The sequence below is a fragment of the Chenopodium album genome, chromosome 15 (genome assembly GCF_948465745.1).
Source record: "Chenopodium album chromosome 15, dcCheAlbu1.1, whole genome shotgun sequence".
Classification (NCBI taxonomy): Eukaryota; Viridiplantae; Streptophyta; class Magnoliopsida; order Caryophyllales; family Amaranthaceae; genus Chenopodium; species Chenopodium album.
This window is the reverse complement of record NC_137848.1, coordinates 3,645,701-3,717,789: the sequence shown is the minus strand read 5'-3', so window position 1 is coordinate 3,717,789 and position 72,089 is coordinate 3,645,701. Positions and strand designations below refer to the sequence as shown.

General features: G+C 34.7%; 3 protein-coding genes, 1 non-coding gene and 1 pseudogene across 5 annotated transcripts; 2 read left to right on the top strand and 3 right to left on the bottom strand.

The window, feature by feature from the left end:
- Positions 1-28,012: 28,012 nt before the first annotated feature.
- On the bottom strand, positions 28,013-30,292 carry LOC145580629 (uncharacterized). The gene is made up of 2 exons (XM_081637762.1): positions 28,698-30,292; positions 28,013-28,460 (listed from the first exon to the last, which is right to left on the bottom strand). Exons 1-2 carry the CDS (start codon positions 30,290-30,292, stop codon positions 28,013-28,015), a joined length of 2,043 nt encoding a protein of 680 aa, XP_081493888.1.
- A 19,854-nt stretch (positions 30,293-50,146) lies between these two features.
- LOC145582711 (DNA N(6)-methyladenine demethylase ALKBH1A-like) lies at positions 50,147-53,129 on the top strand. Its single transcript, XM_081639712.1, has 8 exons — positions 50,147-50,246; positions 50,664-50,778; positions 50,876-51,027; positions 51,271-51,617; positions 51,711-51,849; positions 51,955-52,021; positions 52,112-52,233; positions 52,432-53,129. Exons 2-8 carry the CDS (start codon positions 50,684-50,686, stop codon positions 52,569-52,571), a joined length of 1,062 nt encoding a protein of 353 aa, XP_081495838.1. The 5' UTR covers positions 50,147-50,246; positions 50,664-50,683; the 3' UTR covers positions 52,572-53,129.
- A 157-nt stretch (positions 53,130-53,286) lies between these two features.
- Positions 53,287-53,367, bottom strand: TRNAL-AAG (transfer RNA leucine (anticodon AAG)). Its single transcript has one exon. It is a non-coding gene; the product is annotated as a tRNA-Leu (tRNA).
- Positions 53,368-57,520: 4,153 nt separating this feature from the next.
- On the top strand, positions 57,521-62,377 carry LOC145582718 (uncharacterized). Of its 2 annotated transcripts, none has more exons than XM_081639718.1 (5): positions 57,521-57,840; positions 58,668-58,768; positions 58,959-59,072; positions 61,949-62,032; positions 62,186-62,377. In XM_081639718.1, exons 1-5 carry the CDS (start codon positions 57,630-57,632, stop codon positions 62,240-62,242), a joined length of 567 nt encoding a protein of 188 aa, XP_081495844.1. In that variant the 5' UTR covers positions 57,521-57,629; the 3' UTR covers positions 62,243-62,377. The 2 variants fall into 2 exon arrangements, with proteins under 2 accessions (XP_081495844.1, XP_081495843.1); XM_081639717.1 differs by having other exon boundaries at positions 58,665-58,768.
- Positions 62,378-64,426: 2,049 nt separating this feature from the next.
- On the bottom strand, positions 64,427-65,577 carry LOC145582712 (arabinogalactan O-methyltransferase 2 pseudogene; annotated as a pseudogene).
- Positions 65,578-72,089: the final 6,512 nt, after the last annotated feature.

Sequence of the window (72,089 nt, the reverse complement as noted above, 5' to 3'; positions counted from 1 at the left end):
CCTAGAAGTCCTAGATGTATGTACATGATTATACTCTTGATTTGATTTCTTTTTCATTATATACCAAGTATATACTTGCATAATATCTTTTCTATGTTTTTTTTTTTTTTTTTTTTTTTTTTTTTTTTTTTTTTTTTTTTGTGCAAACTATGTAATTTCTTTTTAATTTTATATATACTTGCATATCTTTTCTATGTATGTATTTATTTGTCAATCTAATTTGTGTTATTGTATGTACTTTTACTGTGAAATACATACATATATGGTTTATTTATTTATTTATTTTTATCGAATTATGTTAAATTACTCATATATCTTTTAATTTTTGTATATAATTTTTTTGTGATGTTAAATTGACTATACTTTTAGGAACATGATGAAATAATGAACGTCACACACAAGAGCATTAAGATTGTAAATGTCACACAAAGACGAAATATCTTTAATTTAGACATTTCATTCTCAAACTGTAATTATTAAATTTGTATGCTAGTTATGATTGGGACTAGCAATCTTCCTAAAAATAAATCTTTTCTCCACTTGTACAAGTACCCCTCGATATATAATTTGTAATTCATGGTCTAATTAGTGTTGGATTGCAACATGGAAATTTCCAATTTTGAATTTATTGTATGTTATATAATAAGTGGGATTGAAATTGACGAACAAAAGACGCCACTTGTACGTTGTTTTTTTTTTTGGGGAAAAAATGTCCTTTGTTTTTAGATCTTTAAAAACATTGGGTGACTATAATCATATTGCAATGGAATATACAGATAGATAAGGTTTATGATATGTTGTGAGTGAACATAATATTGTTTCGTGTTGCCTAACGAAACCAACGGTTCAATAATTGCAACCGATATTTATTACTAATATTTTTGTAAGTAAAACACCCTTATAAATAATCTAATATTATATATATATAAAGGGGCGTTTTTTCCCAAGTTTTTAGAGAGCTGTGTAGAAATTAATTTTTTCAGCGCGCCATGTAAGATAATACATTTTAATGGTAGCCAATTAAATACGAGATTATTAATTTCTTTTAGAATTAAATAATTTAAATGACACTTAAGCAAAATTGGCAAATGAGATTTCCCAGTTTAAATTAATTAAATATAAAATATTATCTTTTGATATCAGGAATTTTATCTAAATATGTAACAAATTTTAGTACATAAATATATATATAAAAAAAATTATTTTAAATAATTTAAACAAACCATGCATCGCACGGGCTTCATCTAGTTTATACAATTTTAATGATTAATTAAAATATACCATGCGTTCAGCAACACACATATATACTATGGATATAATTTTAGGCCATCAATGATCGAGATGGCCTTGACGGCTTGACCAAGCGAAATTCTGAATCCATATTTATCTATAACTTATACTAAAGTAACAACCGCTGATATCATTCTATTTTAAAACTAGACACATGTTATGTCGTCATTAAAAAATTTTCCTCCAAAAGTAAAAAGGATTTCATCGTTTTGTAATATTTTTTTTTATTTTATTAAAATTCTGGTCAATTACAGTATTATTAGTATCAAATTCTGAAAATTTTGCCTTCCTTTTTTTTTTTTGAAGGGAATTTAATTTTGTCTTCCTTGAATACTCTTTCATCATTGAATTTTTCTATGAGCTTTATTTATTTATTTTTTTTAATATTTGATGTTTTATTTGTTTTAGAAATATTTTTGTTTTAAATTTTGATATGAAAAAATAAATAAATTTAGGATATTTTACTTGATCAATACTAAAATAACAACCGTTGATATAATCCCTTTCCCGCCTAAAATTTTATTTTATTTTATTTTTTTTCTGTTTTTGAAAAGCTATATATTAATTGCCAAGTTATTTATACGGTACTTATCTTAAGGTACATATAGCTAACTTTAAAGAAATCAAATATTAACCCCGTATAAATTTTCTTGTAGACATGAAATTTCTTTTGTTTATATTATTCTAATTTATATAGTTAGGTTTATGTTATATTTTATATTCTATTGATAATATAACTTAAAAATATACACAATTATAAATTCTGTATATTATCTGTGCATCGCACGGGAGCTAATAATCTAGTATGTATATATTCAAGGGGGTTTAGTAACTAATTAAACATTATCGATGATATAATTTGGTGAGATTGAGAAATTTTACTTAGACAAGCAATAGTTGACAATTTACTTTTTTTTTGGAAAGGTAGTTGACAATTTACTTATTAATTAATTAATTAATGATTTAATGACTGTATTAAAATCAAGAAATTGTACAAAAATACTCTTGATGAGACATATATTGAGACATTCGATTACAACCCAATTGTTCAATCCAAATGGCAAATTATCTTTCCATTGGCTGTAAGATTAATCTTAATAATTTTATAAATAATCGTTGATGTTTCTTTCTCATTGGCAGCATAAACAACAACTTGATAATCCTAAATCATTACTTATTAAGTTCATTTCCTTGTCTTCTAAGATGATCCAATTCAACCACTAGTTTGACTCAAATCGTACTTATCCAAAGTGTTTGCAACTAATCAAATTGCTAGTTTAGCCGTTACAAAAGGAAAGTTGTTAGAATAGACTAAATATATCATAGAGTATATCCATTCATAAAATTAAAAAATTATAAAAACGGAAATATCAAATATATATCATCTACACTTTCGATGCCATTATACCATTAATATAGTTCTTCGTTCCGTTTTAAATTAATAAACACATTTTGACTTTTGACATTATTTATAAACTTTATGTTGACTAACATGTACAAATTATAAATAAAAAAAATATAATCATGCGTAATTTTATTAAATATGTTTCAATATATACATAATTTAAAATTGACAACGCAATACATAATTAAAAAAAAAGTGTCAACTAATTTAGAACTGATCAGAATGTATTAACGTTATCGAGTAGGTGAATTTTGATTGCAAAAGAAAAGTTAGTCGAACTAAGCAATTATTAATAACAACATCTCATCCTACAACGACGGCTGCTACATTGTACTTGTACTATACATAATTATTATTCATGCAACTTAAATATTTTCACCATGCATTATGCATTTTTTTTTATATATAAACGTCGGCTCCTAATACGTCTTTTCAAAATTACCCCAAAAGCATCCATAAGAGTTAAAATCATGTCACTATTCTTGTCACATTCATTCCCTCGCCATCAAACTAGACAATGTTATTCTTATTGTTGTAACAAATTTTAGCTACTAAGACGTATTTACAATTCGCGTGTATAATAAAATATTACTTAATTAATGTACTGTCATAAATATTTTACTAATAATAGTTTTCAGGTTGCGTTAAGATTTTATCTCCAAAAATTATCCTTAAAATCTTAAAAGTATTCATAGTTGATGAAACGCTATTGCTCGTTAGAGTCTTGACATAGAACGTAAAGATTGATATGATCAATCTATTGAGTGTTGATCACTAGGTAGCTAGACAAAATGAGTTTCACCATTGTTATTATTGGTCTTGTCGTGAGAGTGAAAGATAATTCAAGTGGTTAGAGCTTCCTTTTCGATTTTAGGGAATTTTGGGATCGATTTTCATCATCCGTTCTTATGAATCTCTAAACACCAAAAAAAAGATTGTTGGGTTTGTCGTTGCATTAAGTTTACCGATTGAACAAAGAAAGGAGAAAGATGAGGCAAAAATAATGGAGTAGAACAAGAAAAGGAAAAGGATGAAAATGATAAAATCTAGCTTTTCACCTCTTTTAACCCAAAAAAAAAGGAGAAAATAACAAAAAGTTGGAGAAAATAGAGGATAGATTATCAAAATACATGCAAGGTCTTCAAAAACGTCATGCCAACGTTGAATGAGCGTTTTAAGTAAATGTAGGGGAGGTCCAAAAACAACAAGCTAGCTAGCTAGGCTAATAGATAGTTAGCAAACTAAAAGAAACATAAAATAATTAATTAATGAAGACAAATATATAAATACAAATTTAACCACACTTTTTTTGCTTTAAGAAGTATACTAATTATACACATTCGTATTAATTAATCAAAAAATCAAGACAACTCGGGGACAAAGTAACGTAAGACGCCCATCATTCTTTGGCCACAATCTTTTGATCAAGTGACTACAATAATACAACCATATATAAGGATGTGGAGTTGGCTTGATGGTAGCACTCCCATCTCGTAATCTCGAGGTTACGGGATCGATCCTTGCCTCCAGCATATGCTGGAATTTCCCCCGCCCCCCGTTGTACCCGCCCTTGTGGCTCATATGAATCAAAAAAAAAAAAAATACAACCATATATTATATTTATACTATAGTCTATAGATATATAGATATGATATAATCATATATTATACGCGTATTAATTAATTAGTTAATTAATATTGTAGGGATTTGAGAGAATTTAGCGTAACGAACCATAAATGAGGCAATAAGATGGAAGAGGGAATTAAGGGGATGTTGCTTAACGTAAATGGAGTATAATTCTTCATCTAATTTTGATTAATTAATTAACTATCTACCCCTTGATAATCGTGTAGAATCCCAGTGACTTTGTTCATGAGTTTTACTTAAGTGGGTTTGAGTAATTAGTAAGTTGTCTAACATTCTCTGATCATACTCTTATTTTGGATCTTCACTAAATAATAAAACCATCAATTTATCTAACAATAATATTTATAAATGTTAGTAATGCTATTAGTAGGGTGCACTAGTAGTAATTATCAATACTATAAATATATAGTATTGCATGAAATTAAAGTGATTTTTAATTACATGGAGTTTAATTAACTTAAACTTGAGGGTGGAGGCTGTCAAAGATTCTTAGTAGTCAAAGTTGACTTGTAATTATGGTTTTTCTTCTCATAGACACGCAATCTTCTCCTTTATTTGATTTTTTGGATGAAGTGAAATTGAGTCTTATACAAACAACTAGATAATTTTCGAGTCATGCTTAAAATTAGTGATAATTGAAAATCAACTATAGGAGTCTAAAAAATATAACTCAAAAGTCAATCATAACAATAAATAATAAAATTCCTAAACAAATCCCGTTAAAAAAAAAATAGTTCCTAAGCAAATAAATAATGTTGTAAAAATCTAAACGAATTTTAACAAATTAAAAAAAAAATAAAAAATAAAGTACTCCGTAGAATATATGAGGGAAAATTCTCTCCAAAAAAACTCTGCTTTAATATGGGTATATAAATTCGGTCTCATTTAAATATTAGTCAAGTCAAGCATGGTATAGCTAAACATGTAATCTTGAGCCTTAATTAGACTTAGAATTTTCAAAGCAAATTGAAGTACCCTTATTATCTTAGTAATTGTTCATAGCTAAACATGTAATCTTGAGCCTTAATTAGACCTAGAATTTTCAAAGCAAATTAAAGTACCCTTATTATCTTAGTAATTGTTCATGATAGTTTTATGAAGTACCTACCTACTTATATCTATCTTATTGTATTGTTGAGAAGTTAAATTCTTTTTACCCGATAATTCATACATGATCTATCCATTAAACTTTATAATATGTAATATATATTTTCTCTAATTCATAGACATTGCAATAATTATTATTTTAAAAAATTTTACAAATATTGCAGCATTTTCTTAGTTGCACATGTTTTCTCTCTTTCTTTCTTCTCATCACATCGACTAATACAAACCTTGGAGTCATTGTATGTTAACCCACCTCCAATCAAACTCTTAGTAAGACTTTAAATACACGTAACAAATAAACTCAATGGACGTGTGAATAATTAATATAATCTCACTAAATATAAAAGAAAATAAAAACAAGCGTAGTAGAGAGGGCAATTCGATCAGTGCGTGACTGGGCACATGTAGGTTTAGTAATTAAAGCAGGTAATTAAGAGTAAGAAGGCAGATTATGCCTATATTATTACCAACACAACCTTGCTTTTTGCCTACCATTCTTCGGACATTGCTTAATTTTACCTTTACGTGCTTGCTAAGTCAACTTCGTTCTACTCGCGTCGTCGATGGTAATTTTATTCTTTTCTTCACTTAGGGTTATTAACCAGGTTAATTTTTTTAACCAGGTCAAATTTTCACCAACTAAATCTAGTAATCTACATAGGCTGGGTTAGTTAACATGGATTTACTGTTAGCAAAACGTGTATTTGTTTGAAAATTTACGGTTTTTGTTCCACATGTGAGCTGCAATGTTAGAACTTAAGAGATAAGTTTGATTATCAAATTTGATCTAAAAACATTTGTGTAAATCACTTTATCATCATAGGACTATTTATGTGATTTAGGGCCTATTGTGATTAATTGAACTAAGTTGAACTGAACTTATTAGAGTTGAAGTGAAGTGAACTGAATATTTTATGAGAAAAGGGAATTAAGAACTGAACTGAACTTAACTGAACTGAACTTATTAGAGCTGAACTGAATATTTTATGAGAAAAGGGAATTAAGAACTGAATTAAACTTAACTGAACTGAACTTATTGGAGCTGAACTAAACTGAACTGAAGATAAGTTGAAGAGAACATGGCCTCAGTTCAGTTCAGCTCAGTTCATATAATTAGAAAAGACCCTTATTGCGGCAATTAAGCATGCATGTGATCTAATATTCCAATTTCTCCTACCTTGACTCGGCCTAACCCTCCTATAAGGTGGTCTTATATTGGTAATAAAACGGTCTTATTTAAATTTATAATAGATTGGAGACGAGCTCTAGTCCAAGTCCTTTTGCATGAGGTATTGTTGAGAACCCTTGCTCTAAGTGATATGTATTCTTTTTTTCATTTCAAGCAAGGTATTGTACTGTCCTCTTAACTTCCAATTTATTTCAATTTACTTGTTTTTATTTGATTTTATTAATAATTAACTTAGCTTAACCATAAACTTATTTTATTTGAACTTTAATGAATGCATTGGCGTTGAAGTGTTAAACTTAATAAAAATTTAATTATGAGATGAACTTATTAGATCTAAAACAAGTAAAACTGAATATATAGAAGTATACGTATAAGGAGCAATTACTTCGTATTTTTTTTTATAACAATAACTTACACTAATTTTGTTGAATGTATACACCGACACCAACCTCCAAAGGATAGGAATGACTACCCATTGATTATTATAGAGTGGTACAATGAATATACCCAATAATAGTATTATTCCTACAACAATCTATACCCTACTACAACGAAAGACATAATGGTAACAAACCAACAAAATTTATAGATTTAACATGCCTTCTCTCCATTTCTTTTTTTGATTAAATCCTTGCACGTATTTACAATTTTGTTGAATCTTCTAAATTATTGTTGTTGATTTTATTTAATTTGTTTCAATAAATTAAATTATTTTACTCATACATCACTAGAAATATTAATGTGTGTTAACAAATGTGTATTAACAAATATGCATAATCAATTTAAAAATATAAAAAGAAACCCAGGTAGTACTTGTATAAAAACTTTGCCATTTTAATGATTTGACGGTTCAAATAGTAGCTAAAAGCCAAGTCTAGGTAGCTTATTATATAACCTTAATACATCAACAATACTATGCATGCCATCTATAATGTGTTAAACCCACCAAGGTGCATGCACTTTTAATTTGACCCATCAATAATTATGATTTATATATGTGATTATTGTAAAATAAAGTCATATTTGAGAGCTCCTTCTCATCCAATTATCCCCCACTTGTAATTTAATTGGTTGTATTCATATTTTATAAAATTAATTCCACTTTAATTTGTCCCACAATTTAACATTTTTGACATGGAAGTTGTTAAAGCTAATTGGCAACTTGATCCCCATCATCATTATCATAAAAATGACAATATATTTTAGAAATTAAAACTTAGATTATAGATATATCTATATTTGGGATAACATATGATGATTAAAGTTATATCCAATTAAGAGGTAATTATGTTAATTAGGGAGCATAAATAAGTCGTTGATGACGGGACGCTAGCAACTAGCCGACCAAAAAGATCGGCATGCTAAGATTTGTTAAATAGATATTAGAGTGGGATTAGGTGATTAATGACAAACAAAGAGTTGCATCATGAAATTAGTTAACTAATATTGTATGAATTAATGTTCTGATGTGAGGCCGGTGTCTAACTTAATTAAAACATTTATTATACTAATATAGTAATATATGTAGGCCGGCATGTAACCTTAATACGAAGTATTACACGCTTGATAATTTTGTTGGAGTATTTTTAATTTTTAGGGTAATTGTTTGAGTTAATAGAAATTTTTAAAATTATATACCAAGTATATGTATACTACGAGTATGTATAATAATATTGGCGTGATTTTGGATTAAGTATTCTATTTTTTATTTTTTTTTTAGTATTTAATTACCTAAATTTGATCACTTCAGCTTAATTTCAGTTCAGTTCAGTTCCAATCAGTTCAGTTCAGTTCAGTTCACTAAATGTGAACAGGACACTAAGCAAAGTAGAAAATTATGTTAGCTACTAAAATAACTTGAATTACTTTTAACCTAGAAAATTATATGTTAGCTAAATAACTCGAATTTCTAAAATTATAGTTCAATTTAATCAGTTTCAAAGGCTTTCAAAGAACCCGATCTCATATGATCATATCACATGCGGTGTGGCTTGGTTTTGAATCATGCAATGAATGATGTGAGTCTTGACCCTTGAATGGTTGGCATTGCATGACACATGTTTATGGTATGTATTGCACGATTTGTTCAACGACTTGGTGTGTATCAGTATATGCATACCTTGATCATGTCGCACAACCATCTTTTTCAACATGGATTTCACCATATGACTTTTGATACCAAATTAAAGCTACAAAACCTTATTAGATCAATGGACACATTTACTAGTCTGCTCCACAACATGCACACATCCTAATCCAAATCACTCCTCTCACGTCTAAAACAATGTCTTCATCAATTACGGGACCAAGCCATATTATGCGTTGTTTTCTTCAACAATTAACTTTATTATTTTACAAACCTTCCATCTTCTAAGTTCCAATTTACTTACTTGTACCGTACCTCATTAATTTTAATTTCAGGACAAAGATACCAAAATAAATTGTCAATCTTCAACAATTGAATGATATTACAATGGAGCATTGAAATAATATTCATGTCTTTTTAATTACCAAATAATAAGAAATAGGGTTTCATAGTAAAACACTAAAACCAATTGAACGCTCTAAATTAATAAATACGAAGTACTGAGTACCATTTAAGAATATGTATCAATAGCCTTCGTATAAACGGTTTCCGAATTGTCCTCCTACATTCCTACCTACAAGAAAAACTCTGATTAAGTAATTACATACAAATGCCTGTTTTATGAACTTATATATTTTTTTGGATTTTATATATAAATTGTCATTATAATTATGACTTTTGATGAAAAGAAATATTTATAAGCATGTAAAACAAGTTATTAGCCACAAAATTGAACGTAAACTTGCACTTAAAGCTTTCCCACAAGAATAACTTACGTAATCAATTTTAACATAACATTAAGGCCATACATTATTGACTTTTCATTTATTAATTTTGCTCTAATCCTAAAGGATAATTTACTTAATAATCATTAGTTCGAACTTCGGTTCCAAAAATTGTTGCATTAATATATTAAAAAAAAAGTATTTAATTAGCAGACAAGCAGTCGTAATATACTTGTAATTTTTTTTATTACTTATTATTAATGGCTGTTTTCACTAATTTGGAATAAAGTTAGTGTTACTGTCTGGATCTGATCTCCCAAGAACTCGGACCTGAGATCCTGATACCCCTCTGGACCTGATCTCCCAAGAACTCGGACCTGAGATCCTGATACCCCTATCGGCGAGCTGAGAACCTACACAATGAGAACAAGTTAGCTAACCCCGGGGTGATCCGGGGATAACCACTCCGATGACAAAGTCAGAAAGTGTTTAAGAAAGGAAGATAAGTATGAGAGAGAAAGTAGAGAGAGAGAGTGTGATTAATGTCCTCATTAATGAGGTCTTACCTACTATTTATAATGACCCAACTTGACAGGTGGCTCTCATCCATGCAAAGCCTCTTGAGCCAGGTGTCGAGCTTCTGCTGCCACGTGCCGAATTCCGACAAGCCGATATGTCTGCTTTCTAATACATATCAGCGCCTTTTCACAATTACTCAAGGTTTAATCACGCGCTTCTTCAAGATATCGGCCTTTCCTAGATATCATCCCATACAATTAGCCCCCCAAGTGAGGACGCATGATCACAAATCATCGTTCTCAGTTAACCTAGCCGACAAACTTAATCTAGCTGAACAAACTTTGGGTTCCACTTCTCATTCTTCAAATTTCACCTTATTTTAGAATTTTTATATGACACAACGTTTCTTGCACTCTGTCAAGCACTGTGCACCAATGAAACACTACTGCTATCCCTGTTGTTGCTCCAGTTCGTTATGCCCATTTGGCTTACACTCAGACACTGCAGCGGGTGAAGTTTAAGGATATCTCAGAGACTTTATTCTGACTGATGGCGCGGCTACAACTGGATTTATTTGTGTCCTTTAAGCTCTATATTCTTTTGCTGAGAAGATTTGTTTCTTATTTTTGCAATATTCAGGACGACTTTTGTATAATGTTATAATTCCTTGGTATATTCATTTGCATTATCTTTGGTGTTATTTCTCAATTTTATACTCTGTTATACTCCATCGACACATTACTATTATTTATTGACTCTATTCCCCCCCCCCCAAGTGACCTTGTGTGCCGATAGCAGACAAGGTCTACTTGTTACAAAATGTATGGGAGCGAAAAACTCCGTTTCCCCCCTAGTGACCTTGTGTGCCGATAGCAGACAAGGTCTACTTGTTACAAAATGTATGGGAGCGAAAAACTCTGTTTTCCCCCCCAAGTGACCTTGTGTGCCGATAGCAGACAAGGTCTACTTGTTACAAAATATATGGGAGCGAAAAACTCCGTTTTCCCCCCCAGGTGACCTTATGTGCCGATAGCAGACAAGGTCTACTTGTTACAAAATGTATGGGAGCGAAAAACTCCGTTTTCCCCCCCAAGTGACCTTGTGTGCCGATAGCAGACAAGGTCTACTTGTTACAAAATATATGGGAGCGAAAAACTCTGTTTTCCCCCCCAAGTGACCTTGTGTGCCGATAGCAGACAAGGTCTACTTGTTATAAAATATATGGGAGCGCAACCGTTTTTTTTTTTTTTTGAGCGGGAAAATTAATACACGTGTCGTAAATCCTACCGCTACTTTTTGAAATCGATTGGCGATTGAGGACCGTTGGATCTCTGAACCGCCTTTCACCTCAACTGCCTTTTCAGGTTCTCCTTTTTAGATCAAAATTCCGCCATTTTTTCCTTTTACCTCTCATTTTCTCCAAGTTTTCTCTCAGTGCCAATTATACCTCAATCAAAGCTTTACTTTTCTTTCCTTCCCCGAATTTGGTCCGCGCATTTCTGTATATTCGGCGTGCCTTTCTTCTTCGTCACTTCTTGCCACTTAAAGACATCGAATCAACAATTTTCGTCGAAGGTATTGTCGCACCCTAACCCCTGATTTTGCATGTTGTTTTTATTTTCTTATTTTTAAATTAAATGTCTGAAGATAGTGTTGAAGAGAACTTCCCTAACCTTAGTACTGCTAGGCGTCGTTTAATTAGGCAATCCCTAGGCAAAGAAACCGGTAGTAACCAGGGTAATTCATCCTCTCTTTCTGATAATATAGACTACCCATTTGAGACATTATCTTCTGAAGAAGAAAAACGCGCTTTTATGCTACATAGGCATCGCGAACGTGATTATTACCCCACTAACCCTGATATCCCTGCCGATACTGAAATCCTTGACGTTGAGCCTGTTAGTGTTCGTTATCACTTACGCAGCTTTGTGACAGGCTAAAGTCGTATCACCTAATCAAAAGTATTACCTAAATCCTCTAACTAAAGTAGATAGGGAAGTAGGGTCGAATCCACAGGGAAACTGGTCTTTCTACTCCTAATTAATTAATATAGTCTAAATTATCAAGGTAACCAAATTGTTGTTATAATATAAAACTATACTACGAAGATTAAGTTTAAGGAGAAAATCAGATATAAGAAGGCCTAGGGTCACAGGTTCACCAATAATTAATATTCCGGGATAAAACATAATAATCAATCAATCAACATTGCACAAATAACATGATTAACAGGCTCTCGCAATTTATTAACCAGCATAGATCTAACAGGCTCTCGCAATTTACTAGATCTAAGTTCCTATTGAAAATAGCCTTTAATATCGAATTAACATCTGCTCGATTCATCAATTCAATATTGCTAAACATTCACAATCAAATTACATCTGCTCGATTCATAATCCAATTACAAAGAATTAGAACAAATCAATAAGAAATTATCATGCAAAGTCAATAATCAATAATAATAAATTACCCCTTCATATTAATTATGGATCCCCATAAACCCTAGAATTAAACTACTCGGACATAATCAAAACTAAACAAAGCATAATAATTAAACAAGACATAACAGAAATCGGAAAGAGTAAAATACTGAGATTAATTAAAGGAGAAATCATACCAAAACGGCGGAATTACAAGAGTGTGAGGAACAAGGAAAGAAAATAAAATCTAGAGAGAGAAAGTTAAGTAGAGAGAAGGGAGAGGAAAACTAAACTAGAGTAATAATAATGATAAGAGATCCTAAACTTGCCTAATAGAATTACATTAATACTAAGCAAGAGTTAACGCTAAAACAAAACAAAACGGAAAGCTAATCGTCTCTGAGGAACGACACGCGCCCGGTCGGGCAAGGGCTCGCCCGACCGGGCCCGCCTTTTTCTCCCCAAAAGCTTTCTCGCGCCCGGCCGGGCGCGTGCACCGGGCGCATGTTGACTTGGCCCGCCCGGCCGGGCGCGCCTCCGGGCGGAGAGAGTGGACTTGGGCGATGCTCATGGGCTTCGAAATCTCCAACTCTTGGGCCTCCGAACTTGGCCCAAGTCCTCAAATCTTCATAACCGAGCCCTTAATCACCGATTTGATCCCTCCAATCGGCCTTGGGCTATCGAAAGCGGTCGCGGTCTTCCAATACTTGTAGATGCTCCTCGAAAAACCCGGGAAATTGCTCCAAGTACGCAAATTCCTACAAAACTCAAGCAAAACTACCAAAGCACTGGAAAACACAAATTAGTAATAAAAGTGGCTCGTAGGAGCCAAAAACACTACTAATTACGACCAAGGGACGGGGATAAATATATATAAAATGAACACATCAAACTCCCCCAAGCCAAACCTTTGCTTGTCCCTAAGCAAAGAGCTCCTCAATGAACAAATAAAACATGCCTCACCCCAATATAAAAATCAAGCACAAACGATTCAAGGTAAATCAAGTGAACATGCTTCAAAATCAACCAATCTTATCCATCTAATCACCCTTCATCCCCAACAATTGTCAAATAGAGCAAACCACAAGAGCATATAGAATTCAAGACTAGTGCTCACACACTCAACTCTCATTCATGTGGCGAGTAAAAGATGTACTCGATCGCTCTCCATCCCAACCCCTTTAATGTGAACAATGCCCTCCCAAACTCACAACACTCGTGTGTTTAAAAAGACATACACTCAACCTATTAGTCGACTCGGAATATGTCAAGTCATAACTTGCATTGATAAACAACACTTTTCATATCTACACAACTCTATGCACAAGGTCAAAAGGTCTTTTAAAGCTTGTAATGCAAGGCTAGGGAAAAGGGTAGGATAAATTTGGGAATATGTGAGAGAAAGGCTATGCATAAAGGGAGCCATATCCTAATAAACCCATGACCAAAAATAATGGTCATAATCATCTCCAACAAAACTAACTCCAACACAAATCCACCAAAAATACTCCAATCATAAAAAACAATCCCAAAACTTACAATTATTCACTCATAAAAATATGATAATATAGAACAAGAGTGAATAAACAAACTTTGAACTCAAACTCAAATATTTACAATGAAACTCAATTTTTTTTTTCTTTTGATCAACCTTCACTTAGAACATTTGAACATCAAACTTTTTTCCTCTTTTTGCTCTTTTTTTTTCATTTTTTTTTTTCCTTTTTTATTTCTTTGGAAGTTCACTTTCTTTTTTTTATTATTTTCTCACTTTTATTTTTCTTGAACTTCTCTTTTTTTTTTCCTTTTTCATCACACTTTTATTTTTCTCAAATATATACACTTTTAAACTCATCAAAACAAAAATATGATCAAGAAAAAATACTTCTCACCCAAATTGTGCAAATAATGTGCACACTACAAACTCCCTCACCTCACTCACTAATAGCTCCCCCAAGCCAAGCTTGGGACTAGTAACCAATGAGGCAAAATAGGCTTGTAATGTGGCTAAAAACAATAAAAAGTCAAGGCAACAACATGGGTAGCAAGAAGGGAACAAATGTATCTAAATAAATCTGAAGGCTACCTAAAAGAACAAATGCCTTCGTCCTCCACATGTGCATAATAATGAGCCATGAAACACTACTCATAGTTGCAAACCAATACTCAAATTCATTGACATACCAGGAACTAATCACGCATTCCTAACCAAATCAACTAGTCAAGCACTATATTCACAAGTAGTTGGACAAAATTGACGCATGCTTAGGAATCCAAGCAATTAAACTTCAAATCATGATCAACAAATCCACAATGCTCACAATCAAATACCAAGAATCAAAACAATTTTTCTCAAGTATGGGGCACAGGGAAGCATGATTTACAGTTCATTGGTTCGTATTTTTTTATTTTTTTTTATTTTTCAATTTTTTTTGTATTTTTCATATAAGGAAAGCAATAAAACTAATCTAGAAAGCAATAAATCTAAACTAACAAAACACACCAAAAATAAACAAAAATAAAGAAAAGGAAAGAGAAAAGTATATACCAAATCCAAAAATCCTCCCCCAAGCCAAGATCGGACAATGTCCTCATTGGCTCGAAAGTAGCCCAGCTGGCTACTCATCCTCATCCTGGTCCATATGAGAGGACCCACCTGCTCCACCACTGGAACCTGCACCATCTGCACCAAAAGAGCTACCACCAAAATAGTTAGCTTGAAAAGTCCCCCCCGGCGGTCCCCCAAAAGGAATGTCCTGGCCGTACCCATGGAACGAGGAATAGTCTGTGTAAATACCATGGGCAGTGGGATCCCTATCATATCCCTGAGGTGGGGGCTGGAACCAGTCTGGGTAAACAGCATCGTCGGGAATGTTGCCCCGACGAGCATAATCATCATAAATGGGGTAGAGTCCCCTACCCTGGTTCCTCTCTAGGTAGCCTAGCCTCTGGTCGACAGAACCAATCATCTGTCTGAACTCGGTCTGGGTCTGCTCTATGCGACCTATGGCCTGGCCAATACTCTGCAAGTCCCAAACTGGGTCAGAGTCACCGTGAGGGACGGAATGGGACTGTCGGGGTGGTGATGGTGGCTGTGGAATGGGTTGAACTATGAGCTGTGGTTGAGCCTGGGCCTGCTGTGGATCCTCACCCCTAGCATGGGCAACTAACAGGGCGTAAGTGTAGGACTCTTGCCCTGGTGGAAAGGCGGTCAGGTCTGGGTTGGGCAAAGGAAAAATGGGCAAGGGTTGTTCAGTCCCTGTCCTAATGCACCAATGGGTGACCTGGTTCTCGTCTACCCGCAACCACCCAAGCTCCTCAAGGTACCTAGAGGTCATGTAGGTGTCGGGTCCCATGTTGGTCATCTTATGAGGTCCACTCTCTACAAAACCGGCCTTCTTGATGGCTATCCTAGTGATAAGGCCACCAAGACGGATAGGGGTAGTGTGGTGGTTGCTGGCCGTAGCGTGCCTACCTAGGTGGTGAATAATGTACCGGGCGATGTTCAGTTTTTCATACCCAAAAATGTAATGGCCAATCACAGCAAGTTCATTGGTCTGACAGTTATGGGGTTCATTTCTACCTAGGAAACATACACCGGCAAATCTTTGCCACAATTTGGGGATGGGGTGGTGAATGGGCCTAGCACTAGCATGTTGAGCAGAAACATTTGAAATGCCAGTCAAAGCTAAATAAACATCTTCCATTTTAAATTCAGCATTCCATTGTCTGTTCAAATCAGGTTCCAGTTCAAATAATTTACAAAATTCCACAAAAGAAAGAGTGATATTTTTATTGTTAAGCCTAAATATTAATTTAGGACCACTTTTATGGTTTTGAATAACAAGAGAAGACAAAAATTCACAAGTTAATTCACGGTATGTCGCATAATGCATATCTACAAATTTACGCATACCAATATCGTTTAAAAATCTCCTAACAAAACCATATAAACCTAAAGCTTCTAAAGTGGGACGGTGTACCCACCGTGAGGGAATTACCTCTCTTCCGTAGAGCACCTCCAATTTCTCCCGTTGCTCCGCCGTCGCGATCTTGATCGTCGGCCACTGAGCGAGTTGAAGAGCTGGATCGTACTGTTGGGACGAGCTGGAGCTACCCCCGAGCAAATTTCGAGCCCTTTTAGCCGCCATTAGGTAGTAGTCGAAAATTTAATTTGTGGAAATGTAGAATTTTTTATGTAGGAATGCAGAGGATGAAGAGAGGAGTAAGAAAATGTAAAAAGTTTTGGATTTGGGTAAGAGAAGGAGGAGAAATCTTAGAGAGAAGTCAGAGGAAATTTAGAGTTTTTAGAGAGATAAAGCCGAAGGAAGAGAAATAAAATGAGAAAAGAGGAAGAAGACGGGAAGAGAAAGAGATGGGGAAGGCGCGCCCGGCCGGGCTAGAGGGCGCCCGGTCGGGCGATCTTGATTGGCACTCAGTTCAGTTCTCGCGCCCGGTCGGGCGCCGTTTCGCCCGATCGGGCGATCACATTTGTCATGAGCTCCCTCTCTCGCGCCCGGTCGGGCGCCATTTCGCCCGATCGGGCGATCAGAGGGACCTGGGTTCCTGTCGCCTCGCGCCCGGTCGGGCGTCTCACTGCCCGGTCGGGCCAATTTCTCAAGATTTTCGATCTTCTTTTCGCGCCCGGTCGGGCGACCTTCCGCCCGGTCGGGCCAAATTTTAGTCCGTATACGTCAACTCTCGCGCCCGGTCGGGCGAAACTCCGCCCGGCCGGGCCCGAGAGCAAGTTTTGACGAACTTTTTTTCTTCCTCAAAATTTGACTAACTCTTTCCTGTAAACTGTACCAAAAACTCATAAAACTCATTAAATTCCCTCCTCTCTCCTCTCATAAGAAAAAGAAAGAAAAATAAAAATTAAAGCAAGTAAAATACGGGTTGCCTCCCGTAAAGCGCTGGTTTATCTAGGTCCCGCACGACCTTTTTACCTCCATTGAGCTCATTTAGGAAGTGGAGTTAGGAGAGTCTCCTCCACATCCCTAATGGTAGCACCATCATGATACACTTTGAGTCTTTGACCATTGACCTTGAACTCTTCACCTTTGTTATTCACCAACTCCACCGAACCGAATTTGTTCACTTTTGTGACAGTGAAGGGACCGGACCACCTAGATTTCAACTTTCCTGGAAAAATCTTCAATCTAGAGTTAAAGAGAAGGACCTTATCACCCGGTGTAAACTCTTTTGGTAGGATCCTCTTGTCATGCCACTTCTTGGTCTTCTCCTTGTAGATGCGTGCATTGTCATAGGCCGACAATCTAAACTCATCCAACTCATTGAGTTGGAGAAGTCTCTTCTTGCCCGCGGCCTTAGAATCCATGTTAAGCTCCTTGATTGCCCAAAAAGCTTTGTACTCCAATTCTACGGGAAGATGACATGCCTTACCATAAACTAGCCTATAAGGTGAAGTACCAATTGGTGTCTTGAATGCCGTTCGGTATGCCCAAAGTGTGTCATCTAACTTCATGCTCCAGTCCTTCCTAGACTTGGCTACTACCTTCTCTAAAATCGCCTTGATTTCTCTATTAGAGACCTCAACTTGACCGCTAGTTTGGGGATGGTAACCAAGCCCGGTTCTATGATATACACCATACTTCTTAAGTAAGTTGTCCAACTGTCTCTCGTGGAAGTGGGAACCTCCATCACTAATAATAGCTCGTGGGACACCAAACCTGGGAAATATGATTCTCTTGAATAGCTTGATGACTACCTTGGAGTCATTTGTTGGAGATGCTATGGCTTCAACCCATTTGGACACATAATCGACGGCCACAAGTATGTAACAATTCCCATTGGAAGATGGGAACGGCCCCATATAATCGATACCCCAAACGTCAAATATTTCAACTTCAAGTATCCCAGTTTGGGGCATCTCATGCCTCCGCGAAATGTTGCCAGTCCTCTGGCAAGAGTCACAAGCCTGCACAAAAGTGTTAGCATCTTTAAACATGGTAGGCCAAAAGAAGCCTGACTCGTTAATCTTGGCCACCGTTCTAGAGGGGCCGTGATGTCCACCATAGGGTGAAGTGTGGCAACTAGTAAGGACGCCGTGAACTTCCCATTCGGGAACACACCTGCGAAATAATCCATCTGCACACTCACGAAACAAAAAAGGATCATCCCAAAAATAATGTTTAACATCAGAAAGGAATTTCTTTTTCTGTTGGTAGGACAAGTCAGGAGGTAGAGTACCACCCACCAAATAATTAGCAAAATCTGCATACCAAGGGTGATTCTCTACTACTGCATACAGGTTGTCATCGGGGAACAAATCATCTATAGGAAGAGAATCCTTACCCTCATCATACCTGATACGTGACAAGTGATCTGCCACTACGTTCTCTGCTCCCTTTTTGTCTCTTATCTCAATATTGAAATCTTGGAGCAAAAGAACCCACCGGAGTAGCCTTGGCTTGGATTCAGCCTTAGCTATTAGATATTTCAACGCTGCATGGTCAGTAAAAACAATGACTTTAGAACCAACAAGATATGATCTAAACTTTTCTAAAGCATATATAACAGCAAGAAACTCCTTTTCCGTGGTGGCATAATTGACTTGGGCCTCATCTAAAGTTTTGCTTGCATAATAGATAGCGGGCAAAACTTTATCCTTCCTTTGTCCAAGCACGGCTCCTAGAGCATAGTCACTTGCATCACACATAATTTCGAATGGAAGGTTCCAATCGGGAGCACATATGATGGGTGCTGATATCAAAGCCTGCTTAATCCTGTCAAAAGCCTCAAGACACTCGTCAGTAAAAACAAAAGGGGCATCCTTAAGCAAAAGCTGAGTTAGTGGTTTAGCAATTTTAGAAAAATCCTTGATAAAACAGCGATAAAACCCCGCATGACCCAAGAAACTCCTAACTCCCTTAACATTAACTGGGGGAGGTAATTGCTCAATCACTGAAATTTTAGCTTTGTCCACCTGTATGCCCTTATCAGATACAATATGACCCAAGACTACTCCCTCTGTCACCATAAAGTGACATTTTTCCCAATTTAGAACCAAATTGCATTCTTCACATCTTTTCAGGATTTTAGCTAGGTTAATTAAACATGCATCAAATGAGGAACCATAAACACTAAAATCATCCATAAAGACTTCCATGATAGACTCTATGAAATCAGAAAAAATGCTCATCATGCAACGTTGAAAAGTAGCAGGCGCATTACACAAACCAAAAGGCATTCTACGATATGCAAAAGTGCCATAAGGGCATGTAAATGTAGTCTTTTCCTGGTCGTCAGGGTGGATCGGGATTTGGAAAAATCCCGAATACCCATCCAAATAGCAAAAGAACTTATGGTTTGCTAACCTCTCAAGCATTTGATCAATAAAGGGGAGAGGGAAGTGGTCCTTTTTAGTGGCGACATTTAGTCTACGATAGTCAATGCACATACGCCACCCTGTAACAGTTCTAGTGGGAATTAATTCATTTTTATCATTTTTAACGACAGTCATCCCACCCTTCTTAGGAACCACCTGTACAGGACTTACCCATTTAGAGTCAGAAATAGGATAGATGATACCTGCATCAAGTAACTTCATAACCTCTTTCTTGACTACCTCTTGCATATTAGGATTCAACCTCCTCTGGGGTTGAACGCAGGGCTTGTAATTGTCCTCTAAGTGTATCCTGTGCATACAAAAATCAGGGCTTATACCCTTGAGATCATCAATACTGTACCCTATTGCCCTTTTGTGGGTTCGGAGAACCTCTAAAAGTTGAGAAATTTGTGGGTCATCCAGTGCAGTACTAATGATCACAGGGTACAATTCCTGCTCATCAAGGAAAACATATTTTACATGGGAAGGGAGAGGTTTTAGTTCAGGTTTCTTCACCTCTGCAGGTTTTGATTCCTGAACCAAATTTACTACCTTCACACAATCATTAAGATCAGATTCCTCGGTGGCAAGAGCTCTTTCTATATCGTCCACCTCCTTGCTCCATACGCTCATGTCACCTGCAGACAAATTTCCACAAAGAATTTCCTCCAAGGGGTCCCTTGCAAGAACCTGTGGTAAGCTTTCCTCACAAATATCATCCATTATATCAAGCACATCAATCAAATAACAATTTTCTTCAAGCATTGGACCTTTTAAAACTTTCCCTAAATTAAACGTGATATTATCGTCGCCTACAGAAAGGGTTAGTTTACCATTTTTGACGTCAATAATGGCTCCTGCAGTATGGAGAAAAGGTCTACCTAATATAATGGGAATTTGCGTGTCCTCAGCCATGTCCAGAACAACAAAATCAACGGGGATAAAAAATTTACCAACTCTAACAGGTACATCCTCTAAAATACCTAAGGGGTATTTAACAGAACGGTCTGCCATTTGCAATGTTATATTAGTAACTTTTAAATCACCCATATTTAATTTAGCACAAACAGACGATGGCATTACACTAACAGAAGCACCTAGATCACATAATGCTTTATCAATGAAGACATTACCAATATGACAGGGGATAGAAAAACTACCGGGATCCTTTAATTTAGGAGGGGATTTATTCTGTAAAAGTGCACTACATTCCTCAGTGAATGCTACGGTTTCTACCTCATTAAAGGCCCTCTTCCTAGTCAGAATGTCTTTCATAAATTTAGCATATGCAGGAACCTGAGTAATAAGTTCTGTAAAAGGAACTGTTACCTGCAAATTTTTAACAACCTCCAAAAACTTACCAAACTGTTTATCCAACTTAGTCTTCAAGTGACGGTTGGGAAAAGGTAGCTTGATAACTGGTGGTGCTTCCCTACTCTTCTCCTGGGGTGCATCCTTCCCTGGGGTTGTACCCTGCAATGAATCATCAAAAATATTAGCATCAGGAATTTTACCCTGCAGCCCTGCAGGGGAAATTGGTACAAAGGAATCAGGATTAGCAATGTCAGATAATTCAGGTTCATCCTCTTTGGGCATTTGGGGCCCATCATAGTGTGAACCACTCCTTAGGGTGATTGCATTTGCATGATCCGTTGGTTGCATTCCCTGCGCTGGTAAAGCTCCCTGCTGACGAGATTGAAGGGTAGAAGACAATTGGGCAATTTGGGTGTCCATGACTTTATTATGGGTTATAATAGAGTCAATCTGTTGGTCTCTACTCTCCATATGCTTTTGCATATTAGTCAGCATTGCCCTAATTTCTGATAAAGCAGGGTCAGAAGATGTAGTAGGGGGTTGTGATGGGGGTTTCTGATTGGCATGAGGATGGTAATATTTCTGCTGTGGAGGGGGTGCTTGTTGTGGTTGTTGTGGAGGTGGAGGATTTTGAACATTGGTGCTACGGTAAGATAGGTAGGGATGGTTCCGGTAGCCAGGATTGTAGGAATTGGAGTATGGGTTATTTTGCTTGTAAGTTTGAAAAGCATTAACTTGCTCCATTGAACTCCTGCAATCTTGTTCAAAATGACCTACACTTCCACAATTTTCACAGAAAGCATCATTAGCATTATTAGAAACAGCAGAAACATTAGCAACAGAATTAGGATTGTTAGTAGTAAGATTATCTAGTTTCTGACAAATAGAAGTAAGCTGGGCTTGCAATAAAGTGACTGAATCAACATGATGCTTGCCCTTGTTAGCAAAGCCTCTAGCATTCCCATATTGGGAATTATGGATTGCCATATCTTCGATAACCTGACCTGCATCATCAACATTTAAATTCATAAATCTACCGCTAGCTGCGGAATCTAAAATTGTCCTAGATGCATTTCCTAAACCATTGTAAAAAGCTTGAATCAACTGCCACTTCGCCAAATTGTGGTGGGGACACTCCCTCTGCAGATCCTTGAATCTTTCCCAAGCTTCATATAATGCTTCATCTGCCTCTTGGGCAAAATTCTGGATGGCGCTTCTCAATAAAGCTGTTTTCTCTGCAGGGTAATATTTATTATAAAAATTCAACGCAAGAGTCTCCCAGTTAGTAATACCAAGTGCAGCTCTATTCAAACCATTAAACCATAATTTAGCTTTTCCACATAAAGAAAAGGGAAAAAGAATCTCCCTGATTTGATCCTGCGTTACCCCATTCTGCCTAATAGTATTGCAGTATTGACAGAAATCTGCAATGTGAAGATTAGGATCTTCACCCTTTGCTCCACTGAATTGCTTCCTTTCTATCATCGTAATGAATTGGGGCTTGATCTCGAACTGGACTCCCTCGAGATCGGGCGTAGGAGAAAGATGCGGAAAATCTGTCAGCGATGGTTGCGAATAATCGCTAAGCTTACGAGGTGGTGGAGGTGGTGGTGTACCCATCTCTAGTTCTGAATCAGAAGAATGCTCCGAATCACTAGAGGAAGGTAATGGATTTCCAAGAATATCACTACTCCCGGAATCTGCTAAGATCTGCCTGTAAAGATTCTTTTGTCTATGAAACGAGCGTTCGATCTCAGGATCGAATGGAATGTAACCTGATCTGGAACACCTGGGCATAAACAAAGAACTAAAAAAAAAAAAGATATTAGTACTACCTCAAAGAACTAATGTCCCTTGAGGCAAAAGAGAAAATAATCTAAACTATAAAAACAATTAGAAATAAAAATAAAACCGTTTCCCCGGCAACGGCGCCAAATTTTGACAGGCTAAAGTCGTATCACCTAATCAAAAGTATTACCTAAATCCTCTAACTAAAGTAGATAGGGAAGTAGGGTCGAATCCACAGGGAAACTGGTCTTTCTACTCCTAATTAATTAATATAGTCTAAATTATCAAGGTAACCAAATTGTTGTTATAATATAAAACTATACTACGAAGATTAAGTTTAAGGAGAAAATCAGATATAAGAAGGCCTAGGGTCACAGGTTCACCAATAATTAATATTCCGGGATAAAACATAATAATCAATCAATCAACATTGCACAAATAACATGATTAACAGGCTCTCGCAATTTATTAACCAGCATAGATCTAACAGGCTCTCGCAATTTACTAGATCTAAGTTCCTATTGAAAATAGCCTTTAATATCGAATTAACATCTGCTCGATTCATCAATTCAATATTGCTAAACATTCACAATCAAATTACATCTGCTCGATTCATAATCCAATTACAAAGAATTAGAACAAATCAATAAGAAATTATCATGCAAAGTCAATAATCAATAATAATAAATTACCCCTTCATATTAATTATGGATCCCCATAAACCCTAGAATTAAACTACTCGGACATAATCAAAACTAAACAAAGCATAATAATTAAACAAGACATAACAAAAATCGGAAAGAGTAAAATACTGAGATTAATTAAAGGAGAAATCATACCAAAACGGCGGAATTACAAGAGTGTGAGGAACAAGGAAAGAAAATAAAATCTAGAGAGAGAAAGTTAAGTAGAGAGAAGGGAGAGGAAAACTAAACTAGAGTAATAATAATGATAAGAGATCCTAAACTTGCCTAATAGAATTACATTAATACTAAGCAAGAGTTAACGCTAAAACAAAACAAAACGGAAAGCTAATCGTCTCTGAGGAACGACACGCGCCCGGTCGGGCAAGGGCTCGCCCGACCGGGCCCGCCTTTTTCTCCCCAAAAGCTTTCTCGCGCCCGGCCGGGCGCGTGCACCGGGCGCATGTTGACTTGGCCCGCCCGGCCGGGCGCGCCTCCGGGCGGAGAGAGCGGACTTGGGCGATGCTCATGGGCTTCGAAATCTCCAACTCTTGGGCCTCCGAACTTGGCCCAAGTCCTCAAATCTTCATAACCGAGCCCTTAATCACCGATTTGATCCCTCCAATCGGCCTTGGGCTATCGAAAGCGGTCGCGGTCTTCCAATACTTGTAGATGCTCCTCGAAAAACCCGGGAAATTGCTCCAAGTACGCAAATTCCTACAAAACTCAAGCAAAACTACCAAAGCACTGGAAAACACAAATTAGTAATAAAAGTGGCTCGTAGGAGCCAAAAACACTACTAATTACGACCAAGGGACGGGGATAAATATATATAAAATGAACACATCACTTTGCTGGGAGACGGTATTTTAATCAATACGGCACTAACGTTGGCAATATAGGTATAAACACCATGCCAAGGGTAAAGAGTATCAGCTATCAGCCTCGAGCTGCTGCCCGTGAGGCTGCTGAGGCCGCCAAAGCAGATAAGGCAGCCGAAGCCGCTAAGGCAGCTGAATCCAGCAAAAGACCTGGGCAAGGTCAAGTAGTGAGTTCTTCTGAAGAAGAACAGGAAGCTGGTATCCCTGTAAACCCCCAGGAAGGTCCGTCATCCCCTGTTCATGATTCAGCCGTGAACTCGGTCTTAGGAGATGACGAGACTCAAGAAGGTAGTGTCAACACTGAGAGTAGGGAAGATGTTGTTGACTTGACGGCAGAAGTTATCCAGGAAGAAAATCTGGATGAGGGTTATAATTCTGAAACAGATAGGGCTGAGTTCCGACAGCCTATTGTTCTTGCCAACGACGGGAAGGTTGCAAAAGCAAAAATAAGTGATGCTTTTAGGAAAACGGCAATTGAAAAAGATTACTGTCGTCGTGCCAAAAGGTTTTTCAACTTACCTGATGGGTATGAGTTATCTTTTCCTCCTTCTGGGGCTTCACTGTTGGACTGCCCGGTAGGTTCTGTGGCCATTTATATGAAACATTTTGATTTTGGCCTCCGTTTTCCTTTACACCCTTTTGTTGCCAAAATTTTTAAAGCTTGGAATGTTTGTTTAGTTCAATTAACTCCTCCAACAGTTCGGGCCGTTATTGCTACTGTTTGGGTTATGTTATATCGGAACTATCCTCTAACCCTCAACGTACTTAGACGGTTAATTACCCTGAAGAGGGATGGTCAATCAGATGGGTGGTGGTCACTATACACTCAGCCCCACAAATATACCGTTCATCCTAAATTATCTAGTTGTAAGGACTGGAAAGATAGATTCTTCTTCATGTCGGTCCCAGAGGATTTTCCTTTGAGGAGAACCTTCTTTAGACCTCATCCCCGTTTTGACTCAATTCCCGAGAGAGATCTCGGTAAGCACGAACAAAGAGCTGTCAATCACTTTGACATCTCGGAATTTGATGAGGGTGACGGCAAGGTTCGTCTAGTTCCCAAGGTGTGGGTGCCGAATGTGAGTTACATTCTGGGCAACGCGCCGCTTTCTCGTGTCGGTCTCTATTGGACAGACCATCATGGTATTATTTATTTTGCTAATTTCTTACTTTCTGTTTCATTCTTGATATTATTTATCTGTATCTAATTTTTCTTGCTCTTTGTTCTCAGGCATAGATAAGTTAGACAACAGGCAACTTGGCCTATCAGCCGACGGGAAGAGAGTAATTAGACGCTGTCCTAAGGCGTCAAGTCCCTACGACACACTTGCCAGTGTTTGTGGTCGTGCTCCCACTATCAGCGCAAAAAGAAGAGCTGAGATCATGGCCGACGACAATGCCAAGAAGAGAAAGACTACATCACTTGCCAATCGGCGAGGTGGTGGCGTCGTGATCTCTAGCCCTAGACAGCCTGAAGGGCGTGGCGAGAAGAAGAAGGATAGGTCGGAGTCTGAGAAGACTCCACCCATCACAAAAACAAAGAGCCCTGAAGCTGTTGTGAAGAAGGTTATTCAGGGGATTGAGATCGAGGATCTCACTGCTGCTGAGTCCCCTCGTCAGCTTCAGCCAACTACTACAATCGCTCCTACTACGGTTGGCTCAGATTCGAGCATTCCGGCCTTGACTTACCGGTCCAATCAGTGGATTGAACGAGTCTCTGGAAGGTTTCCAGACGAAGTTTTAAAAGGCTTCGCTGTTCCTGCTGGTCATTCCGGAGACCGTTGGCAACCTAATATGGATGTCGGCCGGAATGAATCTATGATCACCGATGACCCAATGCAAGGTGGGAATCTCGGTTATCGGCTTCTGAGCAACCTTACTCTACCGATGGATAGACCTGCTGGTCCAATCGGTCCCCTTGCTGCTATTCACATGCATAACATGATGAAGGTACATTTACTTTTGCTATTGACCTTGTCTACCCCACTCTATTTTTTTGCATATCCTTATGCTTTTTGCACACCTTTATTACGTATTTCTCACTCTTTGTTTATTCTTAACTTTAAATATTTTCCTGTTTTCAGGCCGTCATGTCTGGTACGGAGCTTGTTGAGATGTACCGTTATTATCAAGAGAAGCATCATTAAGCCTCCTCCAGCCAAAGCGCTATGCAAGAAATCATCGACAACGCTGAAAGAGCCTTAGATGATTTGAAGAAAATAAAAGAAAGAGACGACAAGGAGATGTCGGAGCTGAAGGTTAAGGCTGAGAAGGTCGCTGGTCTAGAGCTAGAAGTGCGGAGTCTGAAGACTCAAATTATTGAAAAAGATAAGGCCATTGAGCGCCTTCCTTCAGTTGAAAAAGATCTCGGCGACGCCAGAGCTAAGATAAGAAACCTTGAGGAGAAGGTTCAACAAATGGAAGCTGACAAGCCTGGTATTCGCCAGAGAGCAGTTGGCCGTTATCTAGCTTCCAACGAGTTCTGCTCCAAGCTCCAAGATCGTTTCGATGGAGGTTGGACTGCTGCTCAGAGATGTGTTGCCCATGCTGCCGGTTGGAAGAAGGAAGATTGGGCCAAGGTTGAAAAAGCTTTCAACGAGGAAGCTTACAAGATCCCTTCCGGCTTCGAGGCAGAGCAATTCTCTAAGGAGGACTTGTACAATCTGGTGCCAAGTGCTGATGACGGCCCCAAAGATCCCAGCATTTTGAACTCCCCAGTGCCTGAGAATGCACAAGCTTGAAGGGGCGGGCAGTCATCACCGACATCTTCTTGTGGGTCTTGTATTATTGGGCCTTATCAGCTATAACTCTCTTTTTATTGCCTTTTGTGTGTCTTAACATTTATTTTGACAATGCTGTTTTATCGGCATATACCCCTTTTTTGTGGTGATGCCTGTCGATTGTCATCTTTATTGTTGTGTAAACTTTTCAACTCATTTTCATTATACTTTGTTGCTTATCAGTTGCTTGTGAATCCAAACATCTCTTACCATATCAGTTAATGATACGGTATTTTATGTTGCAAATTTGCCTATTTAAACAGTGTTATCATTTGCAAAAAACAAGGACATATCTGATATTTGACAACTCTCAACAATTATCACACCATAACAATATCCAAACATAACACAATAACCTTAAAAATTATCAATGTACGACATCTACGACATCCATCTCACTCTTTACTCCCCCTAGTGTACATAATTCTTATTGGAATTATATACACTAAGCAGTAATTTGTGTTGCTGGGCCAGATTATAACATCGGTCACCCACTGCTTTGCTGTTTCAGCCAGTTGGGTACCCTCTCGGCGATCACTTTCTGAGCTACGCCTCATGTCGGCGTATACTCGAATTGATTTGGCCGGTATTGTATTTTGAACCAGCAACCTCGCGAGTTAATGTATACAACTGATCAGGTTGTAGATTCATTAACTTCACGGAAGCGGTTTTGAGCTGTCCATCCCATTTAACGATGTTCTGTTAAATGGAGGATGCATATTCCCAATACACGTTGTCTGAATACTTCTTCATTCATCACTGATACCTTTTGTTGACATCAGCTTCACAAAAAAAAAAAAAAAAAAAAAAAAAAAAAAAAAATTATACATTTATACATAGTATTTCTTCAGCACTGCCGAGTTCCATACATTCTTTAGGGGTGCCCCATCCAAAGTTTCCAAATAAAACGATCCCTGGATGACGACATCTCTAATCCGATAAGGTCCTTCCCAGCTTGCTGTTAGCTTTCCGTCTTCATTTCCTTTACCCGTTGCTGATGTTCTTCGCATTACCAGATCCCCTACATTTAACGGCCGATGAGATACCCTTCTGTTGTAAGTTCTTGACATTCTTTCTTTATACGCAGCTGACTTAACTGCTGCTTTTTCTCTGAGCTCTGGCAGAAAGTCTAACTGCTCCCTTAAGAGTAAATCATTTTGGTCTTCACAGTAATGCTGAACTCTAAATGTCGGCAACCCAACCTCTGCCGGTATAACTGCTTCTGTACCAAATACTAAAGTATAAGGCGACTCGCCTGTAGCTTCTCTGACTGTAGTACTGTTTGCCCACAATATTTCCGGTATCAAATCTGCCCACAAACCCTTTGCATCTTCAATTTTCTTTTTTATTACTATTATAATTTGCTTATTTGCTGCTTCTGCCTGGCCGTTAGACTGTGGATGGCATACCGCTGCATAAGCAAATTTTACTTTGTACATAGTTAAGAGATCTTTGACTGGCTTATAATCAAATTGGGTTCCATGATCAAAAACCATTGCCATTGGCAACCCAAACCTTGTGAAGATGTTCTTCCATATAAACTTCTTCACTTCTGATGTCGTTATCTTCGCTACCGGTTCTGCCTCAATCCATTTCGTGAAATAATCTATTCCCACTATTAAAAATTTCCTTCCACCCGTGGCCGATGGGAATGGGCCAACTATATCCATCCCCCATTGTGCAAAAGGGATTGGATTTAATATCGGAGTCAGATCATTGGGAGGCAAGTTAATAACTGGGGCAAATTTTTGGCATTTTTCACATTTTTTAACATAAGTCATTGCATCTGCATTCATCGTTGGCCAATAATACCCCCTTCTCATTGCTTCTCTGGATAAGGCTCTTGCTCCGAGATGATTACCACAGCTACCTTCATGTAACTCTTCCATCAACCTTGCTGACTCAAAATCCGTTATACACCTCTGTAATGGCAGTGAAAACCCCCTTTTGTATAACTGACCTTGGTACATGACAAACCATACACTGTCTTTTCTTAATTTTTTCAACTCCCCCTTATCCGTCGGCACTGCACCATGAAGGAGGTATGCCAATATTTTATCATACCACTGGTTCCCGATATCAGTATACAACACCTCTGCCGACATCTCATCTATACTTCTCTGCTTTAAAACCTCCACCATGACCGTCCTTTCTAAGTCATTAAAACTCGAACTTGCCAACCTTGCCAACGCATCTGCCTGAACATTTTTCAGTCTCGGAACCAATTTTATCTCAAAATATTGCAACTGCGCTGCTAACTGTTTCATCTTCTCCAAATACTTCACCATTGCTGGCTCTCGAGTTTCATACTCTCCACTATACTGACTTGATACCAGCTGGGAATCAGTTGTTAAAACCAACCGTTTTGCTTCTACTGCTATCGACAACTGCATTCCAGCTATTGCAGCTTCGTACTCGGCTTCATTATTTGTTGCCTTGAACTTAAACTTCATGGCATATTCAAACATTTTCCCATATGGTGCCGTTATCACAATTCCAGCCCCTGCCCTCGTTGCTGTAGCTGAACCATCAACTGATACCTGCCATGTTCCCAATTCTTCCTCTTCATCGGTATATGTGGTCTCAACAATGAAATCCGACAATGCTTGAGCCTTGATTGACGTTCTTAGCCTGTAGCTTATTTCATACTCCGATAACTCAACTGCCCATGTCAGTAATCTGCCAGATGTATCCATTTTGTGCAATGATTTTTCCAAAGGATGATTGGTTAATACTTCTATCGGATGTGCATCAAAATAAGGCCTCAACTTTCTAGCCGCCACTACTACTGCTAACGCCATCTTCTCTATCACTGGATATCTGCGTTCTGCCGCATTCAATACATGACTGACAAAATATATCGGCTGCTTCTTCCTTTCCACCAGCAAAACGGCTGCTACCGTTTTTGGTGATGCCGAAATGTATAACTGCAGCACCTCTTCCTTCTCGGGCCTGGCAACCGTGGGAAGAGATCTAAGATGATTCTTTACTACTTCCAGAGCATCACTCTGTTTCTTTCCCCACTCGAATGCCTTGTTCTTTCTTAGCACCATGAAAAACGGAAGCGCCTTGTCAGCTGACTTGCTGATAAATCTGGTCAATCCTGCCATTCTACCAGTCAATCTCTGTATATCACGAATGGTTTTTGGTTGTTTCATTTGGAGCACCGCATCACCTTATCTGGATTTGCATCTATTCCCCGTTCACTGACCATAAAGCCCAAAAATTTTCCTGATCTGACCCCAAACACACACTTCTCCGGATTCAACTTCATCTGATATCTCCTTAACGTCTCAAATGTTTCCCTCAGATCTGCTATATGGTCTTCTTTTTCCTTACTCTTTACTATTGTATCATCCACATATACCTCAACATTCCAGCCCTTCTGCTTCTCAAATATCTTGTCCACCAACTTCTGATATGTCGCTCCTGCATTTTTCAACCCAAATGGCATTGCCTTATAACAGTACACACCAGCATCTATTATGAAAGCTGTTTTGTTCCTATCAGCCTTATGCAAGCTGACCTGATGATAACCCGAAAACGCATCCAAGAAACTAAGCATAGCATGACCAGAGGTTGAGTCTACCAGCCTATCTATTCGAGGTAATGGGTAGCAATCCTTAGGACAAGCCTTATTCAGATGTGTAAAATCCACACACATTCGTCACTTCCCTGTCGGCTTTCTCACCATTACTACATTTGCCAACCATTCTGGATACGTACAAGGCTCAATGAACCCTGCCGCTAAGAGCTTATTCACCTCAGCCTGAATTGCTTCTATCTTTTCAGTTGAGAAATTGCGCTTCTTTTGCCTTATCGGTCTGAACTTTCTATCAACGTTCAACTTATGCTCCATCACCTCTGGATGTATCCCCGGCATCTCACTTGCTGAAAACGCAAAGACATCTGCATTCTCACGCAATAGGCTTATCAGATGGCATCTTGTGTCTATATCCATATCAGCCCCAACCTTCACTGTTCTACTCGGATCACCTGGTTGCAACTCAACCTGGACAGTTTCTCCCCCTGGTAACGGCCTTGGAGTTTCCTCTGGCCTCGTATCAAAGTTTTTCATAATTAAGTCTTAGACTGTTGGCTCACCTTCTTTTATCGGATTGCACGGTATCGGAGCACTGCCAACTGGATTCTTTAAAGCAGTCACATAGCAAGATTTTGACATCACCTGACCTCCATATACCTTTTCTACAGCTCCCAAATTTGACACATAAGCTATTGCCAAATGGTAAGTTGATACGACGGCCTGCATATCATGTATTATCGGCCTGCCGATAATTGCATTGTAGGCTGACTTAACATCCACCACCAGAAACTCTGCCATCACATCCCTTGCTTGTGGTCCATCACCCAGCTTAACTGGTAATACTATGCTTCCTTCTGGCCTTACTGTTGACCCATTGAACCTAATTACAGGATAGGATACCGGCTTTAGGTACTGTCTCCCTATATTCATCTCATTGAAAGCTTGTATAAACAACACATTTGCTGAACTACCTCCATCAACCAGTACCCTTTTGATGTCAGCCCCATTTATTTTAGTTATTAAAACTAACGGGTCATCATGCGGGAACACTACACCCCTTGCATCTTCTTCCGTGAACACTACTTCAGGTATTGCAGCTGGCCGAGGACGATTGTCCACATCCAGGGCACAAACCAGATGACGGTGTTCCGCTAAATGCTTCTTTGCTCCGCTAATCGTTCCTCCATGCACCGGCCCCCCCCGTTATCACATCTACCCTTCCAGTGGATAACGGCGGTACTCCTACATCTCCTTGTCGGACTATTCTCCCTTGTGCCCTTTCTGGCCTCGCTTCCATCCGTTGCCTCTCAACTGCTTGTGCCGGTTGTTGGTTTCTGTCTGTGTTCAACCGGTATTGTGTCAAATGCCCTTTTCTGATCAACTCCTCAATGTTATCCTTCAACTGCGTGCATTCCTCTGTGTAATGCCCCACATCCCTATGAAATATACAACTTTTTCACATCTCTTGGCCTTGCCTTCATAGGAATTGGCCTTGACCAATCTTCTCTATTCTGATTCACTGAATAGATTGCTGCCCTTGGTGTATTCAGGGGAGTGTAAGTGTTGTATCTCATTGGAGGCCTTGAAGCCCTTGGATCCTGGCGGCTTCCCTCTCCCCTTCCTGGGGCAGGAGTTCTCGGCCTACCACTTCCGGACGATGTCCCTTCTTGTTGATTTTGCCCTCTTCCGACAACGACATGTCTACTACTTATCTTCATCAATTCCTCACTCTTAATGTAATCATGGGCTTTGCTAAACGCTGCCGCTAATGTCGGCAGATTTTTCCTCGTAAGATAACGCTTGAAATCAGAATCAACCAAGCCATTCATCAAAGCCATCACAGCTATTTCTTGTTGCAGTTTTGGGATTGTGTTTGCCTCATTGTTAAATCGCCTAATGTAATCCCTCAGGGATTCATCCGGCTTCTGCTCAACGGCCATCAATTCTCCAGAGGTTCTCTGCCGCACACTATTGCTGACATACTGACCTACAAACATTTCGGTCAATTTTTCAAAACTATCTACCGATCCCACTTCAAGGTTGTTAAACCAATCGGCCGCAGCCCCAATCAAAGTAGTCGGAAAGACCTTACACCAAACTGCATCTGAGTTGGTATACAACATCATGTGTCCCTCATAGGACGTTATAAACCTCGTTGGATCCCCTCTTCCATCATACCTACAAGTCGGCATTTTCACCTTTTCCATCGGCTGGTCCAAAATATGCTGGGCAAAAGGAGATGCCCTTAACTGCACCACTGCTCGCACTGCCTGCCCATCTACCTGCGAACTTCTCTGCTGCTGGGTTCTCGTACTTACGGTGTGACTTGAGGATTGCTCAACCCGTCGTGACATTGTATGCGTTCTTACCGGCGACTCATGTCGGGGTCTCCTAGGCGAGTTCATCAACTGATTATGTTGCTCTTCCTGATTGCGGTGCGGTGTTTCTCTATCGGCCTGAGCGGCCCCCCTTTCAGCCTGCGCCGTCTCAGCCTCCTTTCTCTTCCTACTCATTGCACTCATCACCCTTGTTGTTGTCTCCAACTCTTCTGGTGTGAATGCCGCCATAGGATCCTCTGCCTCCTCTCCACCTGCAGGGGAGGTTATCGGCATGCGAAACTGGTTATCCTCCAAGGTATAAGTTTCATCCACTATCTCTACCTGAGGCTGCTCTACTGACTGATTTACTACTTTTCTTGTCACTGGTGTTTCATTATTTCCGGCCATAATTGTTGTTATATATATACTTTTTGTGTGAGGTTCTTAGGCGATAGAAGTGATCAATGTCCCCCTCCTTCTAGCGCCAAATTGTTACTGTCTGGACCTGATCTCCCAAGAACTCGGACCTGAGATCCTGATACCCCTATCGTCGAGCTGAGAACCTACACAATGAGAAGAAGTTAGCTAACCCCGGGGTGATTCGGGGATAACCACTCCGATGACAAAGTCAGAAAGTGTTTAAGAAAGGAAGATAAGTATGAGAGAGAAAGTAGAGAGAGAGAGAGTGTGTGATTAATGTCCTCATTAATGAGGTCTTACCTACTATTTATAATGACCCAACTTGACAGGTGGCTCTCATCCATGCAAAGCCTCTTGAGCCAGGTGTCGAGCTTCTGCTGCCACGTGCCGAATTCCGACAAGCCGATATGTCTGCTTTCTAATACATATCAGCGCCTTTTCACAATTACTCAAGGTTTAATCACGCGCTTCTTCAAGATATCGGCCTTTCCTAGATATCATCCCATACAGTTAGAAAAAGTGTCATTAATAAATTACGTAATTATATTATATGTAAGCATGAAAATTACTGTGACGGTAGTATTATATTATACTCCTATGAAATAGATGTGGAAAGCACAAATATATGACAGAGACAAGTAAAACTAGTTAAACAAACATACTTATAAATTTATAATTATTCATATGTTGGAAAGTTAGAATGAAAATTATAAAGTAATGGGAAGTATGGTATAGATTGTGTAAGCATATGTATTATTGCATGCCTTTATTGTTTTCATTTGGCAATCGATACATTGTTATATTGTTATGAGTTAGGTCATTCGCTTGGATTCTTTGACCAGTTGATAATATAAATACTTTTTTTTTTTTTTTTCCAGTTGTTGGCTTATAGTCGTTTATAAAATTACTTGGTAAAATAAATTTTTCTAGATATGTACAAAAAATGGAACAATGGACAATTTTTATACATGATCAATAATTTTTACACAAAATGACATTTCGTTTTTTATTATTGAAAAGTGATTAATCAAATTAAACATTGGTTTATGCCTTATAACAATTTTATAAACTTGATTTTGTATTCTAATTGCATGTTAACATCTTACAAATGAACCTTCACCACGCAAAGAGGAAGGTGACAAATTAACACTCTATAATCGTCACTTAAGAAAACAATTCAAAGTGTACAAAAAGCTAATTTGATTAATCTTTGGAAATCCCAAAAGTTACAATTAATGATCATATATAGGATCTTTCACAACATTTTTAATGTTGAAAAGGTCTTGACTCTTGCAATATATATAGTTGTATGTTGCAAGTGTTTTTTCTTCTTATTTTCTCGTGTTTTGAAAATTCAAACATATTTAGTTTTCACTTGTCTTTACACACTTTTGTTAAACTTTATTTTGCTGTCGTGTTCCAAGGAGAGTTTAGATCATTTGCGTCATAAACGGAACTCTTCTATCCAACATCTTCTGTTTGATAGACAGTAATAAATAAATAAAGAGTACGTGATAATGACCATGATATAATTCTATAAGTAATTTTTAAGAGAAAAGACTTAAATCAATATCAATGATAATGTCTTCAATATTATCACTTATTCACAATGCGGCTGATTTTAGGTGATAAAAAACCTTACATAATCTTATAATTTTATTTTTTTAAAAAAAATATATATATCATCATTATCATAAATTTTTAAATATTATCATACGATACATCAATATCACAATCTATCTACAACTCTAGATTACGACTTCAATTCGTTTTCGACCTAATCAAACGCCAATTAAGAATGTACTTGTATATAAAAACTAGCTAGTTATGCATGCCTAACCTAACACAAAAACTGCCTGCTACAACACTGCCTTATTTTCCTATGAACAAACAGAAAATTAGAGAAAATTGGGTACATAAAAACTATATAATATAATCTTAAATGAAAATTCTGTAGTGGTCATTTGAAATATGACTATCATAATATCTTAATGATTATATAGTTCATAATTAACGTATTTTTATGCAAGTAATTAATTATATTACTATATTTTTGCTATAAAATATTATTATCAATATTTTTTTAATTTATCAAATTTTTAGTTTTATTTATGTAATTTTTACTCTTATTTTATAGTTTCTCAAAAAATATTTATTTCATGTTGGATTAAAATTTTCAAAAATTATATTTGTATTGTAGAAATTAGAATACTAATTGTGTCCAATTTATAGTGTGAAAAAATGAATCGCTCATATTATTTATCATTAAAAATAATAAGGTAGTCATATTTCAAACGACCGCGGTTGAAACATCCAATGTTAAAACATGCTTAATTATAATCAGACAATTGCATGACAATGCATGCACAGAAGACAAAAAGTTTGCTCATCGACTTATGATCACGTTTATGTACGATGGATAGAATAGACGTATGCTAGTAGTACTAGCAAACTGCTCTAAATTTCATTTATTAATTTAATTTCGTATTTTTAACAAGGACATGTTAATTATTTTAATAGTTTCCATATATATTATTGTTACTTTTTTTTTGAACTAATATTATCCAAATAGAACAAGCCAAAAATTTCAGTTTTTATGATCTTATTATTTCTTTTTCCGGCTTTTGAGACACTTCATATAGAGATTGTTACCTAAACAATTTCACCAATATTGTATTATTACAACTATCTAGGGTGTAGTGGATGTTAGTTGCTTAGGGTGTATCATATCAATAACTTATAATCTATTACCATCGTTTCTTATTATTTACAACAAAGGATCGAGGTATTATTTGTGAGACATAAAATATTCTTTTGTAGCAAATAATAAGAAATAGAGGTAATATTTAATTAAAATTAAACGTAGATAATACAGTGTAAAATATTTTTGGGCATTATTGATAAACTGTTACATACTGGTACTTTATTACATATACGTTAATAATTGAGGCTTTGTATAAATACGTTAACTATTGATGAATAATAAACGATCTATGCTAAAAAGTATATAGCCTAAACTGGGCGGTCATATTAACCCCATATTCAAGAAGGATTAGCCGATTAGGAGTTTGAACCTTAAATTTAACAGAGAAATCACAAAATACATTAATTATTTCTTATGAAAGAATGAATCTGATGAAATAAATTCTTTTATTATTTCTTATAAATACAAATCTAATTATTCAAATAATTATGCCATGTTTTCTTCACCATAGAACAACAACATTTATTAAAAAAACCCGTTTTAATTAATAAAACTAATACTTATGAAATATTAGTTTAGTAAATATCAATCTTAATATGTAAAGATGAGTTTTAATATGGTAAATAACAAATATTTTGATTTATCTAAACTCATTTTGTTGGAAATAAGTCAAATTATACCTTGGTCCGTTCACCTTATTCAAATAATTTTAAGTATAAATAATTTAAGTTCAGGAAAATAGTGTAAGTTCAATTAGAAAAAGTAGTTTAAGTTTAGCAAAATTAAGTTTGGTTTAATGAATATAAATCTTAATCAATCAAAGTCAATATCTTCAATGAATAAATATAATAGAAAATCAATAAAAATAAGTTTTTGAGAAAATTTAGACATAATTATTAATCAAGAAGTAATAGAAACAACAGAATCCGTGAAAACAAAAAATGTAATTGAAAAATCCCTTTTCCATAAATAATACTTTACGTTTAATAATAATCAGTAAAAATTATTTACCTTTCATCTATATAAAAATAAGGTAAAGAGAACATATTCTAAATCGGTTAGAAGTCTCAGAACAAACCCGTCCAAATGAAGTCGACCAATAAAGATACTGAGAATCCGGCATAATGGAAGAAACACGCACAACCAAAAGCCCAATTGGATCAAGTGAGGAATAGAAAGGCCCAGTTAGGCCCACTATATAATATCCTTTGATAGACTTCTCAACCACCACAAACACGTTAGTACGTTACTACTTTACTCTCCAAAGTTGTGAGAACTCAATCACTCGATTAGTCTTATGACTCTTATCTCATATCTGCTTTCTCACAATTTTATTTGTTGTTATTCCCCACCCAAAAAAGGCATGAAAATACATTAATGCTCACACTATTTGCCACAACTTATATTAATGGTAACCACGGCGACAACAACCCGATATCATATTAATCTCTTATTTGAAATTAAATATCAGATATCTGAATCGGTTTTACGAGGTTCATATAATTTAGATTCAATTTGTTTAGATCTAAGATGTGACACGATTCGATTTTCTGAATGATATCAATTAGCCGATTTAACGTAAACAAGTTTTTTGTAATGAACTTCATATATACGTGTAACCATGTATTTGACCGACAGACTTGTGACTTGTGAGTTGTGACATTTTTATCATATGAGATCAATACTAGAACATAGTTCATTCTCAATTTTCAAATAAAATAATCTCATGAAAGAAGATTGGACAAAGAACAAGACCTCATAATGAAGTTATTTATTTCATTTGGCTGTCCTCTCTAAAACTATTTGTGGCATTGATAGTACGTGTTTATCAAATTTGTAATGAGATAATTGTGTGTGCCTATATATTCTCATCATGTCTTTCATTTATGCCATCTGATTAGATTTATATTAGCTGTCACATTAATAGTGTAATTTAAACTTGCAATAAGATAATCGACGCGAGTGAAAAATTTACCACATATTCCAATCATGCAAAAGAAGCAGAAAATGTACCCTAGAATATGGCATGCACCCTAGAAGGTAAATAAAAATCTAATAATTTCTCCAATTCCATTAATTTGAAGGGCCCCAAATTCATTGGACCAACAACAACATTAGCAGAAACAATAATACCACATGGTTTGTACCTGAGACAAATTAAAGGTGGTTGTCTCACCTCTGCAAAATGCTGGTTGATTATGAAACAAAATCTCAATTACGTTTACTGATAATCAAATCCTTTGAATTTACTCATCCTCTAAAAAGAAAAATAAAATCTCTGATTCTTACTTAAATTAACCCCACCAGCATGTGACTTAACTATAATTTGTCAAATCTACTTGATATTAATTTCATAATTTGTCAATTGTATATTATCACTAATGTACTATTAATGTTTGCTAGCTTGTAAATCATCAAGTATAACATGGTAATAACAGCTTCATCTTTGTTGCCTTGCATTTGTTGCATAATCGTGTTTTAGTTTCTACTCCATCCCTTAGTTTAAGTAAGTGTTGCTTTTGTTTTTTGCGGTTTAACTTTGGCGCAATTGCAAAATCATACCAAGAAAAACTCACACTTTACGAAAAGTGTCTTCTACTTATCTGAATTACACTTATTAGAACTTATTTGGACTCATCTAGCTTAATTTATGGAACTTTATCTTAGATGTAAATGAAATTGAGTAACTTTTATTAAACCTTTATCAAAACTTAGTTTTCCAAATATGAATGAATTGATCAAAATAAAGTCGAGCATAATTGGTACATACTCTTTTTTAAAGATTTGAGAGACACATTTATATATACCTCCTGAACGCATGTGTTCTGTTCACTCGAATTTCACGTAGTTATCCGGCATTTTATATTGAATTGGTTTCTACTATTTGAACTTATCCGTAGGTCATAGAAATGCATGACATAGGTGTCTCGCATATAACAACATTAAAAGATAAAGTTCTTGGTTGCTTTAGAATGAAGAGAGGTTTCTTTTTCCAAAAACAAAGTCCAAATTCTTGACTCTAAAAATAAAATTAATAATAATAATAAAAATAAAATTAGAAATAGTAAGAACCACAAATATATATTAGTCGACCCCAGCTCGATGATTTATTTAAGACAGCAGAAAATAAATAATGGTGTTCAACTTTTATGTTTGAGGTCCAAATTAGTCATAATGGCTGCCCAAATGCGCATTATTTAGGCCAAACTCACAACTCTCTGTCTTATGTTTTTCTTTTCTTTTTACTGCCTTTCTCTTTTTCCCAAGCAAAAGTCAATTATGCCCATATATGACTCTACCCTTAGCTTGTTGACCCCGCTACCTTGCACACCCCAAGTCAAACAGACTTGCTACAAAGCAAAGACGTTATTTGACAATCAGTTGTTGATTTGTTCATTTATTTAACTCGTATGAATAAATTAATGATGGTCGTGTGTTGGTTAATTTCGTGGGTGATGGTGAGAAAAAAGTTAATCTTAATTATGGAGAATTTTTTTTTATTATTATTTTTATTATTATTTTTTTAAGCTGTATTACAACTACACAACAAATAAAAATAATTTTTCCTTTGATTTGAATGTTTGTAACTATAGTGTTAATTTGACATTTTACAATATTTACATTTTAATATCGACCAATAATTTTTCTAACTAATGTATAAGCATTAATATATATTTAAATTTCCGATCAAAATATTGCAAAGATTTTAAAACATAGGGAGTACATAATTCAAACAAACTATTAGAACTAAAGAAGGATCAAATAAAATTATGATGCTTTATTTGGTGGGCATGAAATTAAACACATACACAGTATAGCTATAAATAATTAATTTACAACTATCCCCATATCTTGTGAACTTGAATTGATCAAATAATTGAAATTTACAAGCTAAGATTTTCAAAACACGTTTAATGGCTTCGATTTGACTAAGGAAGGAAGCACAAATTATTGATGTCCTTACACGGTTAGAGTTTCTTTTAAGTGATGATTACAATCTAAGTTGTGCTAGTATTTTCATAAAACATGCATCATTAATTAAGGTACTATGATATCTTAGCACATGCAAGCTAAGATTGCTAACATCAGACACAAAAGAAAAGAGATCAAAAGTTTCAAACGCCCCTCATTATACGAATTTGATTTAATTTAATTTGTTCATATTAAATCGAATTTGTTAAAAATGAACAAATTAAATTAAATGGTAGGTTAAGAGCCTCGAACTCTAATAACTAGTGTTATCTGATCATCATGACACCGATACATTTAGTTTTAGGTGTACTCGGACACAAGATGAATTTTGTGTACACATATTGAGAGCATTTACCGGCTTTAGATCTGTTCTCACTTTGAATTCATCAAGGTAGGTCGCTAGCTCACTTCATTCCTAAGTTTTTAGTACATATTATAAAAATATTGTTAATTAGTAATCACAATTGCCTAATTTAAGTGTATAATACTATAATTTATATATATATATATATATATATATATATATATATATATATATATATATATATGGACTTGGAGTAGTTAGCAACGTAGCTTAACCAATGTGAATCTTAGATTCATTATAATACTAAGTAACACATGCATGTGAGGTTATGATCATAATATTAACTTTTGCGTTGAGACGTTATTAACTCAACATTATATCTCACATGTAATGCTGGTTGAATATTTGTAGTTTAAGGAAGCAATATCCACTTGAAATTTAAAATATAGTTTCAGTTCGTTTAGAAAGGATAAGAAATGTGTCTAAAATGATATCGTCTTATACTAATTTATTAAAAAAGGGTATTTATATTAAGTTTACCTTCATGCATTGCCTCAACAAAATAAAATTAATAAAGTATTGTAGCTTGATAATGAAAAAAGTTACTTCCATCGATATCATAATAATACTAATATATTTTATTCATGAATTAGATTGTTTCATACAAAACTTGACTCACGTACGAGTAGGGGTGTTCAAAAAATACCCGACCCGAGTGTCCCGACCCGCTGACCCGCTGACCCGGAGAAAATAGTCGGGTATTTTTCCAAAAAAAAATCTCATTTTTCGGGTCGGGTACCCGGCCCGGGAATATGTGTTCTTTTCGGGTCGGGTCATGGGCCCGAGTTGTGATGCTCTCGGGTACCCGAAATACCCGTTAAGGGTGTTTTTTATTTTTTTTCTTTATTCTGGAATCTTCAGTAGGTGTTTTTACTTGGTAGGGTTAATTAGTGTCTTTTCATATTTCACCTTCTCTTGTAGCAAGCAGCCGTTTCCTCTCTTCTGTCATTCTTTGGTTTTTTTCCTCTAAATCTCCATCTCTATCTCTCTCTTACACTAGTTTTCCTCTAAATCTCTAATCTCCAATTCTCCATATATATTCATCTTTTATTTTCCAATGATATCTCTCTACCTTATTTATAATACAATATTTATGCCTTTAATTTTTCAGTAGATCTCGTGGATCGATATTTATATACATTTTGAGTATATTTTTGTTCGAATTATGGAGGAGGTTGGTGTCTTCATTTTCTGAGTTTAATCAAGGAAAGGTTGTGGTTGATTGTGGGTTTTCAATTTTTGGGCAAGAATCGTGATTCGTGCCTTTGTAGTTGCAAATTTGTAATTAACTTTGCTGCAAGACAAAGAGGGAGGAAGATGGTGGTCTAGTGGATGATGAATTGATGATTTTCATGATAATTGTTGATGATGATGTAAAATCAGTGGAGTAATAACGATTTTTTTTTATTAAATCTCTAATAAAGATCTATTTTTATATTTTAGTAGTATTAACTTCTTCTAATTGTGTATATGTACTTAACTTCTAATAATAGTGTGAACTTTGGGTAATAGATTTTATATTGTTTATTTCACATTTTGGGCAAATATTGTCATATTAAATCCGGGTACCCATGATCCGACCCGAGAAATTCGGGTACCCGAATCCCGGGTACCCGGTTTTCTCGGGTCGGGACATGGGCCGACTTTCAAACTACCCGAGGATCCGGGTACCCGGGTTTTCGGGTACCCGAAAATCCGGGTACCCGGATTTGAACACCCCTACGTACGAGTATGTTAATGGACCATCTCAATCAAAAGCGTAAGCTGATGGTTGAGGCCTATGATCGATTTATAGACTCTATCAGTATTTTTTACGCCTTAAAAAGAATATATGTGTTTTAATACAAGTAATAATTAGTGCTAATTAAGTACAATCAAACACATTTGTTTATCATCCAAACAACGTGAACTAGTAATTAGTTTTAGATATCAGATAATTTGCATGAACATGTGGTTGTAGTGATGGTATGGTCGTCTCCTTAGATTACCTTCAAGGCGAAACAATCAAAATAATGGTGGAAGTGATGATTAGCGTTTAAACCTAAGTAAAGACGACCAAGATTTTGTCAAAGAGAATATGTTGATTAAGCTTTTTGAAAATCAAATCATGTCATGTTGTTAAGATAATTACCTTGTTATGTCTCTCTTAACAACCAAGTATTAATTTACAACTTGGAATTAACAAGTAATAACTAACCTTAGATTGCTTTAACAGAAATTTGTACTATTTTTTTTAAAAAAAAAAAAAAAATGATTTCCCTTCTGTATTAGAATTTGATTCCTCAACCACCACCAACTCTAGGTAAGATCAAATATCTATTTTGAAAACATACATGGAGAGTAATCCACAAACATTTTGCAACATATTACCTCCATTTTTTATTATATGCAACAAATGGGTATTATTTGTGAGACATAAAATATTCCTTTATTGCACATAATAAGAATATGTTCAAATTAAGGAATGTACTTTTCCTCCAAAAAAAAAAAAAAAAGAGAATGTACTCTCTATTTTTTATTTTATTCTCCAAGTACATTCTATAAACATATTTGCCAATGCGTGATTTTAAACTTCAAAATTTTCAGTAATCAAGAAAAATTTATAAAAAAAATTGTATTTAAAATAAAAAAATTTAGATAAATTTAACAAGACCTTTGTCCTCACATCCGGAGGCAGAGCTAGCTAAGGACCCGTTAGGGCATGTGCCCTTCAAAAAAAAAAAAAAAGAAACAATTCAAATTAGTTTATTTTTTAACAAAAAAAAAAATAAATAAATAAATAAATTTGTTTTTATGTATAAATCACAAAATGAAATAAAAATGACTTATCTGAACAATGTCCATTGCTAAACATGTTCACTAAAAAAAAAAGGAAAGAAATATAAAAGTGCAATTATATAAAAATTGCAACAAAAAGAAACAAAAGATATTCATAATCTTCATTTCTTATAGCATAACATAGCATTATAAATTCATTTGGGGCTATTTTGATTAAATAGTATAACATATAATAAGACATAAACTTGTCGAGGGGCTATTTTGATTAAATAGTAGTCCAATTAACCATTTGGGGCATTTCTGATTTTTTTTTTTTTTTTTTTTTTCATGACTCAAAATAATTCCTTTTTAGTCCATAATGTAATTGCAAGATTGAATATGACATGCTAGATAGCATTTGCAAGTTTTAAGCCCAATATCATTGGACCGAACAAGATGTTAAAACTATGAGATTCCAGTATTGTTGGGCAGCCCAAAGAGATATAATGGACCACATTGGTTTGATCCAAAACCAAAGAAATGATAAGTTAAAAAAAAAAAAAAAAAAAAAAAGAAGAAAAATGCCCAAGAAAATATTGAATTTAATATACAAATGTAATGTGACAAAATAGATGTCGCTTCCAAGAAAAAGTTGGGTGTTTTAGTGTTTATGCATAAAATTTAGGTGAACTTTGTAATTTCATCAATCCGACTCGAGTAACACACCTGGCCTATGGTAGGTGAGTCTCCCAAGCCAACTCTTATATATATATATATATATATATATATATATATATATATATATATATAAAGAGAGAGAGAGAGAGAGAGGAGACAAATTAATCAAGAATAGCTTAAAAAACATCTTCCTATCAAGCTAGAAAATTTCCGAATGTCTATGGATATGCAATTATACAAATAAAATATCTTATAAATGTCATCACGATCAGGTAAGTAACTCGATCATGTAGGCTAATACATAGCTTCATTTATGCAATAAAGCGAAGCAACTTTTTGTCGTGTTATACAAGACTATAAGAGAATTAGTCAAACTAGTACAACCCCTAAATTTTAAGCAAGTCTAAATGGTCCGTGTAGCAAGCTAAGTCTCTCTAGTTAGAAACTTGGCATAGTACAAATGTTACAACTTATAATAGTCCAACTTTAGTCAAGTCAATTCAAAACAGCTCTATAAGATTTGACTTGGCTCCTTCCACTAGCACAATTAATTATAATTAACCCAAACTAACCAAGGTTATATTAATACTTAATCCATGATGTCATGTCATACCATGAACTGATTAAGCAAGAAACTGTCAAAGTAACAATTTATGGTTGGTTGGTGTCTTAATGGAGCAACTCATATAATGGTGGTTGTTAATTAAGATGATTTGACCCTACTAATTAGCTTGTTTAAGATGTTAATTGCAATTTGCATCTTTGTTATTAGTTTTATGCCAAAGCTAGACATTTAATTCTCTAATGATCCATTTAAGACTAGTGTACACTGTATTTAGCTTATCATAAAAGGAATATAACGTCATTGATCGCTTAGAAAAGTTACAATGAATTGAAGTTTGTGTTTTCAAAAAAAAAAAAAAAAAAAAAAAAAAAAAAATTTGAAGTTTGTCAAAGAAAACTTGGGATTTTTTTAGTAACTATTTGATGAATGTTCCTTTCTTTATGATTTCACGATATACAATAATACAAAGCTGTCAAATGACATAGGCTAGATCAATCAGATTTGCCCTCGGCTTCAAGGTATAATTTTCTTCTTTTGGCTCTTGACAGAGGGACAAATCGAATCGCGTGCTGGGGGTAGGGGCAGAACAGGAGAATTCATGCACAAGTGCACAACCCTAGATTGGGTGTGAAATAATGAAGATCTAATTCACAGGCGAACTACGAGATGGGGGCAATTGACTCCACTTCAAGTAGCCTTTACTCCAATTCTTTAGTGAACTAGCTCTCCATTCATGTATGAAGTATAATACTTAAATAATAGGAGGTAGATTTTAATAATGCCAGTTTAAGTCATGTTAAATCAAGATTACATAACAGTATAGCACAATTTACAAACTCGCCAATTTTGTAAGAGAAAATAAAGTCAATCATAAGCAAGAAATTAGAAATGGCTTACTCTATAATTCTTCACTATTTTCACAAGCTACAAATAATGTTTTGGAGAAGAGATTGATCAATTGAAATGCTCAAAGAGCTCACGTAATTCTTGAAAATTGTCACTACATTTCCAAAAGTTGGAACATAGTAGCAACTTCACATGACCATTTAGGAGGTTACACTTTCTTGATTAATCAAGCATTGTAAATTTGTAATTATCATACAATAGATAGATAGTGTGTAAGTGTGTTATATCGAATTAATGGCTAAACTTTGTAAGCTTTGGCAATAAAAGGTTCTTGCCAAATCATTCAGAATGGGGTTTATATATGTCTAAATCCGCCAAATATAATTAGACACCAATACTTATACTCGATTAATTAGTATAAGCCACAAATAATTCTAAGGTATGTTAGTTTATATGGGAATTCCAAATTTGGGCAATAGTTCCTTCGTATGGAGTTCAATTCATCAAAAATAACTCGAAGGATACTACAATACTACGAACATGAAGTATTGTATTTCTAATTAAGAATGCCATAAGATAGAATTTTAATTCAACACCATTATCACAATTGTACAAATTATCTAATGCAAAAGCCACCAATGAAACCTATACAACTATACAAGTGTGAAACAAGCAATTTTCATGTACTCATCACATAATAAAACATGCAATTTCCACCTCCAAACAATCACACCATCACACATAATTCAACCCTAAATATTATGTACCATATCAAAAACTTGCTACCACCTGTTCGTATTAAATTGTCACATTACTAGTTCAAATAACACGGCACACAAATAGAAATACTTAATCACAACTCACAAATTTATAGAAATCTCATTTATAATCTCTGAGTATGATGACCAACATATATTACAAATTCAAGAAACAAAAGTATATAATATAATGAGACTAAATATGTACTCATATTAAATTACAAAGTTATAACATTTTGATTTTTTTTTTCTTTTTCCAAATTTCTAGTAACAAAGAAGATTAATTAATAAGGGCGGCCATTACTATTATTAGTAGGAGTTCGAGCAATGAGCCGAACCGGAAGGGGTCGACCGGTACCTGAACCACCACATTTGGTGCAAGCAGCCCGACCCGAACCCGAACAAGAGCGGCAACCCACATCACCATCTGACCATCTCGAGCAAAAACAGGCAACCCGACCCGACCCGTTACAAGATGGGCACCTTGGAAATGGACCAGCCATGGTGTTATTCTGGTCTAAGACTGACTTGACTAGAGCCGCACCGGCTAAAACGCTTAGACCGGAGGCTAATTGGGTCAGAACCAAGGGACCCATGTTGGCTAAGTTTTAGCAGAGAGAGAATAAAATCAATGGAAGATTAAATTTGGGTTTTGGGTTTGATTTTAGAGGTGAAAAGTTATGGAAGATTGAATGTGGTAAGAAAGAAGAACACGTTATACAAAGTTTATAAGGAATGGTTTGGAAAGAAAAGTTGGGATTTGATTGGGTTGGTTACATGGAAAGCTCCTACACCACAATAATACGAGTATTGAAGATTTGAGAGTTTTAAGGGGTTGTAATTTGTAAACTTGTTTTGTTTTTGGACTTATTTGTTGTTTTTTGTTTGGGCCTTGTTGCTTCCTTTACCATCCTTCAACTTGAGTATCCTTACCGATATGACTCGTTTTGTAGTCGGTTATAAGTTACGTGATCAGGATAAAATTTAAGTACTCCTATAATTCGGCAGACGGAAATGCCAAGTAGGTGAACTAAGCTTTGAATGAACACAATTTTTTTAAAAAGACGGGTGTATATTAATTTATTATAAAATAAGTTAAAGTATTCTTAAAAATATTTAAAGTTTTTTTTTTTTTTTGACAAAAGAAGTATTTAAATGTATAGTATATAATTATGAATCTATAAGAAATTACACAATAAAATAAAATTCAAACTAACACAAATTAAAAATTATCCATTAAAGGGTTAAATTTATCATAAAAATAGTTAAAATTACCCTTAAAATGATTGTCTTACAATAAAATTAACATACACCCACCTTATACAAGACTGATTGATGAATATATATGATACTATCTCTGTTTCAATTTAGTTTGCCCAATTTTCTTTTTTTGCTTATTTATTATAATTAATGTTTTTTTTTTTTAAAGCATAGACACAATAACTTTTATTTAGAATATTTTATCTATCCCATAAGTAAAATTTAGGATTTCTCACGACCATTCAATTGATAAATTTCTCCCCCCTCATCATTTTTTTTTTTTTTTTAATTTTTCAAAATAACAATTGATAACCATGCTTCAAAGCTCCTCTTAAAACTATTTATCTTATCCAAGGAAAAATTAAATTACGATAGAGAGGATTTTTTTATTATTATTAATTTTATCCTAGAATTGTGTTTTTCTTCATAAATATTCATAACCGGTTATATAGGCTTTTGTATGGAAGTATATTGTCATTCTTGCTTTATCCATTTCGTTAATGTGGGAATGCAATTGTTTCTATTTGGGGCCATGTTTCATGTGGTGGTATGTGAGATGAATCTCATGAATCCATTAAAATATCTTTTTTATTGGGTTTATTTGATTTTAATATCTCTTCCTAAGATATTTTTAAATGAGTTAAGTTTAAAAGTTTCATAGTGTAAATTATTGTCTTTCCTTAAAAAGTTAAAATAGGTCCTTAATATTGCTAAAGTATTGAGAAGGCTTATAGGGCCCTATCGGAATCCCACCCAAAAAAAAAAAAATGTTTACATTAACAATTAACCAAACAGTCTATATCTAAGATTGGGTTTTACAACATACTAAGAATGTACTAAAAATCTATAAATATAACTTAAGTAACAAGCGTTGACGTCATTCCCTATTTAAATTGTACAAATGTCAAGTTGTGGTAAAAAAATTTCTCGCCTACATCAATTGCTGACATCATATTTTTATTTTTATTTTTACTTATTTTTTGAAACCTTCTTATTTTTTACCTTAAATTATATATAGGGAGTATATTATTTTTTTTTTGAAGACAAAATAATTATAATATGTTATTTCTATTTATTTTTTTTACATTATTATGGATTTATAAAAAAAAACTATCTGGATTCCAAATATAATTACTCTCGGTTTAAGAGTACTCCGTCGGTTCAAAAAAAAAAAAAAAAAGAGCACTCCGTATTGTATAATTTGTTTAAATTTTTACTATCTTTAAAAAATTTTAGATCTAAATACCGTTGCAATTAATGATTATGTTTCTATATTTTTTTTCCTCATATGAGGTACATATATAAAATATATTTATTTCAAAGAAATTTATCATGTCGTGCATCGCATGGGGCTAATTTAGTTTATAACTATGGATCACCGTGCATGGCACGGGATCTAACCTAGTATAAATATTATTAGAGATAACAATAATTCATCGAAGTCAGCATGATACAAAGGTCATAAGTTCGAATTTCATCCACCCCTTCTTTTAAAGTGGAATATTTTAGCGCATGATATGAGGAAGGTTTATGTTGTATCCACACTTCAAATCCAACGAGCTTTCTCGTAAGGGGCATAATAGAGTATAAAACATATTTCTAGGTCTCAACCATAAGCTTAAGCTTTTGGTTGAGTTGGTCCATTAATATAGTATCAGAGCCAGACCCACGATATGGGACCCTAAATGGCTAAAGTTCACTAGTCCAATAGTACGTCCATGTGAGGGGGAGAGAAAAAGCGCTCTAGCCCGAAAAAAAAAAATCACATAAGACAAAGTTAAAAGGGATCTTACATGTGTGGCGAGGGGGGGGGGGGGGGGGGGGAGTTGAAAAATTAGACCTCTCAAGTATCACCACATTTAAGTGTCCCACATTAGTTGAAGAAGTGATAATTAATCACTTTATAAGACTAAGGGGTCACTCCTCCTATTGTCGTATGATTTTGGGATGGAATCTCATAGGGAGTTGTGAAATAGACTCTCTCTTTCTTGGTTAATGAAAGTAGCTTTTGGAGTAGTGTTTGTCAATTATTTCTACATTTCCGTTTGAATATCTATATAATGCCTCTTTCTATTTGAAAGTTATATTTTTTGACATTATTACCTTTTTTTTGATGAGTTGTCATATTTTTTCCTTTAATTTTAACATCAATTTCCAACACTTTCTCTCTTTATTTCTTCAATTATTCCCAACTATTTTTTTTCCTCTCTATCTCTCTCTAACCTACATGCACATATGTATATTTAATTAGTAGTTTTAAAGAATTTACAATTTTCTTAATTCTCGCGCAAAAATCACTAGAGGTTTTGTATTAGGGGATAGAAGGAGTATTAATTTGTGTTAACAAAAAAACTCTTTACATTTTATAATAATTGACACGCTTCAACTTTTTCTCAACATTGACTATCAATATTTTTAATTACACATTAGTGAAATCTATAAAAACTTGACATCTCAATAATATGCATTAATAAATCTAACAATTATGGAGATTGTTATATACACCCGGGTGTACGGTACATTCAAGAGTATTTGTTTGTTCATTTGATGATAAAATGAGCAATAATCATAGAAATGAGCAAAAAAGTACTCTTAGGTGCACCACTGCACCATACAACCGGGTGTATAAAACAATTTCTAGAGTCAAAGAGATCAATTAGATGCAACTCTAATTAAAATAATAATAATAATAATAATAATAATAATAATAATAATAATAATAATAATAGTAATAATAAAGGTGAAAATAAAACAAAAAGGAAGAAAAAAATAATTTGGTTTGGTTTTTTGGTTTTAAAGCGCTAAAACTTCAACTTCACCTTCACCTCCACCCACCCTACTGTCATACATCGCTCATTGATCTCACTGCTACTCCAAGGTAATTTGTCCTTGAATTTGATAATTTTATAGATTTCTAGTTGATTTTGTTGTTAATCGTTGAGAAATTGTGGCCTAAATTTATCAACTTCTAATTAATTTTGCAGGTTAGGGTTTCAATTTTAAATCCCTAAATTTGGGTTTTTAAATTTTGGCTCGTAGAATGTTTAAATTGCATGTGGAATTCGATAGTTTTATTGGTAATTGTATTTTATGTGTTTTTCATATGTTCGAATTTAGCTGGTTACATATATAATTTTAGGCAGGTTTTTGATTTTGTTACAGTGATATAGATGGACATGATTACATGAGTAGGTTTTTGTGATGCAATTAGAAATTATAAGTGGAATTTTTTATGTCAAATTAACTACATTGCTTGCTGATGAAGAGGGTGTTACTGAATTGTTCTGTTAATTAGGGTAGTAAGCTCGGAATCAAATGTATGGTGATGGAGTCAACGACGATGTTGATAGAATTGCGTTTCGTAGAGCGGAGAAGAAGTATAAGCTCTATTATGATCAAAACTCGAGAAAGTACTCGTCTTTTCTTGATATCGATGTGTGATCAAATTTTTGTTATTCTGAATTATTGTGGGATTGAAGGTTTTTGATTTGATTGCTATTGTTTTAGGAAGAAGCAGCCTAGACCAGTAGATTTATCTGAGGTAGTGGATTTCAAGTCGATATTGGACACTTTCAATCAAACTGGCGAAACACCAAATGGGTTTCATGTAATTGAGGGGGAGTTTGATTGTTCTGTTATTCGCCTTGACAACCGCCCGGGTAAGAACTTGTGTTGTAATTGATGCTTTGATATAATTGCTTAGTGAGGCTGCTTATGCATTAGTGGGAACTGCATTCGAAATTTAGGAGTTGCTTCCTTGCTTGTAGTGTTTATTACGTAATACTGTACCTAGTGGTGTGATAACTCTTAAGTTCGCACACTTGATGGAAACTGATGAGCATATATTTCAAATCTGCTTCTGCTGAAACTAGGCCCCTGAAACTTAGTTCTTTCTAATGTAGGCTTTTATTTTATTCCTGGAGCATTGAGTGTGGAACAACAGTGTCAATGGATAAAGGAAAGCTTGATGAGCTTCCCTCAACCTCCCAATCGGACAAACCATAATGCACATTATGGTCCTGTACAAGATTTGTTTGCTGCCTCTAGAGAAGAGAAAATCCTAGTTGAAGACGAACATTCACCAAAAGATTCAGAGTCATTGAGCAATGGACAGGCTCAAAGATGGAAATTTTGTGATAAGATGGGAAATGTTTCCTTGAAGGGATATGGTGGGAATTCAATTTTGGCATCAGCGCTTCTACGGAAGTTGCGGTGGAGTACACTTGGATTGCAGTTTGATTGGTCAAAGGTGACCATTCACATCATTTAACTTGGCTTGTAGCATGGCACTTTTAGTTTTCTTGATGGTTTAATCTCAGGCTAATATATTTTCATGGTACAGCGCAATTATGATGTTTCTCTACCACATAACAAGATTCCAGCTGAACTTTGTCAACTGGTTAAGAAGTTGGCTGTGCCTGCTATGCCTTCTGGGGATTTTTTCAAGCCAGAAGCTGCTATTGTTAACTACTTTGCATCAGGTATCGAGAAATATGTTCAATGTTCTTTTTATTATACTTTTGGTGTGGCTAACTTTGAACTCCCATGGTTTTTGACTCTGAGACCTCCTGCTTTCCGCTTTTCAGGTGACACCCTTGGCGGACACCTTGATGACATGGAATTAGACTGGACTAAACCTATAGTTAGCATGAGGTCTTATGCTACGTCCTTGTCGATTCTTGTATTGCTCTTAAAAAATTTACTATAGCAGCAAGTTGAACTTTCTACTTTCATTTGTTTCAGTTTGGGTTGTAAAGCTATATTTCTTCTTGGTGGGAAGTCTAGAGATGATGAACCCTTGGCAATGTTCCTACGAAGTGGTGATGTTGTGCTGATGGCTGGAGAAGCTAGGGAATGTTTTCATGGTAAGCATGGCATCCTCTGTCCTAATTTTTACAATCTTCGTGCAATGCTTGCATTAGTGTTAAAAGTGAAGCAGTGAACTTTCATATGACTATAAATCTTCAGCCATTTTATGAGATGTTCACCCCAAATATTCATGGTGTATAGTCTCGACTATCTAACCACCGCCTTTTTGTTCATCTTCATCTTCTATGTGGCAGGGGTGCCCCGCATCTTTGCTGACAGGGAACACTCTGAAATTGCATCCTTGGAAAAGCACCTCTCAACTGAAGACGACCGTTGTGTCTTGGATTATATCACATCTTCAAGAATTAATATCAACATCCGACAAGTCTATTAACTTTTATCCACTGCCAGATATCTTAGTTTGACTGTTTGAACCATCAACACCCTTGGCTCCTTTTTTGAACGCCACTGAGATAGCTTACATTCAACAAGATCATAACCGAACCGAAAGTTGCAATGCTTCGAAAAATGTCGGTCAAAAACTCATTCTTCTACATAAAAACTTTGGAAGTCTTTTTTGTTTCTCTGGATTGTGGGCATACATAGTGATGACTTTGGCTTCCTCAATCTTCAATGTACGAAGTATTAATATAGAATGCGACATTTATCAAGGGCAAAGGAGACGGCCTCGTCTCCAGCGATTGGACCAAAGGGGTTTTTGGTATACTATCTATACATTTTTTCCCTGTAATTTTTCTCTCTTCCGCCATCCGGTAACTGGACAGAATCTTCCCTTTTGACGAAGAGCTTGAAAGTAGAGAGCAATGCTTATAGGATATTAGCACTAGTACCACAATTTTCTTGTGTTGATGGTTCCATATACAAACTCTTTAGTTAGGAAGATTTTTGAAATTTATGCAGTGATTTAGTGTAAACCCGAAAGGAGTTTTTACTCTTCAATTTTGAGTATACATTTATTTGTTTCATGTATATGCACATTTCACTCATCGAATTGGTAGCATACTATCCTTAATTCTTGTGCAAAAAATTGTCAACAGGAAATTGTTATCTGCTCTCTGTTTTTTTTAAAAAAAAATGAAAAAAACTAATGTTGAGAGTGGGATTTGAACCCACGCCCTTTCGGACCAGAACCTTAATCTGGCGCCTTAGACCAACTCGGCCATCTCAACGTGTTTGACATTCATCAATTCAATATTTAGTTGATATTATTTCCAATGGTGTCATGTATGGATTTATATCTTTCCAACACAAATAGGTAGGTTAACTTTAATTAATCTACTTTAACAAATACTCGTACTCACTACTTATGATGTAATAAAGAAAATTAACGGTCAGATTTGGTAATAATTTCACTAATTTGACCATAAAATCTAAAAATAATTACGGAGTAACTTTGTGCAAAACAAGTATTTCTATCATCTTTGATACTTATGAATTTATGATACTTAGTAGTTTTGGAGAAGCTATATGATAAGATAATGACATTAAAAAATTGGTAAATGGCTAATTTTTTGGTTTATGAACATAAAAATTCACTATAAGGAGATTTAATATTATGATTGTGAAAAATAAATTAAAGTTTGCCTTTTCTTTTAATAGGGTGAAAAATATACTATCAAAAGTAATTGAGGTTAACCTACCTATTACTTCTTGTGTTCCCCAATACTCGCAACAATTGTGCGTTGCTTGTACTTTATGAAAGATTTGTGGGTTGTAAATAAAAATAATAAAAATATGTGCAAGCGTTGTTAATGGGACTTTATTAATTATTTGTGAGAAAGAGGAATACTAAAGCAGTAAATTTTAGAGGTAAGCATGGGACGGGTACCCGTACCGTTAGTATTAACGGTTCGAGTACCCGATAACCAAAATCCCTAAAAGTAATATCTATAACCCGAATCGATAAGTTCGGGTACCTGGATTTTCGGATCGGTTATCGGGTACCCAATAAGATATCCAATAATGATAATTAAACTTAATTATGTAGTTATTATGATATAATTTACCAGTAATTAACAACAATATCATATGATTTTGACCAAACTATTAATAATATTACTAATCATTGATATTATAAAGTAATTATGAAGTAAAGTAAGAGTTTAGATTTTAAAAAAATAGATTGAAGTAGGGAAAAAAAGCAAAAAAAATGCTTATCGGATCGGATTGGGTAACCGTTAATTTGAAAATGATACCCAATAACCATACCCGATAACAAATTATCGGAACGGGTACTCGAACCGTTATGGTTATTGGATCGGGTACCCTAATTTTCGGAATGGTTACGGATCGATTTTTCGAATTTTCGGTTTTTCGGGTAGTTTTGCTCAACCCTAGTAAATTTAGTGTGAGTGGGATTAATATGAGAGAATTAAACAATAAAATAATAGTAATACTAGGTACTTTGTATTGCAAGTATTTCAAAATAAACAAAAGGTACGTGTGTTGAGAGTATTTCGAAATGAATGTGAAAAGGCTATGACTTATTCTCTGCAAGTTAGTGTAGAAACTTATTATTAACTCTACTTCATATTATTTACAAATTTGAAATATTTTATGTCTCAAATAATACTCCAATGTTGCAAATACAATGAAGCGGAGGTAATATTTATTTTTGACAGAACCTTTTCTTTATAAACAACCCTCAGTAAATATATACTTCATAGATAAGATCACTTTTCTTTGTTGGGAAAGGATCATATCAGTTTATAAATATCTTTAATTGCGTATGATTAAAACTTACGAGTGCAAAAATTACATACTCCGTATCTAAAAAGAATACAAGTAGACGAATGTAACTGTAGACATCCATTTGTGTCTCCCCAAAACCAAACCCAGTGATGAATACCTTTCACGTCGAACCATAATCGAATAAGGTGAAAGTGTGAAAAGTCAAGTGTTGCGGTTAGTTTTTATTAACATCCTTCTTTCTGTTTTCGAAAACCCACTCTATTTTATGAAAACGTCCAATTCAGTTTATTTTGGTCCATGATAAGGGTCCAATAATGGTGTAGGTCGATAGGGTTTGAAAAGACCTTTCCAACGATATATTATAAGCCCAATTCCGATGAATAATGAGGAAGTTATGGCCAAAATACTTAACTGGGCTCAAACCGGATTTTACCTACGACCCAATGATCATGAGGAGGGTCCAAAGGTTTAATCCTATTCCTAAACTAATTAGGATTGATTGAATCTTCTATAAGTTTCTAAAATATCTTAATTATCCTTTTTTGAAAAGATAAGATCATAGAATTTGATTTGAATATAAACTTTCCTTTTTTAAAACTTTCCTAATTCTATTCGGATTTAAAGATGTTCAAAGACAGTCAGATATTATTTTTGTGCCTCATATTTTTTTATCCAAATTTTACATGGTTGGATAGATCTTGAAATTATCTTTCCAATGATATATTATAATAATAAATCCGAGCTATAACGAAAAATATATGAAAGATATACGAAACTCTATCCAAAGCTGACACCCTTTTACTATTTCGTCCATATCTTTTTATCTACAAAATATTTTAATATGATTCTAATTGCATTTGAAAGTAGACTTCAAGATCTTTCCAACGACATATTATATGACTTATTTGGACTTCTAGATCAAAAGATATGATTAAAACAAAATCCGCAAAAACTGTCTCCGTCGCCAAACGACAGGCTTGTCGCCTCGCGACAGACTCTGTCGCCTGGCGACAAGATAAAAATCTGGCGACAAGGTCGGTTTGTTAGCGAAAAAGTGGATTTTTATTCCTTATCAAATTCTATGATTTTCCGGACTGTTTTCTTATAAATAGGGTCCGAACCTCTGTTTTTATTCATCAACAATCAATTCTCTCTATGATCTCTCATGATCAATTCTTCCTTAATTCTCTCTATTCTCCCTCTAAGCAATATATGCTTTCTTTCTCTCTCTTTCTAAACCAACCTTTTTACATACAATATTCCGCATTCACAAGACTTAGAGTCTCTTAGCCAAGTTCGAAGTTGCCTTCGCCCTAGACGTGCAAGGTTTGATAATTTCTGAGGGTTTGGTCCAAAACTAGTCAAAACTTTATTTAATTTGATTTCAATTTGATTCTTTAATTGTTCTTTATTATTTTTATTGAAGTTTACTAACTTGTGTATTTTGTTATTAGAAAGAGGTACGAGGTTTCAAAGTAAGTAGATTAGCTTACTTCCTATTTCTTTCACAATGTAGAAAGCATGCTTATTATTGTTTAATGCTTTCTAGTATCATGCTAGGATTTGTTATTAATCTTGTTAGTATCATGCCTAGGATCTTGCTATTATATTTAAGCTTTATTATGCCTTATCATGCTATTATCATTATTGTTATTTTGATTATTATTATGTTGCTTGATATATTTTATTTTGTTATTGCTTGATCACACCTTTTATGCATGTTAAAGGGAATTTGTACTTGAAATCACGCTTAATAAGATAATTATTAATTTGGTTTAGGCTAATGTGATTTTAACTCAAGTGATCGCCAATAATAGATTTGTTTGTGCATTAATATTCAACCAACATAGATAAACAGGGTAGGTTCAATATAATATTTGTATGTTATTCGAAAAGCGCGCATGAATACGAGCAGAACAAAGTAGAGGCCTATTTTATAGGGCAGGTCCTTTCTTTTGTAGATTGGATTCGTACCCTCATCCCCGGACCCTGTTTGGTTCAAGACCTTATGGAGTAGTTGATGGTCCTTTTGGATTGTCTTTTGGGTTTACAAGTTCCTAAAACTTGTTGGCGACTCTTTTTGCTCTTTTTCTTTCCCTTTGGAACACCACCGTACTTTAGTGTATGATCACAGTGGGGTTCAAGTTTGGGGTTATCATAATGCTTGAAATATTCCCTACAGTAACAAAATGTCACTTGACTATTTTATTTACACACTATAATAATAAAATAAGGTAAAATTTTTAGTATTCTTACATAAAATTAAACCAAATCAAATAAAAATAAATTAGAAAATCCATGATCAGACCATAACACATACTTCGTATTAGGCAAATGTGTCAATTCGAGTGTTTAAGTTGGGTTCGGTTAGGTCATGTCTGTTAAAATTTTGAATCATGCTAAATTATTGTGTCAATAAAAGTTAAAATCTAAATTAAATGTTTTTGTAATAAATTTAGTTTTAAGTCTATAATCGAGTCAGTTTTTAACACCTTTATATGAGGAGAAGAAAACAAGTTCCGGGAGAAGCAAAGTTGTTCCGGTACGTGGGTTTGGAATTCCCAATTTTTTGGATAAACTGAGGGTTGTTTTCTCAAATCGCACGTATAAATATGTGGGAGAAAAATACAACCGCAAAAAAAAGAAAACACCAAAAAAGATAAAAAAGAATCAAACAAGAGAGAGAAAAACTGAAAAAGCTTTGATAGATTTTAACTGATAGAGGCAAAACGTCGAACACATGGCGTGCAGAATGGTGCTGCGAACCATGTTCTCTACCGAACCATGGCTGCTTCCATCTTCATCCAACCGGTTTCCTCCTTCTGGCCCGTTGAAGGTCCAACATCTGAACATGGGTTCGGGTTATCGGGTCACCCGAACCCACCGGCTTAATTGCTCTTCTCAGGATGACCAGGACCCACCTCAGGAAGCTGTGCTTAAAGCCATTTCAGGTGTGTTATTTATCTTTTTATTTCCGGGTTTTGATTTTTTGAAGTGGGTGTTTGTGAATTAATGTCTTGATTTGATTATTGATTCATATTATGTCAAAGTTTATTACTTTTGATGTTTTAGTGTTTAATTAAGTTCTATGCCTGATGAATTTAGTTGATTTTCATGGAATTGGATGCTATTTGTGAAAATTAGGATGTAAAGGGCTTTACTTTAAGAATTAATGGCATTCTAGCTCAAAAGTATAACTCCTTTTATCAGTTAGAATCGTCATTTCACGTCAAATACCCGTGTTTAAATTTATTTTTTTACTCGTAGGCTATGGACACTTGACAGAAATGACAGTTGATTATAAATCAGTAGTATGTGTTTTTATCTTGTAAATAGCTGGTTGTGGCGCTTGGACATATACCCTTTTATGATATGCGTATTTATATTGGAGTGACATTGGAAAACTGCAATGGTTTTATAGGGAAACTTGATGGGATCAAACTATATACTAAGCAGAATACACAATTAATTAAGTAATGCATACATGCTAGTCTAATGAACTCCGGTGCCTAGAATAGAAGATTAATCGACTACTCGAGTAGGATTTGCTTAGCTTAACCAACTGTGCCAATATATTTATTATAACTCACGTCATCTGTTATGTGATTCTGCGATAGTTGGTGTAATGATATGTACTTAGCTTCAGTATGCGAACTGGAGATAGTTTTCTAATTATCGATTGTTGTATGAACCCGACTCTTGTTACTATTATTGAGTTGCATTGCCTTTAAGTGATTCGAGTATAAATATGTGCACTTTTTTGTGTTTGTTTCAGAAGTCTCAAAGACGGAAGGAAGGGTTGGGCAAACTACAAATGTTGTCATTGGAGGGACAGTAGCAGATGATTCTACCAATGAATGGCTGGCTCTGGATCAAAAGGTATTATTTTATACTGTTTTTCCTTGAATTCTTTCTACTTTCTGCCATCATGGCCATTGAATGCTGTTACGAACTTATAGTCCAGGATGCAGTTATTCTGCTTGCCTGTGTACCTGTTTTGATTATGGAAATGGAATGCGTTGAGTCTATTATAGGGCTGATATTGTGATTGTTTTCATTTGTATGGTAGGTGAACTCATACCCTACAATTAGGGGATTTACAGCTATTGGAACTGGTGGTGATGACTTTGTGCATTCTATGGTTGTAGCTGTTGAATCAGTCCTTCAACAACCCATCCCTGAGGTAACTCTTACTAATATGAACTACACTGAGTGCTGATTAATTAAGAGTTAGTAACAGTGCAATAGTTTCTAATGAGACAGTTGATGTCTACTTTTGTTGTGCTCTTTGTTATGGCCTTATATGTGGATATATAGTAGTGTGTACAAGAAATGTGCCTTCATAATTCATTCTTTGTATGTAGATATCACCTTGGTCCGCCAAAGGTATATTTATATCAATGTGATGTGGTAAGCATATAGGGTTACCAACATCAATGTACACCTGTTAAAAGTTGAGGAAGCATGTTTATCTGATACAGTGATATGCTACGAAAGCCTTGGTGACAAATACCTATAAGTCTCGTGTGGTTGCCCGATCAATACTTTCTTAATGAAAAGCAACTTGGTTGGGAAGCATCTCTTCAAAACTTCCTTCTTTCTAGATCTATGATGCTTAAAATCAACTGTGAGTATTCTTTCAGCATAATGGTTAGAACCTTCATTTTTTGGGTATCAAAGGTTATAGGTTGGATCCTTACCCCAAGTGTTAAAACTTTCAATACTTTTGACAACCATTCATAGTTTGTTTTTGTGAAAGGGAGTAGATCTCTAAGTAGATTTTAAGCTTACATGTAATGTGAATTGGTAATAAATTATTCTTTAGTTGATAGTAAATAATATTATTCGAAACAATTTACTAGTGTGCTAACATAGGAGGCCTAATAGTGATTAGTGAGAGGAAGAAAGGGACTAGGGGTGAGAGATTGCTTTTGGAAGCCAACTCTGTCATCTTTACTGGTTTTGTAGAGTTGTTTGCAGGAAACTATACCTGCTTCCCATGATCCTTAGATGGCTTTCCTTTTCTCTGTATCTTTTTTTTGTGTGAATGTGTCATGTAAGACTGAACTCGGACCCATCCTACCATCGTTAGTCATAATCGAGCGTATCAATGTAAGAAAATGTCTACCTGGGTGGAACATAGCTCTTCCAAAGCTTCTTCCCTCAGTTTTTTTTTTTTTTTTTTTTTTTTTTTTTTTTTTTTTTTTGGTGGGGTGGGGGTTGGCTGAGTGGGTGGATGGCTATTAGGTCGTGTTCAAATTTGACCTCTATAAGGATTTGTTTTTTTAAATTCCCAGTTCTTCCATTGTGATGACCATGACTCAAAAAGTATTTGGAAACATATGCACATCTCTGCCCTATTCTATGATAAAATGGATAATCTTTTGTTATACAAAACCTCAATAAAAGACTTGTGGTTGAACATTTTTTTTTTTTTTTTTTGACAATTGAACAAAAGTAAATTACCAATCATTAGTTGGTGAAAATGAATTGTGGCCTAGAGGGTTTAATAGAATGAATCACACTTTACCACAAAAATATACCCATAAATCCATAATAGTTGGGTACTGTATTGAAATTGAATATTTGACAAACACTGAATTTAGGCATAACCTTGAGAGAATTAATGATAAAATATGACCTATAGAGTTTTGGCTTGGTAACATGTTTTAATATGATGCGGGGCAATTTTGACAGGGGCTCTTTTCTAGCTTGCTTACATACATTTTAGTTGCTCAAACAGGATCAAGTGATTTAAGTCATTGTTAGTTCCAAAGAATTCTAGATATGCTAATTTTGAAGAAGACCCTGCTAATAAAAATCATTAACCAATAAACAAAATAATATTAAGCACAAGACTTTCCACACCTATAAGCATAACTTAAGACATGTTGCATCTTAAGCTTATGAAAAGGTGGTGTGTACTAAATACATTGTGAATTCCCATGGTTACCAAATATTCTTTAATTGGAGTTTCACATAGAAGCACTGGTTTCCTCAAATTACCTTTGGCATACTATAGGTATTTGGTTGAGATTAAAGGATATATTCAATATAAGAATTATGTCAATTCTTTCTTTCCACTTTTTATCTGCTCACTATGGCCTATGAGGATTGGGGAATCACTATTTTCAGCAACTCTCTAGTAACCAAATTTAATGCAATGCGAGGTGGTTCATTGGTGTAACCGTGATGCACATAACATGCAATGGTGGATGAATGCAATGATCAAATTGATGCATTTGGCCTATGTCATCTACTATTTTCTTGGCTGAAATGGAGGGTGAGATGAGTTTAGATAGTGGTCGAGGGAGAAAGGCATATATGCCATTAAGTTGTAGAAGGTTGGAAGCTTGGATAGATGCTGGGAAGTTGGAAGGGAGGGATTGAGAAGGGAGAAGCGGTGTAATAATTTTATCAAACTAAACAAGAATAGGTAACTCTTTTCCAGCCAAAAAAATATGGGTTAACATGAAATCTTTCTTTTCCTTCATGCCCTCTTCTCACAAAGATTATTGTCCTACTCTTTGTGTAACAATGTTGATTGTTGTTGACATTAGGATTAACTGATTATACGATATGGAATATTTAACATAGCTGTTGACACTAGCGCTAACATACAACATATGACTCAGTGATGTCACTGAAGTTCAATAACCGAATGTCAATGTTCTTTATAACTTTTCTATGGTTCAGTTTTTTCCTCTTCATTCTGAATCTTTCCCCAACTGCTTGTTGCTTCATTCTCATTCAATGATTCCCATAGTAGTTTTTGTTGACTCATGTGATTGATGCTGGCTTCATTGAACTCTAATATGGGAATTGTGGCTTCAATCTCATTCGGTTTTTCTATGTTTTGATCAATGCTGTATAAAGTAAAATAAGTTAATAACAGAGACCGTATTTTCAGCTACGAGGAGGTTAAAGTCTAAAATAGTTGTTTTACTTGTTAAGATGTGGTTTTACCATGATTATTGTTGTCTGGTTTATTAATTAGTCTTTTCTGTCCAAACATCTTTTTACTGCCAAAATTTATCTAAACTTGTATGGTTTTATTAGGGTCAAGTAAAGCAGAAAACATCATCAAAGGGCAAGTATGTATCTGTTAATATCGGACCTGTGGAAGTCATGTCTAGCGAACAGGTTACTCTCACTTTCTCTTTTTCTTGAACATAAATTATTGCATATTTGGATCTATAAGGACTATAACCAATGCCATTTGAAAGTAGGTGCATGAATTATGGGCAGAAGCTGACAAATTATTGCTGATTTATATTGTGATGTTTGCTTATACAGGTGCAAGCTGTGTACAACGCCATGCGAAGAGATGATCGGATGAAGTACTTCCTGTAGGCTAGACTTTCTTCCCCCTTTTTGATATACTAGTATTAGATTATTCATATTTTTCTGCAGTTCCTGTAACATATAAACGAAGTATACTGTAACTTATAACAGACTCATCAATGTATATTGCTGCAACCAAACAAATGCCTTCCTAATCTTCCTTGGCATTGTTTTCCCTATATCAGATGACGAAATGCTCGTATGGGCATCGGTGCTTACAAATACTTCCCATTTCTCATGCTATCGAACTGCTTAAACTAACTAGTCTTATTCCATATTATCATCGATGCATTATGATATATGCTCGATTGCTTAAACTACTTTTGCACTATTTCTAGTATTAGTTTAACACTAATTATATTAAACTAACTGTTGTAATAAACTTTGTTAACTTCAAAGGATAATTTTATGAAAAGCAAGGAGTGTATGTAGTCTTCTCAATGATCAAAACATGAAACCTATGTATTTCTTTCAGAACCGGGCTAAAGCGTAGAGTCAAGGATCTGATTTATTTTCCGTTTAGCCTGAAAAAATTCAAAGCTAGTTGCTCCTCCTTTCTTCGCGACGAAGAAGGTTCAAACACACACCATTACTCCATTGAACCACTTGCTTCATCTACAATTATTAGCAAGTACTACAACGAAAGTGAAATAAGCACTAAAATATTAATCAAAGATGTCAAAAATTAACTACATGTTGGAAGTATGGGATAGGTTCAAACTCCAAAGTCTTCAACGTGCAATGAATATGGTTCAAAAATGTCATAGATGGGAGTAATATAAGCACGTATACCTATATATATGCATAGCATAGTACAGAGTAGTATTATTGATTGATTTGAAATTTAATAAAATTTATAGATACGTCTTTGATTAAACATAATAGTGATACTAATAGTCCTTATTAAAGTCGTATGGAGTTAGTCCTATTAGAATTAGTGACGTCTTTGATTAAGCATAATGATGATACTAAATGATAACCCAGTACTATTAAGTTATAGTCCCCATTAAAGTCGTATGGAGTTAGTCAATTTAGCGTTAGTGATTTAGTGCCAATTTACTATTCTCCTTGAGAAAATGAGGACATTTTTACATAGAGGTTACAAAGAATTTGTTTCATAAGGGGATTGGAGTTTTTACGTTCAATGTACATGTGAATATGTGAGCAAACTTGGTGGGTATAATGGAGAATTTAAAGTTTTAGCCCTGCCATCTACTTATGCTTCTGACTACTTAATCTCAAGTATTGATTTATGTAATTGAGGTAACTAACATGTGAAAGGTGATCAACGAAATGTTGGTCAGTAATTTTCACTAAAATTATTTCAATTGCCTAAAATCATCTACCTAAATCCACCCAAATAAGAAAAAACGTCTAATTGTATTTTCATATATACTTTGTATCATGTACAATCAATCAAAATGAAAACAAAATCAATTAGATAAATGATAAAGAATTTATATAATGCTAGTATGCATTATTACACTGTTTATATACTTTTAATGGTTTTATTTTTTTTCAATTACAATATTTGGAGTTTTTAATAGTTCAAAAAAGTACTTCGTATATGAAAATAGTGTAAAATTCCAAACATTATATACGAATGAAGTATATACGAGAGAGTCACCACTCATCTAGAGTAAGTCTATCATTACTTGTACAAACCCCAAAAAAAAAAAAAAAAAAAAAAAAAAAATAAAATAAAATAAAATAAAATAAAGAGTAAAAAATTATCATGTTTTAGATTTGGAGTTTGTCTTTACAACATTAAATCATTTTGGTCATTTTGCTACAACACTCTACATTTTTAGAACAAGATTTCCACACTAAAAAACATGTGACTAACGCGCTCCAACACTTGCATTCTTTGACTAATCTATCCCTTTGCAAAGAGGAGTAAAACAATCAAAAGTTCAAAATCAAACAATAATTATTTTCCAACACCATTTCAGTTTAGTCATGCCAACTTTAAAATTTGAAAACTATGACAAAAATAAAGATTTAAACTTTATTCAAGAAAGAGGCTAGGATAGATCAACCCGAACATCACCGAATATCTAAGAAAACTCATCCGTCCAAGTATGACTATCACAACTTCTCTCATATACCAATATCATCTCGATTCATCTGAATTGACAATTCAATTATACACAACCTTATACTAATCATAAGGTCGTTATAAAACAATACCTACTACACCAAGATAAAATTTTATAATGTATTGGTAATTTGGTAAATAACATTTGTATACTAATCACAAAATTTGGTGCTACTAGTGCTATTATTAGGAGGTATCTCAAAATGCCACAACCTCCCAACACCACCAACCTTAAACTTCATACACAAAAACTCCTTAGCAAACTCCTTCTCAACCTTCCTATCCACATCATGTAAGAACACGTGCGTATTCCCCACGCGCTTCCTTGCACGTGCCATGACGGCCGCGGAATAAATCGCGGCCATCCTCCCTGGCGCGTCAGGAAAATACCCTCTAGGCGCGTCGATCATAATAACATCCCACTCTCTCTCATACACCTCATCCGGTAAATTCTCCAACGCTAACCGGCACTTCCGGTTACCCTTCAAGAAAGCCTTCCCAGGTAAACACTCAGGCACGTGGCGGTAACTCGCAAGTAACCGGTCAGCCTCCTTAAGTCGTGTGCGATACGACACCGTTTTGGCGTTCAACCACGGCGCGTCTTTTAAAACACTGGTGACCCACTCAGGAGTTTCTTCTAGAAACAAAGTGGGCCCAGTCGGGTTAAACGAGGCCCACATTAAGGAATCGTAGCCCAGCCCAAAAACAAGGAAATTACAAGGAGATTTACAAGATTTAAGAACGTTGAATGATTGAGTGATTTCTTGGAGAGATTGTTGTGGGGTCACCTTTGACGTGGCGTAGTGGAGGATTGCCTGAAGTTGGATCGGAGTTGTTGGACTTGGCCCGGAGATGCTGGGCTTGGGCCGCAGAGATAGGAGGTACGACGGCCAATCACGGTGGCCCACGGTTAGAAATGCCGACATTAAAAATGCGCCGGTGAAGAAACTGATTATTGCCACGACGGTTTGCCGCGGTCTGTCGGTGGTTGATCCGACGACGTCGTTTTCGGGTTTCATTTCCACTATTTTTGGAATTTTTTTTTACTTTTTTTTTAAAACTCTCTCTCTCTGAATTTTCTCTCTGTATCACTCTCTCTGTGTGTGTTTAAGACTTTAAGTAGGGGTGTGATGGAGGAGGAGGACATATAAGAGAGAGAAGAAAAAGTGATTTTTTTTTTTTTTTAATTTTAAATTTTAATTAATATTTGTTTGTAATAAAGAGAGCACTTTCCCTAAATAATGTTGTCTTTTTATCTAATTCCCAAAATACAGTCACTTTTTTATAATTTCCCAATATACTGTCCACGTCATCGGTTTAGTGTGGGTTTTTTTTTTTACGGTTTTATCGCAAAACCGCTACTTGAAGTAGCGGTTTATCATGGTAAACCGCTACTTGAAGTAGCGGTTTGTACTTATTTTTTTATTTATTTTTTTCTGTTTTTAAAAAAAGCTTTCCTTTCTTCTCTCTCCTAATCTTCATCAACAGAGAACAAAACTTCCAGAGTTTTGAAAACACCTCCCTGCCATTGCTATGAGATGAGTCCGCCGCCGATGAACCTCCACCACCAAAGTATTATGCCTAACCATTTTATCCATTTCAATTCAATTATTAAATTTGTCAAATAATAATAATTTTGGTGATTGTAATTTTAATGGAGAAATTGGAATTGGGAGTAAGTTTTGAGAGATGATATTGGAATTGGGAGTTTTTCAATGATTATTTAGGGTTGAAATGTTGGATTTCAGATTTTGATTGGATTTATTTGGAAGATTTACTTTGGATGAAGAGGATAAATGGAGTTGAAAGGCAAACGGTGAATGTCGATGCACGATGCTCAAGGCGGTCAAGCCTGTGTCTGGGATTTTTTTTATGAATAATTTTTTTTTTTAAAAAAAGATGAAAACCGCCACTTCAAGTAGCGGTTTTCATGTTTTAACAGTGTAGATGGAAACCGCTACTTGAAGTAGCGGTTTTCATTTGAACCATAAAAAAAAAAACCGGTTTTTATACATTTGCTTACGTGGACAGTATTGTGGGAATTTTTAAAAGAATGGCTGTATTTCGGGAATTAGATAAAAAGACAACATTATTTAGGGAAAGGACTCTAATAAAGAAAAGTATTGCGAGATTTTAGTAATATTGTACGATTATTTATTGCTAATGTTAATTAATGTAATTATGTTGGTGCTTATATTATTGAAAGGGACTTATCCAAAAGGAAAATCTAATTAATTTGCGTGTATTTTCTTCTCTCTTTTGTTTGTCTGAATTCGTGCTAACTTAATTTATATTGATAATTCATTGCTTTAATCTCATTTAATTGTATGAGCGAGTACCTTTGAGTTTGTCTCTTATTATAAATGATTATAATTAGTGGCAATATAATCTCTTCATTCGTACAAAAAAAAAAAAAAAAAAAAAAAAAACGATCACGCAATTTCTACTTGTTCTTTGATATCAAAATATTACGTAGTTTAACTTTATTCTATATCAATCAAAGGCTTTAAATGGTAATTAAGATCAAATGTAAATCTTGAGATTTAGACGCGCTTGTGGAGACATGTAAATAAATTATACCAAGTTTTACATAGGAAGTACATTGTGTTATTATTAGTACTTTATTTTGAAGAAGTATGATGTACGTTATTTGTGTAGTTTATTTGTGTAGTTATATATGGGCCTTATGGCTAGCTAGTAATTTAGATTTCTAATTATCACAAAATACACATAACTAAATCAATTGTATCAGAGAGGACTAGATGCCAAAACTAGTATTAGGTGTTAATAATAGTATCAGAGAGGATTATTTTCTTCATTATTATTAGATGTTAAAAAACTAAGTAGTATCAGAGTGGATTAGATTTGAATATAGCTAAAAGGTAATTATTCATAGTATTTAATTCATAACAGTCTTTTTTTGACAAATATGATCTATATCTGCACCATTTATTGGATTCAACTTATAGTATCTTAAATTTATTATGGAAAGAAATTGGAGAGATAGGATTTTACTTTCATTTTTGCAATTTTTTTTAAATTATTAATTTATTTTAGTAAACTTTGTTGCACTTTATATTTCAAACTTTCAAAGTAAATGTCCAACAATTTGTTTTCAGCTCTTACTTTTATCGAATAGTAAAGTACAGTACAATTTAACTAAAATGTGTTACCGTTATTCATTTTACCTTTATTTACTTATATTTATTTCACAAACTCTTACTAACATCCGGTTTACACTAAATTAGTGTAAATCGGGCTGGCTGGGCAACTTCATCACCGAGAAAAACACCCACCACCGTCGCCACTCCCTTAGCTTCTCCCAAGAATCCGGCGTCCCCCTCCGATTCGACCTTGCTGACCCCCCCTCCCCCAATTCTGGCGCCAGTGATTTGGAGGTGGGTGTCAGTGATTCGAGGACAGGGAAAGAGGTCGAGATGAGAGAGAAACGGGTAACGACGAAGGACGCAAGGGAGGAATTCGGGTCGGAGGAGTTTGGCGGATCTTCGGAAGGGTTGTTGTTCTCAAGCTTAATTGATTTCACCATTAAAGGAGAGAAAAAATGGAGGAAAATACTTGCTAATTGTAGAAGAAAGATGGTTGAATTTTGAAGAAAGTGAATATGATGGAGGATAAATGTACTGTATTGTTGGGAAGAAGGTGGTAAGTGGGAGAGGGTGTGATATCATCTGGGACTGAAATTGCAACTTCAAGAACAATACTTTCGAAACTGAGAGGTGATGATTGCTATAGAACAAAAACTTTTGCCTTTTGTGTTTATTTTTTTTATTTTGATACCCTGTTTTTGTGAAAAAAAAAGTTCACTTTTGTGAAAAAAAAGGGTCACTTTTGTGTAAAAAAAGGGTAACTTTTGTAAAAAAAAAAAAAGGTCACTTTTGTAAAAAAAAAAAGGTCACTTTTGTGAAAATAGGGGTCACTTTTGTAATAAAAAGGGTCACTTTTGTAAAGAAAAAGGGTCACTTTTATAAAGAAAAAGGGTCACTTTTCGCAAAAATGTTCGATGTACAATAAAATTATTGTAAACCGGGGGCATGCAAAAGGTGTACTATTTATTTATCAACTTATAGTCATTTGTCAATACAAACTAATTTACGTATTTCCATTGTAAAATAGGGAGATTATTTAGATAAATGTTAATCATCATCAAAATACCATTTGATTTTTTTTTTTTTTTTTTTTTTTGATATACATTTTTGTATTAGTATAGTATACGAATAATATACTAATACAAAGAGTCAAAGTGATGCATGTAATTAATTACAAATTATACATTGTATCAAGGAACAAATATGATTGACTCTCTTAAATTATATTGAATATGATTGACTCTCTAAAATTAATTTGAACCGTGTGACCTTTTGCCATGTTGACTCTTGATACACGATGTGTCGATGTTAAAAGACCAACTAATTAAAAGTTTTTTATTGATAGTTGAAACCTATAATTAATTTATATACTCTATCAAATATGTTTACATATGAGAAAATTCTTTACCTGCATGCTTGTATTTCATTAAATGGACACTTGCCATGCCAGAATATGTTGTAGGAATTAACTATATATACTTCAGGGGTGTTTGGTACATGGGAATTAAGGGTGGATTGGGAATTTTAATTCCAACTCAAAAAAAAATTACCTTGTTTGTTAGATGGGATTGGGAATAAAAAATAGAGTGAATTTCCAACATTTTATTATATAGGGAGGGTAGGTAATAAATAGATGGGGATGAAATTGTTAGAAAAAGACATTTTTTTTATTAATGAAAAGATTGGAGGAGAAAGGTCAGTAAGGGTAATTTTATATTTTTGTTATATACTTCTTACATATTCTCATCCACTATACAAATAAAGTATTGTCATATTGTTATTTATTCCTCAACAATTAATTCCCAATTCTTATTCCACGTTTTAATCCACAAACTCTCATTTCCACATTCCAAACGCCCCGTTCATTTTTTACAAGTACTTCATGTTATTTGGGGCACTACCTTGGTAAAAAGTATATCTATCTATCGACTGTTATCTGAAAAATGCGGTGTTGATTGCTTGGAATATTATAAGAGTGTGTAGGAAGGTTAAGGAATTTATGGCATAAGCTTTTTATTTTAATTGGAGAGGAATTTTCGTGTTCATGTACATACGACAACTTAAATAAGAAAAATATTGTTGAAGATGTATTGTGCGTTATTTGATTTGTCTTTTCTTTTGGCTAACTTCTCCATAAGTTAGGATCTTCTAATCTTCCAATTCCGTCCTTGAATTGAAAAGTGTCCATGACATTATGTGTGTTTTATTGCGATCACACGTGGTAGTCCCTTTCACATTATCGACAATTTCTATCGGAATAATAAGAAATAAAATAAACTATTATATTGAACGTAGATGTCACAATAATATCATATGGAGTATATTGATAAGAATATTTCATTTGACAAAGGGAGTTTATTAAATTTGGCCCATTTAGACGGTTGATCTTTTTTTTTTTTTTTCTTCTCTTTTTTGTGTCTAAGAATCTATACATTCACTTCACATAAACTTTACTTATCATTATTATACATAGTCAACTCAATGTTTACAAAACCTTAACTTTTTCCAAGGTGAACAGCACATACATCGTAAAATAAACTTAAATCGATTGAGAGTTTACAATGCAACTGACTTTACAAGCGAAATAGATTGCCAGACTTATATATGTTAAATAAGTCATTTCCTTATCTTAGCTTTCTAATGCATGTGGAACAAATCAATGACATGTTACTTTATTAAATAGATGATTGGTCTGAATTATAATATAATCTTCACTCAACACCACTAAACTTTAGCAGAGCTAATTCAAGGCATATCAAAAGGAAGATTTTCCCAATCCCACACATACACAAGCTTAATAGCTAGAAGTCTAACCTAATAATACGTATGTTGCATGTGTTAATAGGCGGTGTTAGAACTCCAGCAAAGTTACGAGCTAGTTAGATGTTTTTCTTCTTCTTATTCTCATCGCCTTAAAGGTTCTTTAATAGTGTACCTAGGATAATTATTTCTCAACATGTATGTGTGTCATTCTATTATTTACAGTTGTTTTCCATCCCTAGTTTGTATATAATTGGTAATGTAAGGGCATATGTATAAACATCATAAATAACATGTAAATAAGGTTAAATATAGACGACAGTAGAGTCATAACAAAATAGATTGTCAACAAAGGTGTAGATCAAATTTCAAAAGTTTATATTGCTTCAAGACCAACACAAAGAGATTGTCACCAAAGAAACACGAATATGTTACAAAATACACAAAGAGTTAGTTGATTTCAATTCCTATGAAAATACAACTATAAGTATTAACTAACATAAGACATAGTATTTCGCAATATATTATGAAGTAATATGAAGTAAAACAAATAGTTATTTACCTCTTTTTACTGATAACTACTACAGAGTACGAAATATTACGAACTATTTTTAGTACTTATTAGAAACTTTCTAGTTGATTTTTGTGGTTAGAAAAATACAAAGCTAATCTTAGAATATTTTATACTTCGTACAAATTATCTCTTTATCCAATAAGAAGCTACTTATGGATTCATTTAAGTCTAATAAAATTACCATGAAACCAATTCAAATAATATGGAGTAATTAAGCAAATATCTCAAGAATTTAAATGGCTTTAATGTTGACTATTGGCTAGTAACAAATGCTGAAATGTGATTGGTTGTTATAGATCTCTTTGATTATTGTGCACCCCACTTTCACGCTTGATGTCTCGTTTTTCGTCAACTACGTAAAATAACGACAAGTGTACAATTTTTACCGCACTGTACTTAAGACAAAAAAACTATGTTCCGTACAGTTTACCGACCACATGCTACGTGGCATTAAAGTAAATAAGATTCACTTATTTTTTTTTTGTCAATTCCACTGACAAAAGTACTAAAGTAGTGCGACAAGAATATATTTTTCGGTGCAAATTATGTTACCACTAATTTAGGTTAATTATGTAATGCTTAATTTTAAAATTTAATTAAACAAAAGGTTCAATGTATAGGAGGAGTACATGTAATAGATTCAAAAAAATGTTTAACTATGTAAAAGTTACTTAGCATATCTTTAACACTAATAAAATAAAGGCAGTACTAGGTATAATAAGATAAAGTTATAAAAGTCCAAGAGAATAAATCTCGTATACTGACTATTGTAATTCGTATTTTATTAGAAGAAATAATCATCATCGCGAGTATTAAAAATTGGATAAAAAGTAGCAACTAATCTAATACGTGTCTATTATGGAGTAGTTATTATCATGTTTTTGTTATGTTTGTGGTCATTTAGTGATGACATATTCACACCTTCTACGAACACGTCAATAAATGGTGCTTATAAAAAAAATATTTTGACATATTATCTTTTGATTTTCTAATTATATATTCAATAAAATTACTCATATAATCGATTCATTCACAGAAACAAAGAAGGGGAAATAATAATTAACCTAGCTAGTGTAATATAGTGCCTTTTTATTTATTTATTATATCAAAGAAATATAGCATTATAATACTCTTGGGTTTTGTTACAATCCATTGACTTGTAAAAGACGAAAGAAAGTTATTAGTTGGTTCATATAGACAATTAACCTACATCAGTTTATCAGTAACAAATGTCAAAGTTAAGGTGTATATGTATTCTCAAACCAATTGAAATTAACATTTATAACTTTTTGATTTTCAACAAAAAAACAAGTATAT

What these genes read in the sequence shown, in the direction of transcription:
- LOC145580629 (XM_081637762.1), bottom strand. Translation starts at nt 30,292, where the DNA reads ATGGCAGGATTGACCAGATTTATCAGCAAGTCAGCTGACAAGGCGCTT. An exon ending in TGGAAGAACATCTTCACAAG is followed by an intron (nt 28,461 to 28,697) that starts GTTTGGGTTGCC and finishes GTGGGCAAACAG; the next exon opens with TACTACAGTCAGAGAAGCTA.
- LOC145582718 (XM_081639717.1), top strand. Translation starts at nt 57,630, where the DNA reads ATGGCGTGCAGAATGGTGCTGCGAACCATGTTCTCTACCGAACCATGG. An exon ending in TGTGCTTAAAGCCATTTCAG is followed by an intron (nt 57,841 to 58,664) that starts GTGTGTTATTTA and finishes TGTTTGTTTCAG; the next exon opens with AAGTCTCAAAGACGGAAGGA. An exon ending in TTCAACAACCCATCCCTGAG is followed by an intron (nt 59,073 to 61,948) that starts GTAACTCTTACT and finishes TGGTTTTATTAG; the next exon opens with GGTCAAGTAAAGCAGAAAAC.
- LOC145582711 (XM_081639712.1), top strand. Translation starts at nt 50,684, where the DNA reads ATGTATGGTGATGGAGTCAACGACGATGTTGATAGAATTGCGTTTCGT. An exon ending in TATGATCAAAACTCGAGAAA is followed by an intron (nt 50,779 to 50,875) that starts GTACTCGTCTTT and finishes CTATTGTTTTAG; the next exon opens with GAAGAAGCAGCCTAGACCAG. An exon ending in TGCAGTTTGATTGGTCAAAG is followed by an intron (nt 51,618 to 51,710) that starts GTGACCATTCAC and finishes TTCATGGTACAG; the next exon opens with CGCAATTATGATGTTTCTCT.